This window comes from Acomys russatus, chromosome 25 (genome assembly GCF_903995435.1).
Source record: "Acomys russatus chromosome 25, mAcoRus1.1, whole genome shotgun sequence".
Taxonomy (NCBI): domain Eukaryota; kingdom Metazoa; phylum Chordata; class Mammalia; order Rodentia; family Muridae; genus Acomys; species Acomys russatus.
Window position 1 is genome coordinate 10,616,748 of NC_067161.1, and position 58,330 is coordinate 10,675,077.

The 58,330-nt window shown below is 50.3% G+C and overlaps 3 protein-coding genes and 9 non-coding genes across 12 annotated transcripts; 2 read left to right on the forward strand and 10 right to left on the reverse strand.

The window, feature by feature from the left end:
* Nucleotides 1-2,400: 2,400 nt before the first annotated feature.
* Trnap-agg (transfer RNA proline (anticodon AGG)) lies at nt 2,401-2,472 on the reverse strand. The gene has a single exon. It is a non-coding gene; the product is annotated as a tRNA-Pro (tRNA).
* A 989-nt stretch (nt 2,473-3,461) lies between these two features.
* On the reverse strand, nt 3,462-3,533 carry Trnap-ugg (transfer RNA proline (anticodon UGG)). The gene has a single exon. It is a non-coding gene; the product is annotated as a tRNA-Pro (tRNA).
* A 1,223-nt stretch (nt 3,534-4,756) lies between these two features.
* Nucleotides 4,757-4,828, forward strand: Trnap-cgg (transfer RNA proline (anticodon CGG)). The gene has a single exon. It is a non-coding gene; the product is annotated as a tRNA-Pro (tRNA).
* Nucleotides 4,829-4,937: 109 nt separating this feature from the next.
* Nucleotides 4,938-5,010, reverse strand: Trnak-cuu (transfer RNA lysine (anticodon CUU)). The gene has a single exon. It is a non-coding gene; the product is annotated as a tRNA-Lys (tRNA).
* An 11,895-nt stretch (nt 5,011-16,905) lies between these two features.
* Nucleotides 16,906-16,977, reverse strand: Trnap-ugg (transfer RNA proline (anticodon UGG)). Its single transcript has one exon. It is a non-coding gene; the product is annotated as a tRNA-Pro (tRNA).
* An 870-nt stretch (nt 16,978-17,847) lies between these two features.
* Trnak-cuu (transfer RNA lysine (anticodon CUU)) lies at nt 17,848-17,920 on the forward strand. Its single transcript has one exon. It is a non-coding gene; the product is annotated as a tRNA-Lys (tRNA).
* A 1,976-nt stretch (nt 17,921-19,896) lies between these two features.
* Nucleotides 19,897-19,969, reverse strand: Trnar-ccu (transfer RNA arginine (anticodon CCU)). The gene has a single exon. It is a non-coding gene; the product is annotated as a tRNA-Arg (tRNA).
* Nucleotides 19,970-21,449: 1,480 nt separating this feature from the next.
* On the reverse strand, nt 21,450-21,522 carry Trnar-ccg (transfer RNA arginine (anticodon CCG)). The gene has a single exon. It is a non-coding gene; the product is annotated as a tRNA-Arg (tRNA).
* Nucleotides 21,523-22,160: 638 nt separating this feature from the next.
* On the reverse strand, nt 22,161-25,580 carry LOC127208616 (putative caspase-16). The gene is made up of 7 exons (XM_051168108.1): nt 25,524-25,580; nt 24,829-24,996; nt 24,340-24,565; nt 23,983-24,099; nt 23,520-23,588; nt 22,950-23,053; nt 22,161-22,268 (listed from the first exon to the last, which is right to left on the reverse strand). Exons 1-7 carry the CDS (start codon nt 25,578-25,580, stop codon nt 22,161-22,163), a joined length of 849 nt encoding a protein of 282 aa, XP_051024065.1.
* Nucleotides 25,581-28,723: 3,143 nt separating this feature from the next.
* On the reverse strand, nt 28,724-34,099 carry Znf213 (zinc finger protein 213). Its single transcript, XM_051167878.1, has 5 exons — nt 33,562-34,099; nt 30,443-30,560; nt 30,163-30,233; nt 29,921-30,080; nt 28,724-29,416 (listed from the first exon to the last, which is right to left on the reverse strand). The coding sequence occupies exons 1-5, from the start codon at nt 33,958-33,960 to the stop codon at nt 28,752-28,754; spliced, it is 1,413 nt and encodes a 470-aa protein (XP_051023835.1). The 5' UTR covers nt 33,961-34,099; the 3' UTR covers nt 28,724-28,751.
* Trnat-ugu (transfer RNA threonine (anticodon UGU)) lies at nt 31,858-31,930 on the reverse strand. Its single transcript has one exon. It is a non-coding gene; the product is annotated as a tRNA-Thr (tRNA).
* A 15,382-nt stretch (nt 34,100-49,481) lies between the features above and the next one.
* Nucleotides 49,482-57,907, reverse strand: Znf205 (zinc finger protein 205). Its single transcript, XM_051168025.1, has 5 exons — nt 57,851-57,907; nt 54,519-54,732; nt 54,228-54,319; nt 53,599-53,719; nt 49,482-50,566 (listed from the first exon to the last, which is right to left on the reverse strand). Exons 1-5 carry the CDS (start codon nt 57,905-57,907, stop codon nt 49,518-49,520), a joined length of 1,533 nt encoding a protein of 510 aa, XP_051023982.1. The 3' UTR covers nt 49,482-49,517.
* Nucleotides 57,908-58,330: the final 423 nt, after the last annotated feature.

The following is a 58,330-nucleotide window of genomic DNA, read 5'->3' on the forward strand; positions in this document are numbered from 1 at the left end:
CTCAAATACACAAATTCACATCAGTTCTGGCTCACGGTATATTTTCAAACCCTACAGTCGAACAAGCAAAGGCCGCACTCTCAGTAGCATCTCCACAGGATAGAATGAAAGGAGCCAAGACTTGGCAGATGCTGGGTGGCACTCGAGAGCCCAGGAAGGCTACAGGAAACCAGGGGAAGAAAGTGTCACCAAGAGGAAAGTCCCTGCCACCAGCTACAAACACCAGTACCCTTAAGCCTGGGTCCAGGGTCCAGCTTCCCTCTCCAAGAAACTGCAGATCCCAGAACCAGGGCTGTGCTGGCACATACTTTTAATTCTAGCACTTGGTAGGCATGAGTTCAAGGCCAGCCTGGTCCAGGACAGCCAGGAAAAAGGAAAAAAGAAAAGGGGAAAAATAAAATAAAATAATAAAAAATAAAAGGGGGTTGGGGGCTTCATAGAAAAACCCTGTCTTTAAAAACCAAAATAAATAAACAAGAGAGAGAGAGAGAGGGCCCAGGGGTCCCGCTCAAACTATGGCACCAGCCAAGGACAATACAGGCCGTAAACTTCCAACCCCTACCCAAATCTAGCCAATGGATAGGACATTCTCCACAGTTGAGTGGAGAGTGGGGACTGACTTTCACACGTACTCTGGTGCCCCATATTTGACCATGTCCCCTGAATGGGGAGACCTGGTGGCACTCAGAGGAAGGATAGCAGGCTACCAAGAAGAGACTTGATACCCTATGAGCATATACAGGGGGAGGAGGTCCCCCTCAGTCACAGTCATAGGGGAGGGGAGTAAGGGAAAAATGGGAGGGAGGGAGGAATGGGAGGATACAAGGGAGGGGATAACCATTGAGATGTAATATGAATAAATTAATAAAATAAAATTAAAAAATAAAATTAAATAAAATAAGAGAGAGAGATAAGGAGAGAGAACAAAGAGAAAAAAATGACAGTGTGGGTGAAGACGTTTAGCGTAGGGTACCAGCAAGAGGGGGGCCTCTGCTACCACCTACAATCACCAATAATCCCGCCACTGCTGCTCAAGCTTGGCCTTTCTCGCTAGGAACTCCAGGAAACAAAGGCTGCTGGGAGTGGGGGGTTGGGACTGGGGGGTAGGGGGGTGGGGGGGTGGAGGAGTCCAGAGTTAACCTTTTAATGGTTAGCCTTTTAAGATTGGGCTTATACATACATACATACATACATACATACATACATACATACATGCATACATGCATACGGAACACCTCCTCAGTGCCTCAAACTAACACCGACAGAAGTAGTTTGAAAAGTGCAGGGCTGTGCCTGAACTGTAACAGTTTGAGAACTGCGGAGAGCCTGCGGGCTTGTAAAACTGTACCTTTCTACAGCCAGGGACTTGACAACGTAGCTGAACACTTAGATTCAGTCTCTAGTACTAGGTGGGAAAATGGTCTTGGTGTCCAGGGCCCAGGCCTCATGGGTGAACTGAGAGCTCTGGATATCATCTAGAGAAGAAAAAGACATGATATGATTTTTTAATTATTTTATTTTATTTTACCTATTTACTTAACAGATAAAGCCTCACTACGTAGCTCTGGCTGGCCTAGAACTCACTACGTAAACCAGGCTGGCCTCAAGTTTGTACCTCTACCTCCCTTGTGCTGGTATTAAAAGGGTGCACCTCTATGCCCAGCTGATTAATTGATTTTATTTTTAATTCTTCTGATTATGTTTATTTGTGTGAGTGGAGGCGAGAGGACAGCTTGTGTTATAGTAGGGTTCTTTCCTTCTGTCATGTCGTCCCGGGTGATCGGGCTTGGCAGCAGGCGCTTTTAGCCACAGAAGCATCTCTCTAGCTTCAGAATGGGTTGTTTGTTTATTTGTTTGTTTGTTTTGAAATAAGATCAATTCATCCAGGATTTGAATCCCGCCACTATATAACACTTCTGGTTATATAGTAAGTGTGACTGAGGGCACCGGTATAAATCAGTTTTGCAGAAGCTTAAATTTCCCATCCAGGCATCTGTGGACTGGAAGGACTGCCTCTCCATCTATGACCTGAGACCTGGGCAGAGATTGGTGTTGCTGGCACGGGTTTTTTGTTTGGTTGGTTGGTTTTGGTTTTTCGAGACAGGGTCTCTCTGTATAGCCTTGGCTGTCCTAGATTCATTTTGTAGACCAGGCTGGCCTTGAACTCACAGCGATCCGCCTGCGCAGGCACATGTTTTAATAGTCTTTCTGACTAAAGGCTGGACTTAAGGCGTTAAGTGAAGCGCCCTTCCAACCAGCCAGGGTGACCTGCTGCAAAAGAGTTTGGGCCTTTTAAATAACTGCCTTCTATAAAAGCCAGGGGTTAAGTCTAGGTCTCTTGACCATTGTATATGAAAGTTTGAGAAACGAAATAAGTTGTTTGCAAAAGTTAACCTGTACGGGCTCGTCCGGGATTTGAACCCGGGACCTCTCGCACCCTAAGCGAGAATCATACCCCTAGACCAACGAGCCACAGCAGTTTCTCTGGTAGTTTCACTTTATGGTGGTGGTTGAAATAGACGCGGGCCCTGCGAGGGAGAAGAGTTAAGGTTTCAGATATTTCTGAAAAGGTAAATTCCGAGATCGTGTACGCCAAAATAATTCATACAAAGGCAGGAACACCCCCAAGTCCCACAAACCGGGGTCTCCGCGGTCTTGGCGTTGGCGTCCGCCCACGCGGCAGCTCTCTGTCTAGACACCCGCAGATCGGATGAAGTAAGGAGACGGCTGTGTGGACCGACCTCCTCTCCTTGGCCACGCAGCAGCGCGAGGGCGCAGTCATGTCAGCTGAGTGCCTGCATTCCACCTGCCCATCCGGGCCAAAATCAAGAAAAGGGTCCCCAGGCGGGTGTAGTGGCTGGCTCACGCCTTTAATCTTCGAGGCCATCCATCCTGGTCCACATAACGAGTTCCAGGACAGAGTTACGTAGGACTCTTTCGCAAGAGAAAGAGAGAAAGAAAGAGAAGGGGGGGGGGGGGGGGGCGGGGGTGGGGTAGGAAGAAAGAAGAGACTTTGACTTCGGGGTGATAACTACACGATCTATCACAGGATCTCGGGTCCTAGAAAAAAAAGTAGGTGCAGATGCGTCAGGCCACCAACGTCTCCCCTCTCCGTTGCAGTGTTCTCTCTCATCAGACGGAGGAAGCTGTTTTTGAGAAACCCGGGCCGTGCGCAGGGCGAGGAAATGGACGTCCAGGCCTAGCCCACCCTCGATTAACCTCAGAGAGCACAGCGAATCTGGGTTGAAAGTATACCCTCTTCCCTCTCCCCAAAGCCTCGCCCTCACTGTCGCTCGCCCTAACAGTTGTGATGTTCCTTTGGTCTAGGCGTCCCAATGAAGTCCGCGGTTTTCCTTCTCTCTCCTCTCAAGCTTTATAGGTCCGCTTCCCGAATCTGCTCCTCCGCCTTTTGCTGATACAGAAAGGAAAGTGCAATCTGTAAAAAAGACCAGAGACACCCTGGGCTCGTCCGGGATTTGAACCCGGGACCTCTCGCACCCAAAGCGAGAATCATACCCCTAGACCAACGAGCCAGTGCACACAGGTTTTCCCCCCTCCCTCCTCTCCAAATGAGGTGAAGCTGCTGTGGCTTATTTTTCTCCAATTCTTAGGTCATCCAGTACCGTAAGAAATCATCGGTTCGCAACCACAGTGGGATTTCCAAAGTAAGCACTAGTTCCGCGACGCAAACCAAGGAGATAATGGCAGATTTCCCCTTCTCTAGGCGCCTAACTAGCGTAGACTACAGATGGCTTACCTGTCGTTAAAACAGAAGCCGTTCTAGGCAGGATACTGACATTAGAGATCTCAAAGGAAAGTGCAGGCATCCAGTTTTCAAAACGACAAGTACCAATCAAAACAAAATACATAAGTAGCAAACCAAAAGATTTGGCTACATAGATTTAAAGTCCTTAAAATATCTGTGGTTTTAGCCAGGTGAGGTGACAAAAGCCTAAAATCCCTGACTTTGAGACATGGAGTAAGATGAATTAGGAGGAAAAGGTCATCTTTGGCTGCTCGGTGAGTTTGAGGCCAGCCTGAACTACATAAAACCCTTGAAAATATATAGGGGGGGTGTTGTGTATTGTTTTGTTTTTGTTGTTGTTTGGGGGTTGGTTGTTGTTGTTGGTGGTGGTGGTGGTGGTTGGCTTTTGTCATATGGCAAGAAAAAGAATTGGAATCCTAGAAACTGACAGCTATGGGCCATAGCTCTACTTCCTTCATCTTTGGGACGAGCTCTTGATGTAGTGCCTGGCCTAGCCCCCAACGAAGTCACCCTGCTACGGGTGTATAGTCCTGGACTGCTCCTAAAAGGATTAGGCAGGAAATAACCAAGCTTTGGAGTGGAGGGCTGGTAAATTTCAAAACCCAGAACTGCACATCTGTAATCCTAGCACTGTGGGGGCCGAGGCTGGGTTGTACTGAGCTGCGGCAGCGTCCCCCAGTCTCAGGCGCGCGGAGGGACTGTTTGGCCATGTGTTTGGGGAGAGTTTGGGGCGAAGCTTGTTTAACGGCAGTTCCTCGCCGCCTCCCGGCCCTCTAGCCGCAAAATACAGTTTCCACAGCAGTCTCAGCCGTCGGGCAAGGACTTCCCCCTCAACGTGTGGCTTTTTTCCGGACTACAGGCTCCTTTAGAGATGGCTCCGTGGTAGATTGCCAAACTTTTATCCCCACCTCACAACCCGGGCAGGAGCGCGCGCATTTGGGAACGAGCACCGGCCTACAGGGAAGTAGTGAGGACGTTAATCTGTTGTGTGGCTCGTTGGTCTAGGGGTATGATTCTCGCTTCGGGTGCGAGAGGTCCCGGGTTCAAATCCCGGACGAGCCCTGGAGGGGGTCCAGTTTCCCAATGTTTTTGCCAACATTCCCACAGAAGAACAACCATTAAGTTGGAGAACTTTACTCCAAGCTATTCAAGGCCAGCGACAAAACAGCTACGCCCAACGTGGGGCTCGAACCCACGACCCTGAGATTAAGAGTCTCATGCTCTACCGACTGAGCTAGCCGGGCTGCCTAGCAAGCTCCCTGCCAAAGATCAGAGAGACTCTATTGTCCCTTACCTGCTCTGGTGAAATGGTGGGAAAATTCTAAGTGGAAAACAGTAAAAGTACTGGACCTTCGAGCAAAGAACTCAGGCCCAGGGGCCCGGAGAGTACAAGCCGACATGGATGCACTGAGGCTCGGGCCGAGTGACCACTGAGAGACCAGTGTTAGATGCGCCGAGGCCAGAAACCTCCAGATACGCACGCAGGGGCGTTTGCTCTAAAAGGACGCCTCTTCTCCGGGGACAAGAAACTCAAGGGCTACTTTTAGTCAGTGAAGTTCACATGAAGGAGTGTAGGTTAGTGAAAATATGGGAGACAAGGCGTGTACCCCTGAGAGTACCTCTGAGTTTCCGGAGCAAACTCAAAAGGAGCATACATTCAAATTGCCCTGACCACCAATGTCTTTGCTTATGCATAGAAAAATGAGGACCAGTAGGGCACTTGCATTTAAAAAGAAAAATCACTCACTAATTATGATTTTGTAACAGGGCTTTAACAGTACCCAACAGCCGCCTAATATCCCAGGAAGAACTACGGCTCATTTCTCTGTCTCAATTTTACCATCAGTCAATCAAAGTGATCAGGAAGGTGCAGGCACTTGGGCTTTCGAAGCCCGGGTGTCACTCACAAGCAGGGAGGTTCCTCTAGTTAGGACCAGACGCAGGATGCAGCTGTTTTCAGAGCATTGTCCCCTAATGCCAAGTCTGACCGTATAAGTCCCCTGACGGCATCTACTCTGTTCCTACGTTCAGGCAGGCAGGGTCTAGCTCCTGGGTTAGAAGATGGCCCTGCGGTTTGCTAACTGCCTATGGATGGAGGGAGCTTCATAATGTTTAAAATTCCCAGGTGTGCTGGAATGGGGTTTCACATTAGTAACCCCAGTACTTGGGAGTCAGAAAGAGAAGGACAAATTCAAGGACAGTGTGCCCTACATGAGTTCCAGGCCAGCGTAAGCTACAGCGAGACTTGTCTCAATAAATAAATAAATAAATAAATAAATAAATAAATAACTAAATGTGCAAACTCATTTTCAGCTACAGAATGAGTTCAGGGCCAGGACAGACTAGAGGCAAGGGTCTCAAAACAAAACAAAAACAAAAAACAAAACAAAACAAATAGTTTTTGCCCAAAATGCATGTATAGGCCAGGCATGGTGGTGCACACCTTTAGTCCTAGCACTCAAGATGCAGAGGAAGGTGGCTCTCTATGAGTTAGAAGTCACAGTGAGATTTTGTCTCAAAACAAACAAAAATCCATGTCTACATAGAACCTCAGAGAACAAGGGTCTTTGCAGATATAATTAGTAAAGTTGCAATGGGGTCACAGCAAAGCGGAGCAAGCTAATCCAGTGACTGAAATAGACAAGAACACAGTGGAAAGCGACTGCTAGTGTGACAGATCATATGAAAAGCAATACGGATTGCAGACCGGGAGAGACAAGAAAGGGTCCTCCTCGGAGGAGCCTTGAAAAGAAGCCGGGTTTGCAAATAACCTCAAGGAAAGGCTGCGGGCTGCAGAGTGCCAAGAATACCTTTCTACTGTTGTAAGCCACCCAGCTTCTAGTAATGTGTAACAGCAGCTGTAGAAAACTAATCAGTACAGGTAATGTGGTCCCGCGATCCGCGCAATCCCTGGGGTGTCTGCGCGATGCCACACACCAGGCCGGGATGGATGAAACAGAGCCCAGAGGGGGTAGGGTGGGGCCTGCAGGATTCTCGTCAAACTGGGAGTACTGGCGGGGTCGGAGGAGGGGAGACCTTCTCCGAGGATTTTTGTGGTACAGCTTTCTCAGCTCTGAGTTATCCTAATGAAGCAACGGCTCTTTGACCATATTTAGTGAAGTCGCTCGGGCTGATTTATTCGCGGTGGACAAGGACTACAGGAACCTTGGGGAGTGGGAAGAGATTAGGGAGGGCGCATATCACTAGTTGGTGCTGGGATCCTGGCGATGCTCTGTTTGCATCCAGGTGCCAGGTTACACGATGACCTGCGACTACCTTGAGAATTGCCGGGTTGGGGCGTGGGGGCGGGGAAGGAAGTGGGGGGGGGGGGGGGGAGAGGGGAAGGTAGCGGACGCCAGGCTATGTGCCCTGGGGCACTCAGGGAGGATCGATCCTTCTTCTGCCAGTCTCAGGATGAGGTTTTCCGGCTTTGGACAGGTCTCTGACTTCATCTAGTTCCATGACTGTTTTCCCGGTCATCCAGCATACATACCCCACACAGTAGGTGGTTTTGGAGTTTTGTTGCAAATGTTGTAATGGTTTAAGGGATCTGAGTATATATGAGACAAATGAACGTTCCGTTAACCCAATCTTAGAGCATGGTTAAAATCAGTTAATGTTTGATTTTTGTGTTTGTCTTTTGGAGACAAGTTTTTTGTTTATTTGTTTTGGGTGGGGGTGGGGGGGGTTGTTTTGTTGGTTTGTTTGCTTGCTTGCTTGTTTTTTCCAAGACAGGGTTTCTCTGTCCTGGACTTGCTTTGTAGACAGGTTGGCCTGGAACTCACAGTGATCCCCCTGCCTCTGCTTCTGGAGTGCTGGGATTAAAAGTGTGCACCACCACACTCAGCTGGAAACAGGTTTTTTTTTTTTAGGTTTTTGGTTGGTTGGTTGGTTGTTGATTGGTCTGGTTTTTCGAGACAGGCTTTCTCTGTGTAGCCCTGGCTGTCTTGGAACTGGCCCTGTAGACCAGGCTGGCCTCAGAAATCTGCCTGCCTCCCAGGGCTCGGATTAAAGGTGAAGTCACCATGCCCAGCTCAAATCGTTATTAGTGTAGATGATGGTTCTTCGGGTTCTTGTTGTAAGCAAAGACACTGGAGATGGGGGCAATGTGACTCCTGTTACACTCTCCACTGCTGCTCTGGCTGCCTTGGGCAAATGCCTTGTCACTGCAGTCAGCATAACCATCAGGAACCCTCCATGGAAACTTTGAGAAAACTAGCTGCTGACCACAGCTGGTTAGCCTGGGTGTGAAGGAGCAGCCCCAGACAAAGCTGTTCCAAATGGTTTGCATCAGCCTTTCTGCTAGCTCCAGCCTAGGTGAGCTGCTGTAAGCATGTCCACCTGGGCCAGAGGAGATGCGTTCCTGGGATGCCTGGGAGTGGGTCAAAACACAAGCCTTGGTGGCTGTGGTCAGTGCTATAGAGGGAAAGCCATGATTGGTGGAAACAAAGACCTTTATTTGCATATCAGACACCTTTCTATGGCTATGCAGAGTTCATACTCCTGAAAGACAACTTCCTATCCTGCTTCCCCTGGTATTCCAACATCAAGCATAAAACAAGGCATCTCTCGAGTGGTTCTGGTAACTTTTAGTAGAGCAAGTTGAACTGGTAAGGCAAAGAAAAACTCGTATTGCTATTTTTTTTCTTTTTTCTTTTTTTTTTCTTTTTCTGAGACAAGGTCTCTCTGTGTAGCCTTGGCTGTCCTGGGCTCACTTTGTAGACCAGGCGGGCCTCGAACTCACAGCGATCCACCTGCCTCTGCCTCCCGAGTGCTGGGATTAAAGGCGTGCGCCACCACGCCCAGCTTGTAGGTGCTATTTTAAAACTATTTTTATTGGGTTCCTTTATATCTCTTTATCCCTTCTCCACACCAGTCCCTTCCAACACCCCAACGCCAGGTAGGAGAGAAAGAAGGTTGAGGGGTGTAGTTCTCTTTGGCTGTTTTCTGCTGCTTAGGGTCGTCGGGTTCTTTGGGACAATACCAATCTCCACTGTCAGGCAATTCAGCCAGCAATAGCAAACACAACAGCCTCCTCTTCCTCCTCCAACCTCCTCTTCCAAGTGTTCTTCTCACAGTGTGCTCCCCTTCCAACCCCCCTGGGCTCCCAAATTTACATATTTCAACTGGCAAAGACCACACACACACACACACACACACACACACACACCCCGCAGGAGGCAGTTCCCAGCTGACAAAGATCACGAGCCCTCTCACCAGGCTGTTATCAGCTGTGGACAAACTGGCGCAGCCCCCATGTCCCACACCTGGGATGAAAAACACAAACATGTTTCTGTAACCTAACCCAAAACTTCCACAACAAAGACAGCAGTAAGGCAGTTACAGTAATGGTCTTCCAAAAGGAAACTGACAGCAAAGGGAGAAATGGCAGGAGTAGGTGGCAGAGAGCTGAGATTTCAGTGAGAGAGGGGTCCCGGGACTGGTGCCTGGCATGAGGGCTGGAACACTAGAGGTGGCTCCCCGCTGCTGTTACAGGTCCCAGCTGCCAATGTAAGGATGCAAAAGCTACCAAAGGCTGAAACCTGAAGAGCCTGTCCTCACCTACACACAATTTCTGAATAGAGCAAAAGGACCCCAGGCATGTGATTTGAACCTTCTAGCACAGTGAACATAATTGGGTTGTTAGGCTTTTCTTTTTTTCTTCCCACCTCTACTTCGCAAGTACTGGGGTTATAGGCATGCACTGCCACTCCCGGCTACAATTATAGGTGTGCCCTGACACACCCTGTCATGGCCTCCAACTCTCCCGAGGTTCCCCAGCATGAACCAGAATTCCTTGGGAAAGAGAGCTGAGCATCTGTTCTAGAACACTGACGGGGGGTGGGGGGTGGGGGGGCAGCGTGGGCTTCTGTCAACCACCTCTGCTAGTGAAGCAGGCTCCTGAAGGAGGTTCCAGAAAAGCCTCCACATTTCCCAGGCAAGGCAGGTTGTCTGACCCCAAGCCTCACATGAACTTCAAATTTACCACCAGACAGAGCAGAGCGACCGATGCCACATGTTGCTTACTACTCTTTGGGAGTCAAGAACCGGCGGGCCAATACTCCTGCCCTCCCAAGTGTCTCTGGCCTGAGGCAGTGGCGACAGGCAAGGACCCGACGTTCCTTTCTGGCGCAGACCTCAGTTTGAGCACATGAAGACATTGGAATGCTGACCTGGGGAGGAGGCCCAATGGAGTCCCTGATCCAGAGGTTCACAGCTGTGCATCTTGCAGTGACAGCAGCAGAGACACAAAACCACCCTTCCAATTCCTCCACTCCAAGGCTGAGCCTCCTGACCACCCCCACCCCACCCCCACCCCCAAGCCAGGGACACTTTACCAAAACTCAAGAACCGAATGTGGAGATAGAAAAAAAAAAAAGCTGTGGAGTGGCTGTTGCTCAGCTGTGGGTATGGCAGGGGGGGTAGGATTCAAGACTTTGTACAAGCTTTGTTTTGTTTTGTTTTTCAAGACAGGGTTTCTCTGTGTAGCCTTGGCTATCCTGAACTCACATTGTAGACCAGGCTAGCCTCGAACTCACAGCGATCCTCCTGCCTTTGCCTCCTGAGTGCTGGGATTAAAGGTGTGCTCTACAACTGCCTGGCACAAGCTTTTATCTTTTACTTCCCCAGTGGAGAATTGATCTCACATCCCAGGATCCAGCTGAGTCTTGGGTGACCTATGCTGCTACAGGCCCTTGGGTTGCCTTCCTTAGCATGTGAATTTGATTTAGATGTACCATTTGCCTCTTGCCCCTTAAACCAGCCACTAGCTGGCTGGACAAGGACATTGTCCAGAGCCTGTTAGTGTCAGAAACAGAGAGAGACACATCTGGCGTGCCTTTTCACGTGTCAGAACTTATCAAGTAACAAATTCACAATCTAGAGTGGTTTACTTGCCCACAATTTGCCAAGGCATCCTAGTTTGGCTAGATACCTGGTTACTGACAATCACGTGTCCTGTTGATACCAATCTTACTAATTAATATTAACTCTGAGATCACACATTACATTTCTCACTGTGTGTGTGTGTGTGTGTGTGTGTGTGTGTGTCTAGCTGGCTGGCTGGCTGGCTGTCAAGTGGCTTCAGAGTACAGAAAGGCTGTCCCAAAGTCAGAGATAGAGAGCTGATGTACTGGCAGGAGTCTGTAATAGACAGATACATATATCCTAATGAACAACAGCTCAGTGTTGTGCAGGCTGAGACAGCAGGTACAGGCACAGGTGACCGGCTATTTGGAAAGGTACTTTGAAACTGACTGCATGAAGCAGGCAGCAGAAACGGCACCGGAGCCGTGGTCTGGGGACAGAGGTCTTCTGTTGTGCCAATTTCCCTGGATAAGATTCCTAATAAGTGGAGGGTTGGGCTGACTAGTCACTATGTCTACCACACTTCAGTCTTAGGGCACTCCTTTGAAGAGTTTCATCTGGAGTGAGTGATATGACTGAGTACACCTGCAGGGTCATCATCTATCAGTAGAGTACACCAGAATCCATCCTCAGTCAGCGCCCTTGTGCTGGCAGGTGGCCCTTGTTCACTTGTATAAACAACATATAACATTTATGTTCAAAATGGCCCAACTCAGGTCAAAGATGGTGCTTTAGAAAAATGGAGTCATTCAGCCGGGCGGTGGTGGTGCACGCCTTTAATCCCAGCACTCGGGAGGCAGAGGCAGAGGCAGGTGGATTGCTGTGAGTTCAAGGCCAGCCTGATCTACAGAGCGAGTCCAGGACAGCCAAGGTACACAGAGAAACCCTGTCTCGGGGGGGAAAAAAAAAGCCATACAAGGCTAGACATAGCCTGAACATTGATATTTCATACTATATATAACCTGAGCAGGCCCAGCCCGTTCTCAGGAATACTCCTCTGTGTCTGAGTTGGAGCCCCAGATTGAGGAGCTTGTGGGTAGGACCTTGACTCTAGATAGTCTCCACACTTCTCTGGGCTCCTACGCTGCTATTATGTGATGCGATAGCCAGGCACAGTGTCGGCAGAGAAGTGGCTCTTCCCAGGCCAGCACGTGCTGCACGAGGCACCTCGAGCCCAGAAGTATAACCTGGTGAGTTTAACATAAGTCTAAGTGTCTGCTTGATCAGGCCACCCTCCCCCATTACCTGCTAGGCACAGGGTCCACAAGGAAGGCTCCAGCTCAGTGTTGGGTCTTGTCTATATGTTTCTAGATCAGTGTGGTGTTCCACCTCCTCGCTGGCATGGCCCTGCAGTCCCTACTATGTCACCTCAAAGCTAGTGAGCTAAAGACATGGAAATTCCTAACGCTGGTCACTGTTGATGACATGACTGAGGTAATGCCATCTTGTTCTGACTCTCTTATGTGCTTGCCTAAATAGTCCTCTGCCTTCTCCCCACCTCAATGGTCACACCTGCCCTGGCAACACATTTGAGATTTCCATTGCATTGACCATGATCCAGATGTATTAACCAAAATAATTAAAGTTAACTAAAATAACCAAAAAAACACATAAGTAAAAAGTAACTGTCAAGTTATGCCTGACCCTCAACTAACTTTGATGTAAATTATGGATTTTGTGGGGTGTGCCTTTAAAAACACAGTAACCTTGGGCTTAAGTGTATCAGATAGTTACATTGTCTTTCATAACAGTAGCAAGATTACAGTTAGGAAGTAGCAACAAAGTAATTTTATGGCACCACCAAGTAGGATGGTGCATTCAAAAGGTAATCCCAGCACTCAGGGAGGCAGAGGCAGGTCGCTCAGGGGAAGCAGATCTCTATGAGTTCGAGGCCAGCTTGGTCTACAAAGTGAGTCCAGGACAGCCAAGGCTACACAGAGAAACCCTGTCTCAAAAAAACAAAAGAAATTGGAAACAAAATATTTTTATAGTTAGAAGTACCATAACCTGAGGAATTGTATTAAAGGGTCACAGCATTAGGAAGATTGAGAACCAGTGAATAAAAAAAATACTTAAAACTTTTATTTTATTTAGGTTTTTTTGTTTGTTTGTTTGTTTGTTTGTTTGAGACAGGCTTTCTTTGTGCAACCCTTGCTGTCCTGGAACTCACCTTTGTTGTGGCAACTTCCCTGGATAATATTCCTAATAAGGGCTGGCCTATTGTCGCAGACATGAGGATAAGTTGTAGAGGCTTTGCTTGACAAATTTTCAGAGACCTCCGACTGTCCAGCATGATCTCTAGACATCTAGAACAACTGTTGAGGCTTTGCTTGACAAAATTCCAAAGGTCTCGGGCTGATCACCACTGCCCTTAAATACTACTATGTATGGTCCAGGTATAATATTGTTTATAAATCTATTTCTCCTAAAACTGTTTTTTCTCTTTATTTCTCAGCCCTAAGGAAAATCATACAGGGAAAACTTTTTCCCACAGAGAATGTTGAAAGAAGGCATCCGGCCAAAGGCTTGAGACAATGAGAGAGTTTTTCGCTGTGAGCACCCAATAAGAAACTGCATGAAAGAAAGTTCAGACCTGGACATAGCAGTACTTGGCTGGATACTGTTACCTGTAGAAACATTTCCTTAGAATTTTCTTTGAGAGCAATAGAAGGTGGGCTTGGAACATCATGCTTTACAGATATTTTACAATAAAGGACCCCTTGGCTGTTAGCCTAGGTTTGGCTAGCACACCTGTTGGTCTGGGACTGGAAGTAGGTCAAGTTTTTTCTTTAGAGAACATTTAGGTCAAGCTATGTTGCTATGACCATCTTGTAATCACATTGGCTTTAGCCCGGGGAAATTTGATTAAACTTTCCCATGTATTGTTTTAAAAAATAATGATCAAGCCTGGTGTGGTGGCGCATGCCTTTAATCCCAGCACTTGCGAAGCAGAGGCAGGTGGATGGCTGTGAGTTCAAGGCCAGCCTGGTCTACAAAGTGAGTCCAGGACAGGCAAGGCTCCAGAGTGAAACTCTGTCTCGAAAAAACAAAACAAAATAACAACAACAACAACAACAAATAGCAATCAAGTCACGCTGATCATTGCTTGAAAATTGATTGATTTTTGCTTTGATTCTTGTATGTCTTGTCGTAGGTTACAGAACTTTTTGTATTTCTTTGTTACTCTGTTGATTTTTGATTGTCCTAGTGATTGTAAAAGATGAAAAAAAAATCATGATGTAATCTGTAATGACAAAAAATTGAACTTCATTTCAATAAAATACTGGGATTGGCTCAAGGAAAGGGGGCAAACAAGTAACAGATGTGAGAGAGTAAGCTAGAGAGAGACGGGAAACAGCGAGAGAGGTGAGTAGATGGGTAACAGCAAGCAAGAAAATTAGAAAAATGAGCAACAGCAAGCAAGGAGATAGAGTTAGTAGGATAAAAAGACAGCGAGCAAGGAGCAAGGAGTCAGACAGACAGACAGTAATTGAGACAGAAAGACAGAAAATGAAGTTCTCCTGGGCTTTAAGACCTTTGACTTGTACCACATATGCCTGACTCCCTGCGTATTTCTTTTTCCTCCGTTCCTCAACCTCTCCTCAACAGCTCGTTCCTCTAGCTAGTTGTTCAACCAACGGTTGGTTTCCCTTAACCAGCCGTTCACCGCCTGCTTCTCTCCTCTGCGCCGTTCCTGGAGCTGGTCTTGGGGAGCGGCAGCCTAGGAACTCGGAAAGATCTGCTTGCCTCTTCCTCCCGAGTGCTGGAGTTAAAGACGTGGGCCACCATACTTCGCTTACGACTTTTTTTTTGTTTTGTGATTTTGTTTTTGGTTTGCTTTGTTTTTTTGTTTTGTTTTGTTTTGTTTTGTTTTGTTTTTTTGGTTTTTTGAGACAGGGTTTCTCTCTGTAGCCTTGGCTGTCCTGGACTTGCTTTGTAGACTAGGCTGGCCTCGAACTCACAGTGATCCACCTGCCTCTGCCTCCCAAGTGTAGCTTACAACTTTTAATCAGTGTGGCTGTCAATAACTATCTCCTAAGCTAAGAACTGAGGAACCCTGATACCTAGACCTGTCCAAAAGCTGCTACCTCAGCTGTTCCCAACGTCTCAGGAACACCCACTTCCTACACCTGCATAGGAGCCGTACAGCCTAGTGAGAGAGTCACAACACTAGAGTGTACCACGCCCATTGCTGCGGCCGGTTTGGGACCGGATGCACCTCTGAACAATGGCTGGTATTTGGTGTTCACTATGTACGGAGCTCGGAATCAGTCCCTGAGGGCAGAGAGGTGGCCAGCTTCCACTGGTGTCGCAGCCTGTAGCCGTGCACAGGCGGCTCACTAAAGCTACAGTTATGCTGAGTCCACTGACTCACTGTATCTACCGTGTTTCCTGTTCCTTTGGTTTGGGTGACACAGTGAGGATCTGCTAACAGAACAGTCTAACTACAATTATAGAGTCAACTTTGGTTAGGAGCAGCGGCCTGCAGTTCCCAAGTCTCGGTTGTCACTCTCAACCCCATCTGTCAACTGCCAGGCACAACTATCATCTCAAACCAGATATGGCCCGGGTCTCTCTTTAAAAAGGGAACGTAACTGGGGTTTAAACTCAGGACCTCTCACACCCCTAGGCCAATAGGGCCTATAATATAGAGAATGCTAGATGGTCCAGCTAACTACATCCTGCGCTAGTCCACATGCCACTGCGGCACTTCCATCCACCCCCAACCCCCCTTCTATCTTTTGTCAGGGAAAGATTTGACTCTGTCCCCTAAAGTGAAAAGGGGAAGTGGGATGCCTCTAGCGTTGATAACTGTCAGGTTGAAAGGCTCACCCTAGGGGTGTGACCCTGTTCTTCCCTTACCCCAGGGAAGCAGACCACTTGTCTTGGGGAAGCACCCAGTAAGATTTCCTGTCACTGGATTACGGGTTGGGGCAGGGTTTGGGAGTCCCAAACCCACCCTGGGGCATTGCAGGCTCCCAGATCCACTCCTGGAAAGCAGCCAAGTTCTGGAGTCATGTTCTGGAGTCGGGCTAGGCCTGAAGAAGGGAACCCGCTGCTCAAGAGTGGAGCTCACTCGCCAGCAAGGGAGGAAACAACGGCTTCGGCTTCAACAGGAGTCTTCAAAATGTCGAGGCCTCAGCAAAAGGCACCTGGTGAGAAGCCTGGTTACTCCTTGACTCTGCCAGGCCTCAGGGCCAGTGAGGCCTCCCAGGCCACCTTAAGGTCTGCATAGGACCGCACCCTGTTTAGGGGGGTGGGAAATTGGGAAACAGGAGAGGAGGCCCAGTGCTCAGGACCCTGGATTAAGAAGAGAATAGAGGCCGGGCCCCCTGGTGCTTGGTGCTCTTGAGGAGGCAGGAGTTAGTCTCCAGGAACCTGTATGCCTTTAAGGATTCATTCTGATGCTGTGACCCCTGGGCCTGGCTAACACTCCCCTCCCAGGTTAGAGTCTCTGAGATGGCTGCTTTAACCATAAAACCACCCTGTAGAGCTCATAGGCAAAACCACCTATTTTCTCAGCTCTCACACTTGCCCCAGTCACCACCCAGAGTCAGCCATTAGATGACTCAGGACAGTTCACGTGCCCTACAGTCTCCTGAAATCATTCAAACTAGCTAAACACGCACCTGTTAACTCTCCTGGTCTCTTCCTCGGGTGGAATCACAATGTCACACTGCAGGTAGGTTCTTGCTAATAAGGCAAATGCGGTTGTGGGCCCTCAGGATGCTATGCTCCATCCTCTATGAGCAGCCAGGCATCTTTTCAGTAGCAGTCTAAAATCTAGTAAAACTCTAGTGTGAAAAATAAAATTAAAAAACAAAAAAACAAAAAACCGGAGCCCAGGAGCCCGGCAGCCCAGCATTGTCATGTCCTCACTCCATCCCCCCACCCCTACCCCCACCCCACCCCCACCCCTACCCCCACCGAGACTGAGGGTGCTCGTCCACTGCCGCCTTTATCTCCCGGTGGTTGTGGAAGGCACAGAGGGCAGCATCCCCAGAAGGTGTTTTTTCCGAACACTCAGTTGGTGGGAATTTGAACTTGGAGATCTCTTATATCACACAAAAGAAAACTACAAGAACAGAGACTGGGCCGTCTTTGGCCCCTGTGAGAAATGGCACAAGACATCCGGGGGTCCGCTGAGACAGGGATGGCTGGGAGGAATTTGATCGTGTACTCTGCTCGGATCCCGAGACTAGGTGGCGTGCGGTCTGACCAAACGGTGCAAACAAACAAGGTTTAAAAAAAAAAAAAGAAAACCTACAGAAGGGCTCGTCCGGGATTTGAACCCGGGACCTCTCGCACCCAAAGCGAGAATCATACCCCTAGACCAACGAGCCACTGTGCGAGGTTCGCGTTGTACTGATCTCTGGATGTCTTCCTCAGAATGACACGGTCCTGCTTCAATCTATTTCGTTCTGCCCCGAGGGATTCTACAAGTTCGTATCTCTGTGGGTTCCAGGAAGCCGAGGGAGGTTCGGCGCCGTGGGAACCCTCCAGGAGAGAAAATTCCGACGCACTAAAGGTAGGTCAGACCCCTCCCCAGCCCTGCGACCCAACATTCGGTTCCGCCGTCCTCCGGGAGAGAGGAGTCAGCGACCATGCGTGAGCAGCGCAGTCTCATGGTGGACTCCGGCTCAGAAATGTCATCCTAAATACAACCGAGTTTAGGACCTCGAGAATGAGACAGGGGACTGCCGCCTCCTGATCCGCCATTTCCCCCGAGCTCAGTCCTCCGGGGAGAGCCGGGGTCCTCCACAGAACCCTTGGCCGAGCCCCCTCGGCTGGACTCCGCCCAGAAGACCCACGCAGCTCGGAGACCGGGAACCAGAAGCCGGAGCTCAGGCTTCTTGGTGCTTCCGAAGCCGCCGGCGGCGGGACGAACTCTCCAAACTTCCCCTCCGCAAAGCGTTTGGCAGGGGATCCAGCGTCCCCGCGGCGAGTTTGGAAACGCAGGCTCGCCCCCTGATTCGATTCTGGAGCCGATCGGGCCCTAAACGGGAGGTCTCACTGACACCCTCACAGACCCTGTGGCTTCTGGGAGCGGAAGGGGCCACACAAACCCTGGCGGTGCAGTTGATAAGAGGCCGGAAGAATAAACCCATTTACCATCGCTCTAAGACTAGAAATCCAGAACAAATTCTGTTCTAGAATCCGGAAATCCTACAAGTTCTCCAAGAGGTCTATGGGGAATGCTTATTGTCATCACTGCCCGGCTAGCTCAGTCGGTAGAGCATGAGACTCTTAATCTCAGGGTCGTGGGTTCGAGCCCCACGTTGGGCGGACAGTTTTTATCCAGGAGATATGAATTCCAGAGGAAGAGTCAGAATCATGTAGAATTCGCTCTTCTTCTATGTATTTTAATTTTTATAGATTTAACCTGACACTTTATAAATATATCAAATTCCAGGTACAAAGACCATTCAGGGCCCTTTCTACGTACTTCCAGAGGCGTGTCCCTTCTCAGCACTTACTTGAAGCTCCCAAAACTCGGTGGTGACTCAACAGACTGCTTGAAGAAGTGTTTCCTCTTTCCCTCCTCGCGGACGGTGCTTAGAAGAACTAAGAATAGTCCTGCGTGGTAGGTGGACAACACAGCCTCGCCAGGCTGTCTCGAACCCTGTAGACCAGTAACGACGGGAAAGCGCCAAAACATACTGTGGGAATTGAGTCCTTACAAGACTGTCCAAAACAAACGAGTACTAAAAGCGTCAGCTTTCGGGCGCAGAAATTATTGTGGAAGTATTGGAGGCACAGGGTCAGAAGAAAGCAAAATAAAGTACCACCACCCTCGACACCTCGGCCCCGCCCACTCCCCACCCCCGGCGACGTTTTTGAAAAACCGGGTCTCTCTATGTAGTCCTGATTGTCCTGACCTCAAAAGACTAACCCGCCTCTGCCTCCCTAACTCTGTGGTTACAGGTGAGTGCCACCACACTTGTTTTGAAGCCTTTTTAAAGGAATAAAAACCATGAATTGTTCTAAAGCAAAAAACCCACAAAAGTGTCTCTTGTTACAGGTTAAATTTCTAGAAAGTCAGGGTCAAAACCGCAAAGACCTCTGTACAATCATCTTCCAGCCACAGGTCTGTTCTTGCTAAAACACACAAAGGAAGAAAATACAATTTCATTCTACGCGTTGCCGAATCACAACTTAAATTGAACCAGTGGCCTCAGGGAGACCTTCCTGTGAAAGATAGCATTAATTAGCAGGGTTCCCTGGGACACATCAAAGCTTGTATTTTGGGAGATTTTTACCCGAAGATGAAACCATGCATTATATGTATTATAAAAGTGCAGTGTCATTATCCATCTCAAGTATGTGCTGCCCGACATGGTGGCGCACGCCTTTAATCCCAGCACTCGGGAGGCAGAGGCAGGCGGATCGCTGTGAGTTCGAGGCCAGCCTGTTCTACAAAGTGAGTCTTGGACAGCCAAGGCTACACAGAGGGACCCTGTCTTGAAAAACAAACAAAACATGTACTAGAGCTAAGAAAATACTTTCGGTGCTTTTGTATCTGCCATTGAGCTATGTCCCCAGCTCTCTGATCTATAGTTTAAAAACTAATCTGTTGTCTTGGAAGTTAATCTCTAAATAAATGGGCTTATTTTATACACACACACACACACACATATAAAATCTTTCTTATACAGTTCAGAAATCCCCTCCCTGCCTAGTAATGGAGGTACCCACAATGGAATATATATGTTCTAACTTGAGTTGAGGTGTGCATCTGTAATCCCAGTGTTGAGGAAGACAAAGACTCTCAAATAATTTTTAAAAAAGAGGAGCCACAATAAAATTATACATCTAGAATATGAACAATTACTGTTTTAGTATCAATTAATGAGTGGTAGTTCTGTCTCGAAAAACCAAAAAAAAAAAAATGAGTGGTAGTTCATAAAAATAGCTTAAATGGCTGGGCGGTAGTGGCACATGACTTTAATCCCAGGCAGAGGTAGATTTCTGAGTTTGAGGCCAGCCTGGTCTACAGAGTGAGTTTTAGGCTATACAGAGAGACCCTGTCTTGAAAAACCAAAATAAATTAGTAAATAAATAAAAATAAAATAATAGTTTAAATCTGTCATTTTGTAAACTGAAAACATATTTATTTGAAAAGAAAACATTATTTTGAAGTGGTAATTTGAAATTTATTTTTAAAAAAACCACTGAGGTCAAAACATGCTTGATTTGATAGAAAACCCTCCAAACACAGGAGTTCTTAATTTCAGGTAATTCAAAGAGGCCTAAAACACTACTACCCCGGGTGGGACTCGAACCCACAATCCCTGGCTTAGGAGGCCAATGCCTTATCCATTAGGCCACCGGGGCTGATGAAAGAGCAGAGCTGTGGTTCTTCCACCAGTCTGTTTCTTTCGGTCGTTTCTATGTTCATCAATCGTGTGTACTGTTTTTTCGTGGCTCTCAACTTTTCACCACCATTCCCAATCAGGGCTCTGATCTCGCCGGCCCCAGAGCACCCTTGAGATCTAAAAGGGGCCGCACTTGCGAAAAGGAGCTGAAAACACGCATCACTGGTACAGAGTGGGTATACGTCCTTCTGCGGTGCAAGGTATCCAAGATGCAAATACCGGGACCGCACTGGGAGAGAAAATGTGTTTGTGATGCAGTGTACAGGAACTGGCACAGTAAATGTGTGTGAGTGCCGGTTCCCTGTCCAGAAAGAGCAAGTGTGCACTGTGCTGGGGTCTGCCCAGTCCTCTCCCACTGTCTCTCCAACCTGCTCGGGCCAGGTCTTCACTCTTTTTCTGCATAGAGTGTACAGCTGAGCTATATATTTTACTTGGTGCCTTCCCTCTCTAAATAAATAAAATAAGTAAACAAATAAATACATAATACTGAACAGTTAGCCCAGTCGGAGGAATCTAGAATCGATGTCTCTCTTGAGGCTGTGGGTTCCAGCCCAACTGCCATCTCGTCCTTTTGGCTCTCCTTTATCTCGTGTTGTGTGAGTGCGCGTGCGTGCGTGCGTGCGTGTGTGTGAAATTGATCTAACTTATTTACAAGCCTTATTCAACTATTGTAACATCAAAGAGCAAATTACTGTGCACAACGCTGTGTCCCACGAGCTGGCCCCGGGCCCTAGCCCTCTGTGGCTCTCCTAGGAGTAGCGGAGATGAAAGATGTATCACTTAGACCGAATCCTTTGTCCCCCACCCCTAACACCACCCCCACCCAGCGCGAAATGTCAGCTCAGTCCTGGACATATTCTTGCTATTTAAAATTTTATATTTACACTGGACCTGTAGGAGACATCTTTGTTGTTGTTGCTGCTGCTGCTGCTGCTGCTGCTGTTGAGACGGGATCTCATGTAGCCCAGAGTGACTTTTAATTCCCCACCCCCACCTCCTAAATGCTGGCATTGTAGGTGGGCCTGGAGAAGGATACACTCTCATTGTATCTCTCAGTCTGTTTCACAGATCTTAGACCTTGGACATATAAAACAAATTTGCGGCTTTAATTATTTTCAAGTGTTCCGTTTCGTGGCATTAATCGCAGTTACCATGATTTGTGCAAGTATCAACCGAATAGCCTACTGGCTTCCCCTTGGAACAACTTCCACCTCGCCGGCAAGCAAGCCAAGCTGGCAACTATTCGTTTCCTTTCCTCGGCGCTAATTCTTGCTGCTCATAATTTAGCTTGAGCTAGCTAGCTGCACCTATCAATACCAGCATGCTGGGCTTCCTTTTTTCACGTCCGGACTATCAGATGGCGCAGGAAGTCCGAGCCATGGAGAGAAGAGTGTGAAAGAAAAAAGAAAGCCTGAAAATTGGAAGTTTAAAATACTAAGCGACCACGAAGGGACTCGAACCCCCAATCTTCTGATCCGGAATCAGACGCCTTATCCATTAGGCCACGCGGCCCTACGCTGCTTTCGTCTTTAGCTCTTTCCATAAGGCTGACTCAAATGCTTATTGCGCATGCTTAAACTGGAGAAATGTCCTGCCCATTGAGCTCATCTATTTAGCGACAGCTGCGTGGGAGCTTCAACAAGTTTTAATCGCTAAAAGCCCTTCAGGGTAGTCAGCCGGCGAATTCTGGAGGCTAGCCTTTCGGATCTCCTCCGTTTGCGGGCCTTCAACTCAGGATCAAGGACAGCCCATGCGCTTGTCCCACCATGTCACAGCGGAGACGGAGGAACGCCCGCATCAGGGACTTGGCGTTGGGGAGAGTGGTAGTCCCGGAGTTGATCCTCCCCGCCCGGGACTTCTTTCGCCCTAGGCCACTCCCAGCATATCCAGATCTGCCTGGTTAGGTTCCGTTGTGATAGACACGAAGAACAGACCAGGATCCAACCTCTGGTCGCCGGGAGCACAGACGTTCTTCTATCTAGTGCCAAGTACTTTACCCGTTATGTCCCTTCTTTCAGGAAGAGCATACATTTCCCGGAGCACAACGATCGTGAACAGATATTTATTGCACGTTATCTGAACGCCCAAACAGCTGCATCTATGACAGGGTGCTGACAGGAAGTGTAGGGGAAGCAGTAGGGCTGTCGGCCCTATAAACGAAGCCGGCGCCGGAGCGAGCTGCGGATCTCCAGGCAAGCCTTGCGCAGCTCATTACTGTCTGGCCCCAGAACGTCCAGTTCACACACCCGCCTGTTGACCTGAGGAGCGACACTCAGCTACGTCCTGAAGGGCTCAGCCTGTCACACCCACTGCGGTCACTGTCTACTGGCGGTTTCTTTGTGCGGAGGGGGAATGCTGTCTGGAACAGTCTCACTATATGTACCCCCAGGCTGGTCTCGAACTCTGGGATCCTGCCACTGCCTCCCAGCTTCAGGCAAGCCCCACAACGACGGACTGACTAACCATATAATCAGCCAGACCTGCAGTGCACACCCTGACCTCAACAAAAGTGGACCGGGACCCTCCCTGCTAGCCTGCAAAACTATACAAACGAACGATCCTTATTCTGTGCGAAGCTCGCTTTATGGTCTCTACAGGATAGCTTCCAGCAGCCCTTGCTGGCCCCTGCTGCTCCCGAGAACGTCCCTCCCCAGCCCCCCAGCCCCCAGCCCCCCAGCCCCCCAGCCCCCAGCCTCCCCACCTCCACCGTTGTGTGTGTGAGGGATAATGCAGCTAAGTTCATCTGACCAGTGTGCTGTGTGTTTCATCAGCTCATACTGTGAGGGAAAGGGATCCCTCCTGGTAATAAAGGTGTTTATGTGAGGGGTGGGAAAGGGGGTGTGGGTGGGGAGAGCTGCCTCCTTTCCCTGGGTTAAGTAGGAGGTGATGGGAACACTACCCCAATCCAGACCTTCTTTCTCCCTGTCCCCACTCCACACCTCAGTCAGCAGTTCAAGGAGATCTCCTCCAGGCTTGGCCCTGATGACCTCCACCAGCGTCTGGACAAAGTCTGAGCCCTTTTCATCCCGATAGGCCACACAGCCTAGGTTAGGGGATGGGGACCAGAGGGTCAGCCTCGGGCTGTGGTGCTCTGCGTCCCAACCCTCAGGGGCCTATTGTGAGTGGAAGGAGAGAAGAGGGAAAGCAGAGAGCATTCTGGGTATCTGGCTTCCGACCAGAGCAGGGGTCAGCGGCTTCTTGCATCAGGAAGAAGTTGCTGATATTTGTTGAGTGAATGTTTGGGTAGAATCAATGTCGAACAAGCATTTACTGTGGACTTGCTAGTACACACACTGGACAGGGGCCCAGGGCGAACAGACCTACCCTGCCCTGGAAGAATTTGAGCATCTGACAGGAGCTTGCCACTGTTACTCTGACCATAGAGACTAAACTACGGGAGGAAGGTAGCTTAAGTGCAGCTGGGCTGGGGTGTCTACACTTGCTGATACTAATGTCACTCTGGGTCTTAGGCCAGGAAGCTAGGCCCACAAGAACCGTGACCATCTTACCCTCAGCAGCTGCATACACAGTAAGGATGTCAGCTTGGCCAGAGCTCCCTGCAGTGGAGGTAGGGCTGCCTGCAAAAAAAGCCAACTCCTATTACCAGCATTCTGGGACTTCCACCCACCGCTCCCCGGCCACCCCCTAGTCTTGTCATCTCTGGTTCAAGGGCAGAACTGGGCAGTGGAAAGAGTGCAAGGCAGTAAAACAGATGGAAAACCACAAGCCTTCCAACCTTCAGACTGCATGAACTCAGAGAAGCTGGCTCCCCTTGCTAATGCCAAATCACCAGGCTCAGTTAGGTACAGAGCCTCTGAGTCCCTCACCACAGGTTAGGGAGACATTTCCTCCCTGAATTTTAGCAAAGATGGAGCAGAGGTGGCAGCAGAACCCAAGCTGACAGTCCTGGAAAGAGATCATGGATTCTTCCTTCCACGAGTGTGCCAGGCTCTAGAGGGAAGACAGACCTACCTGGGCCATCGGTGTGGATCTGGAGAACATCTGCCTGGGTAGGGGTGACTGGGGGTGCTCTCAGCCAACGCCAGTACCACGGGAGAGCTCTCAGCCCCACACCTGGGTCCCTGTTCCCTGAAGAAGGAACTCATTAGAACCTCAGGATATCTCTGGGTGCTCCAGACTCCATATAAATAGTGGGGCAGGCTCACAGACCTGGAAATATTCATACAGGCTCAAGTGTGTGGGCTTGACTCCAGGGGAGGCTGGGGGGGGGGGGTGGTCAAAGGCCAACGTGGAGGCTTCCTGGAGGAGGCCCAGGGCTGCCAGAGAGATGCCAGGGTAGGTGGCTAGGCTAGAACCAGGGCCTCTTACCCCCATGGCAGGCTTGGAGCAGGAAGATCTTGGGGTGGCCATGCAGTGCCCGGCAGCAGCTCAGCTCCTGCACCAGCACCTCTGGCTGCACTTCTTGACCATCAGCCCCCAGCAGCTGCCCCTGTGGTCCCCCATGGGCCATCAGGGCCACCAGGGCACAGCTCACAGGGCCCCCCTTGTGAGTGTCCAGCTTTTCCCGGAACTGAGCCAGCTCTTCCCGGAAGGCCTGGAGTGGTAAGGTTAAGGTCTGTACCAGCCCCTACCTGCCGTCCATGGGCTTGGGGGCCACTTCTCCAGCCTCTGCCTTGGAGCTCACACTTCCCAAGGCAGGGAAGTGACTGGCTCATGCGTATATAGTAGGCAGGCAGAGGCTAACAGAGGGCTGCACATTGCTGCCTGTGATGTCAGAGGCCAGGAAGGAGAACTCCAGGCTCCTAGGGGAGGGGCACCCTTCTTCCAAGCACCACCAGTTTGGGGTTCCCCCCTAACCTGAGCTGAAGGGTCTATCCTCAGGGTGACCTTGAAGCCCAAGACCTGGCAAAGGTCCCTGAGTGCTGCCACATCGTGCCGTGACCCTAGCCGGTCTTGTATCACAGCCAGAAGGAGAGCAGCTCTGGTCCCAGACAGGTCATACTGTGAGCTTGGTCCTGGGTCTGGCTGTACAGAGGGTTAGGGACACACAGTGGGCTGAGGGGACTCCTGGTTCCCCTTTGTCCCCGTTTGTATCTCCTACAGACTCCACCCACACTGCAACTGGAGATGCTGTTGCTGGCCTCCCTCCGTGCCCCTCACCTGTGGCCTCCAGGGCTTCACATCTCCCAAACACAGGGTTCCCCTCAGGGAGGTCCTAAAGACTGGGCAGTATGTGTTCCCAGCAGCCTCTTTAGCCACTCTGAAAAAGAGCTAGGAGGGTGGGGCCCAAGGACACCTCAGAGAACTGTCCTGTTAGGGATCAGGGGAGGGACCACAACCCAAGCACAAGGTCAGGATCTTGGCTCGAGGGGAAGCTTTGGCGGTCACATGACAGGGAGGACAAGAAGAATAGAGAGATCCAGATGGACATAAGACCTAGACTCTGACTCATCCTCAGCTTGATTATCTCACCACAGGGACTTACACACAGAGGCAGGACCCTCCCTGGATTGGGATAGTTCTGTGGAGAAAGACTCCCAAGGTGGTGTTACCTGAAGAGGTGCTAGGCTGAGGGAGCCATGGAGCAGGGCTGGGGCCACAGCTCTCATTTCTAAGTCACTCAGATACCACTGAACTACCCAGCAAGGTGCTCAGTGCCCAGGACCAAACCTGAGCCTGTCTCAGCCAGCAGGACCTTTCAATAGCACCACTGCCAGCATGAGTGTCAAAGGGTGAGGCTGGACATTTTCATTGTACATACAAGGAATGCCACGGAGGGTACCACTGATGGCTGTGACACTGGCCAAGCCAACAGGGAGGGCATGCCACATTGAGGGAGTACTCTGGGCAAAGACATTGTGTGGAAAGGACCTTCCGAAGTTGGGTGGGCCCGGAATCTCAGTGTGTTGGCATGTCCTCCCTCTAGCCCATGTGTGCAGAACAGGTGCAACAGAGTGTAACTGTAACTGGCTCTGAGGAGCCAGGAAAACATAGGCCCAGCCTTCCCTCCTCCCTTTGTCCCCCAACCTCTGTCAGCAGCTGCAGCAATGACCAGTGAGGATGTTGGCTGCAGATTTTTTCCAGACCCATGAGGAAAGCCTCAGGCTCCCAGGCAGCTGGAGGAGAAGCACCATAGGGTTATGTATGTAGGACAGAAGCTCCGGCTTTCCTCTTCACCCCCCACCCTCACTCTTTCCTCCCAGAACTAGCGTCACTGCCCATCCACTCACCCTCAAGGCCACTAGAGAGTAACAGGAAGATTTTGGGGCAACCCTGCAGGGCCCCACAGTGGCTCAGCTCCTTGACCAGCAGCTGTGGCTGTCTTAGCTGCTCACTGGGGGCCATCAAGACCACAAGGGCACACCCTACAGCACCCCTCTGGGCATCCAGCCGTTCCCGGAACAAACTCAGTTCCTCAAGGAAGCTCTAGGAGAAAGAGGCAAAGTCTTGTGAGGCCCCAGCTAAAAGTGAGTGTTGTAACTGAGGGCTGAGGGTTATGGGGCAAAAGCTCACCTGGACCGGGACCTCCCTCTTCTCACAGATTTCAAAGCCCAGAGCCTGGGACACACCATCCAGGGCAGCAACTGCAGTGGCAGACACCCCAGGACTGCTAAGTATCAAGGCTACCCTTGAGCCCTGCACATTGTATTTTCCCTGGGGAAGGAAAGCCAGAGCTGGGCTGAGCTGGGGCCCAGCTGAGTGTTGGGAATGGGCAGGGCATTTCACAGGTAGAGCATCTCACTACCTTTCTCCCCAGGTTGTCACAAGCATCCAGCAGCTGTGCAGACGCCTGTAGGGTCCCAGACACCAGGAAGGCCATGGGAACCAGCTGGGGCTTCCTCCAAGGCCAGAGCTTATTTCCTGGCTGTGGTTCCCAGTCCTGGAGCCTGACCCTTGCTCTCTTCTACACACATTGCTGCCTATCAACTGCTTATGACCCAGTCTGGACTATGTCCCTCCTTAGAACCCTGGGCTCCGCTCCCCCACCTCTGCTCCCTTCTCTGGCTCTGGCTGATGACTTCACAACTGGCATTTGCATGTCCCCACCTGAGCCATGGGCCCTGAGCTCAACTCTATTCTTAGCCCTTGGCCCACGCTCCTATCTGATCTTGTTACACCTGAGTGTCTCCCCCAGGAGGGAGCTGCCAGCACTAAAACAGCCCTTGTACTGTCCCCAGCATCTTTTCCACCCTCTTCTCCTTCACGCAACTGTGCACAAAACCCATGCACACCATAGTGCAGAGCTTAAGAGGCAGGAATAGCTAGCTGAGTGGAACCTGCTTGGTCAACAGTATGACCTTGGTTGCTTCCTGTGGGAAACGGAGACCGTTGAGACCACAAGATAGATGCACTAACCTGGGAGCTGGCAGAGGAGGAAACCTGGAGACCAAGGCTAGCACAGACGCATGAGTCAATAAAGGGCAGGAACATCTTGTATCTATCTACCCCTAAGCGAGGCCCCTCAAGGCTGCCAAATGAACCAAGATCTGCAGGAGTCACTGAAGGAGTGCCTGGCCCCGACCAACTCGGTGTCAGCCCAGCTTGTACTAGGAAGAGGAGGTGGGATGCCGAGGGCTGGGAATAACCCTGGACTCCTTTTGGCTGACCAAGCCTTCTGACAGCGTCACGCACACATGGGGCCATGCTGAGTTCTGCATCCCACCGAGCAGCAGGCCTGTCCCCTCAGTCAGTCAGTCAGTCAGTCCCACCTTAGCCTCTTGCTCATTTCACCACTGAGAGCAGAGGAGGCCCTGACAAAGACTCCAAGTCATGTTTGCTCCCCACTCCCCACCCCAAACCATGACTGCACAGACACAGGAGTGAGATCAGGGATTGCAGGTCCAGGATGTGGCTCCCCCTGGTGACTGCACACACCATGAACCATCAGTGTGACCAAGCCAAAAGCTACATCCATCCGCTAACTCAGAACGACAGCCTGGAGGAAACATTCCATGTTTATTCAAACTCTTCTGAAGCCCACTGGGCTGCACCCTTCTGGAGGGTCCATGGTCTGTTCCTGTTAATGTGAATCTGCACACAACGCAGATTAAAAACACGGTACAGTGCTTGCAGAGGCAGCTACAAAGTGCTGATGGAGTGCTAGTGTTAAGGACAACAAAAGCCACACCTCTGGAGGAGGAGCCACTACCTCCACTAACCTCCAGATGGCAGGCAAGTACTTCTCTAGGGCTCAGAGCAGGACAACTGCAGAGCTCCCTGGGGTCAGGGCATGACAGAGTGGTCATGGGTTGGAATCATGGAGAGTGAGGGGGCAGTGAAGGCCAGGAAGCCGCTGTGACGCAACCCAGCCGGTGTGAGCCCACGGTCCTTGCCAAAGCTGAGATCTAGCAGCCCTCTCAGGATGGAGGCCGGTCCCCACTGGAAGGCACAAGTAGGCAGGGCAGAGGGCTGGGCCAGACTGCTGGGGTTACACAAGAAAGTAAGAAACAAAGAGCCTCTAGCCAAGCAAGGCTTAAGGGTCCTAGGGAGAAGTCCGATGTCCTGCCCAAGGCCTCAGACTACCTCATACTCAGCTGGAAACTGAAGCTCCAGAAATCAAATGGAAGAGAAATCCAGAGCAGGAAGGGGAGAGACAACGTGGCAGCATCCTGCAAGCACACAGGCCAGTTCAGAGTGGGGGGTAGGGCAGGCCTTGGGTCCCTTCGACAGGCTGGCAGGGTCACAGGTGGGTGGATTTCTCCAGTGAGAAGAAAGGAAGAGATTCTGCGAGAGTTACAGCAAGCTCCCGCTTGCTAGACTGCTCAGGTCCCACTGGCGGCTCACCCCACAGGCTGGGCCATCTTGGCGTGCAGGCTCTGGTGTGCAATGAGGTGTGCACGCTGCTTGAAGCTCTTGTCACACTCGCCACAGCCGAAGGGCCGCTCGCCAGTGTGTACACGCCGGTGGTCCAGCAGGTAGGAACGCAGCGAGAAGCTCTTGCCGCACTCGGGGCAGCCGAAGGGCTTCTCGCCTGTGTGTATGCGCTGGTGGTCGGCCAGGTATGCGCTGCGGCTGAAGCTCTTGCCACACTCAGAACAAGAGAAGGGCTTCTCGCCCGTGTGCACGCCCTGGTGGCGCACCAGGTCCGAAGAGCTACGGAAGCGCTTGTCACATTCAGGGCACTTGTGTGGCTTCTCACCTGTGTGCGTGCGCTGATGCCGGGCTAAGTCTGAGCCCCAGCGGAAGCGCTTCCCACATTGCCCGCAGCTGTGCGGCTTCTCAGTCACTAAGTCCCCAAACTGGCGCCTTCGAGTGGGTGGTCGCCCCCGACGTGCCACTACCAGCCGGCCCAGGGCAGTCCTTGGTGGGTCCTCACTCTCCCAGACCCCCGTCTCAGCCTCTTCGGGATTCCAGGACATAGTCACTTGACAGTCGGCCTGCCCCAACAATGCCGTCATGGCTTCCTCGGCAGGAGCTCTCTCGACCTGGCTTTTGGGTCCCATACCTGCAAGGAGAGATATCTCTTTTTAGTCCCCCTTGATTCTGGTATGGGAAGAGATTTGATGAAAGGCGAAATCTCGCTGGCTGTGGGAAGGGAGAGACTCCATGGCCACTCACAGAGTGCTGCCAGTTAAGTTAGACAAATGGTGAGAAAGGGCCTGCTTTGGTGTGACTTCAAATAGTAGGGTACAACTAGGGCTCTTGGCTTTAAGCATTTCTGTGACTGACATGATCCGTCAACCTCACTGGGTCTCAGGATTTTGTCTGGGGGCAAATACTCCTATGTACCAGATTGAGAGTTGACTGAAAAACTGCCCTTCCAAGCCCTCAGCATAGAGCTAGCACAGAGCCGGCACATGGAGAGCACTGGTCAGTGGTCACTGGTCGCATAACTCACAGGGAACTTGAATATCCTAGGAAGCTGTTGAGGAGACTCAGGAGAAGCTCGGAAGAAAAAGCAGGATCCCAGCACAACGGGTGGGGTGGGGGAGCCCACAGATGTGCTTACCGAGGGCAGCATTCTGGGACTTCTCTCTCTTCATGTCCCAGAAGAGGTCCCTCTGGGCAGGGTCCAGGGAGCCCCATTCTTCTCGGGAAAAATAGAAAGGGATGTCTGCCAGTGCCTCGGGGTTTTGGAATGGGGAAGTATGCTCAGGTCTCCCAGGCAGCTGTGAGTGGGAACAGGAGGGGTCAAATTATATGTTCAACAGCACCAAGCTCTCTGAGAGGACAAAGGGACCGCTAACTCACGTGAACTGTGGGGGTAGAGCAGACATCCAACATCTCTCCTGTCCGTCCCTCTTTAAGAACAGGAAGCTGGGCTGAAGGAAAGGAACAGAGCTGCATACAGGCAGAGGTCAAGGCCTGACACCAATGGCCTCATCTACACTTGTACGTGTGCACACACCAAATGTGTGCACACATGTGCTCGTGTGACTGAGCTTCCCTGTGCCTGTCACCCTCAGGGCAATTCTAGAGAAGGGATCTAGCCCCTGGGTAGCCATACTGCTAACTGGAGAGTCTTACTCACCATGACTGTGCTGCTCATGGGGTGAAGGCAGCTGCTTCTGCACTCTTGCCTTCTGGGAAGGCCCCGTGGCTAGGAGTCCCTGGACTGACGCCTTAGGCTTCACCTCAGAGGTCTCATCCTGTGCAGGAACCACAATATGCCCATTAGCACAGAGACCAGCTTGGAGGTGGGGGAATAGCTCAATTTAATCCTGGGAAGAAGAAATGGGACACACCTGTCAGAAGGCAGAGGGTTGGGAAGGGGGAGGGTTGCCCAGAAAAAGAAAAAGACATCAGTGTTGCAGGATATTTGATCCCATTGTGAACCCCCATTGTGAACTGTAAAACCCTGTTTCTTGTTTGGTGTGGTTCAGCCCTAACACACATTTAATCCAAGAACTTTCTGTTTATTGCAAACAGAACACACCTTTAGTCCAAGAGCTTTCTGTACACACGATTTAATAAAGTTAATCCTAGGTCAACAGGTGGAGCAAGAAACCAGCTGACAGGGATTAAAAAGGAGGGACTTTGAGATCGGCCCTCTCTGCCTCCCTAGTGCTGGGATTAAAGGCAGGCGTGTGCTACCACGCCTAACTTGGCTTTTAGTTTTTTGGCCCTTTCCTCCTGAGCTGTCAGCTGAGCTAGTGAGCTTTTTGGGTTTTCCTCTGGGATGTGAGCTGAGTAGGAAGGCCAGCTGGATGCTTTCTCTGCCTCTCTGAGCTAGCAGGCTTTCACCCCAGCAACTGGCTCCTGAGTCGTTATTGGTAAAATCAAACATTTGGATTTTCACATTTTTTTTTCCAAGACAGGGCTTCTCTGTTTAGCCCTGGCTGTCCTAGAGTCACTCTGGAACTCATAGAGATCCACCTGCCTCTACTTCCTGAGTGCTGGGATTAAAATTGTGCACCACCAAAAAAAAAAAAAAAAAAAGTTGTGCACCACCATGCCTGGCTCCAGAATTTCATTTAAAAAAAAAAAAAAGATTTTTTTTTTTTTTTTTTTTTAAAAAGATACACAGTGCTCTGCTTGCATGTACATGTGCAGGCCAGAAGAGGGCATCAGATCACATTATAGATGGTTGTGAGTCACCATGTGGTTGCTGGGAATTGAACTCAGGATCTCTGGAAGAGCAGTCAGTGCTCTTAACCTCTGAGCCATCTCTACAGCCCAGATTTTCAATTTTTTAAAAACACACACCAGCAAATGTTTTGAAGGACACTTCATGATCAAGAGTCAAGAACCAGTCCCCCAAAAAGGCCAGAATCATAGCCACTTGGCAAGGGAGGAATGGGGGAGAGGGCCCTCCTGCCAAGGGCAGAATCTCACACCTAGCTGCTCATTAGCATGTTGTCCCTAGATTTCCCAGAGTCAAGAGCTCAAGACAGCAGGGTACCCTCAGAGGGCTCTCAGCTCTTAGCCTGCACAAAATGAACATGTAGGCCCCAGTGAGATTTGAACTCACAACCCCTGGTTTACAAGACCAGTGCCCTAACCCCTAAGCTATACAGCCAGCCACACAGTACATGCTTTTAATCCCAAAACTCAGGAGGCAGAGGCGGGTGGATCACTGTGGGATCACTGTGAGATCGAGGCCAGCCTGGTCTACAAAGTGAGTCCAGAACAGGCAAGGCTACACAGAGAAACCCTATCTCGAAGAACAAAACATTTCTGAACTCACTTGGGAGACAGAGGCAGGCAGATCTCTGTGAGTTCAAGGTCAGCCTGGTTCCAGAAGACCCAGGGCTACAGAGAGAAACCTGTCTCAAAACAAAACAAAACAGAACAAAGCTGAAACCAAAAGACAAAAAAACAAAAAAGCTAAACCAAAAACACCTTTCTTGACCATAACCACTTTAAATCAATGAGCTCATGAAAAACAGACATTTACTTAAGACTTGTGGGCCCTTGTCTGCAGGCGGAGGAGATGCTCCCTTCCGGTAAGCTTCATGCTCGGACATAGGTGAGAGGTGAGCAGACCCCTCTGTTGATAACAACCCACCAGACCCAAATGTGTTAAAAAGATAGTTCCTTGAGCCGGATGTGGTGGCGCACGCCTTTAATCCCAGCACTCGGGAGGCAGAGGCAGGCGGATCGCTGTGAGTTCGAGGCCAGCCCGGTCTACAAAGTGAGTCCAGGATGGCCAAGGCTACACAGAGAAACCCTGTCTCAAAAAACCAAAAAAAAAAAGATAGTTCCTTGCAGATCCTAACCCACATAAAAGGTGTCAAAAGCTGTTTCTTTGAAGAAAAACATATCAAAGGTGCCCTGGAGACAACCTCCCCCAGACAAGCATCCTGGGAGTGTTGTCTCCTGCTATTCAAGTAAGCTTAGTTTTAAAACCCAGAGGCTGGAAGGTTTGGGAGCGCACTCCCCATTTCTCCCACATAGCTGTCTCCCTTTGTCTTTCTTTTATCATTAAGCTTAGTGAACTAAAATCTAGTACTTTGACTCTTGATTTTTTATTTTAATTAAGCACGGTCTGGCCTTTCACAAGCCAGAAGCTCCCTTTCCCCTCTGGAAGGGACACAGATTTTATTGTCTTAACCCAGTGCACAGATTGTATTGCCAGCCCTCCCTCCTTGCCCGGAAGGCCTTCTTCCTGACTAGTTCTCAGGACAGAACCTTCTTCAGCTATCATCCAGAAGGCTGAAGAAAACTCTGTGACCAGATTCTCAGGCCAGCCTCTTGGAGAAAGGAACATACACTGCTAATCAGATGCTATTGAACCAGCGTTACTCGATACCTCCTTCTCTCAGAACCTCCTATATTAAGAAGCCCAGCTGTCTGGGATCCTCCCGCCTTGTGATTACTCCATAGGTATTTTCTACTCACAAGATAAAGCCTAAAGATCCCTCCCTAACGAAGCTAATCACACCCCCAGGAGACCACAGGATCTGCTCAAAACAACAGCCTCCAGCCAGGGCCAATGATTGGGAGCCTCAGAAAGCCGCTTAGCCAGATGCAGACGTCCACAACCAATAGCCTTGGATTACTGACAAAGACTCATCTCTCAGAAAAGTGACACATGTTACATTGAGTTTTGTGTGTGCTTTCCTTGACTTGGAGTTTCCCCTGTATCCTGAGCTTCCTAGAGTCGCCAAAAAGGAGATGCCTCCAGGACGTGGAAGGGACCTCTCTCACCTGCGGCCAGGCTTTCAGTGCCTGGTTCTGTAAGTCCTCCACCAAAGCGACAGCTTCCTCGCCACTCCCAAGGTTCTGTCTCTGCACCTGGGCTTGGATCTCCCCCGGCAGCACAGCCAGGAACTGCTCCAACACCAGCAGTTCCAGGATCTGCTCCTTGCTGTGCAGCTCGGGCCGCAGCCATCGGCAGCAGAGCTCCCAGAGCTGGCTGAAGGCTTCGTGCGGTCCACCCACATCCCGGTAGCAGAACTGACGGAACCGCTGGCGGCAGGCTTCCGTATCCCTGCCGTCCGCCTGCTGGGCAGGAACCTGTTCCCAGGAGCAATCCTCCACCTTCACAATCCGAAGTCCTTCCTCCTCCCCAGGAGGAGGGTCCTGGGGCTCCTGGACGGAAGCCATTTCCCTAGCCTAAGGCTCGGGACTGGTTAGCCTTAGCTTGAGGCTCCAGAGCTGATCCTTTCAGCCTCCCAGCTGTGACAGCTGGGCTGGCATCAGGGCACACAAGCCTACGGAAAGAGCAAAAGAAGAGTATTTGAGGAAGAGCGGAATACACCAGTCTGGAGGGAAGGCTAGGGACTCTGGCTCCTGCCTACTCTGTGCCTCTGAAGCCTCTTTAGGCTTCCCTGGACCGGGACTCTGTGTAACTGTCTGCTGGCAATGCAGACTTGCGCTCCTTCAGCACCACCTCTGACACCCCGAATCTGGGCTTTTCATGGCCCATTTGACACCAAACCTAATCTCACTCACTTGGAAGCACCAGCTCGCCCACTGAAATGAGCATATTTTCATCTTCGTATGTGTCAACTTTCCACACTGAACAGAAGAAATAAGTCTGTTTATGTAGCCTGTAAAGATTCCCTGAGCCAACTGGGGGGGGAGGGGGTTCAGTTCTTTTTGTTTTGTTTTTGTTTTTTGAGACAGGATTTCTCTGTGTAGCCTTGGCTGTCCTGGACTCACTTTGTAGACCAGGCTGGCTTCGAACTCACAGTGATCCACCTGCCTCTGCCTCCCAATGCTGGGATTAAAGGGGGGCTCAGTTCTTAGGGTGCTTGCCTAGCAGAAATGATCTCCAGCACTACCTTAAACTGGGCGGGGTGGTACATACTTGTACTCCCAGCACTCGGTGTTGAAGGAAGGATGAGAAATTCAAGGTCATCTTCAGCTACATGGACAGTCTGAAGCTAGCCTAGGATACAGGAGACTCGTGTGTGTGTGTGTGTGTGTGTGTGTGTGTGTGTGTAAACCACTGAGAGCTGCTCAGAGGTTAAGAGCATTTGTTTCTCTTACAGAGGACCCAGGTTTGGTTTGCAGCACCCACATGGTGGCTCACAACTGTCTGTAATTCCAGGGGAACCAACCCCCTCTTCTGACTTCCTCAGGCAACAATTCTGCAGACGGTGCACATGTATCTAATGCATGTAAAACATTCACACACATATAATAAAACAACTAAATCTAAAGAAAACATTTTAAATCTTTGAGCTATTCTTGTTTTTCAAGACAGGGTTTCTCTGAGTAGCCTTGGCTGGCCTGGAACTCACTCTGTAGACCAGGCTGGTCTCGAACTCAGAGATCTTCTTGCCTCTGCCTCCTAAATGCTGGGAGGCATGTGCCACTCAGCGGTGTCAGCTATTCTTAAGGTATGCCTTAGTATGCATGTTTCAATTGTAAAATTTCACTGGATATAGTGATGATGCATGGTGGTGCATTTTTGTAGTTCCAGAACCGTAGGGACCAAGGCAGGAGTGCCCAAAGTTAGAGAGCAGCCTGGGCTATAAAGCAAAACTGTCTCAAAGAAATTACAATTATTGTGTTTAATTACAAATGCTGTCTCAAGTCCCTCTACTGATAGGCCATGCTGTTCTTTTTCTAAAATTTGAAAACCTTCCTATTTATGGGGCTGAGCAGATGGCTCTGTGGCTAAGAGGTCCCAGATTCTATTTCCAGAATCAACATGGAGCCTCGCAACCATCTGTAATTCCAGTTCCAGGATTATCCGACAGCCGCAGCTGACCTTCTTGCACACCGCATGCATGTGGCGCACTTACATACATGAAAGCAAACACTCAAGGCACATAAAATAAAAATCTTTGTTTAAAAAAAAAAAAAAAGCTTATAAATTCCAGAAACATCTTCCTCCAGGTAAGCGGTGGTATCAGAGGCCTCAGGACACTACATACAAATGTACGGCATGTATTTGTATTTTTATGTTGGTGCTACTTCACAACAGTCTCAAAAATGTGATTTGGATTTTTCTCCTTTTTTTTTTTTCCCCCAACAGTCTAATTAGCATGAACATCATAGTTTAAAAAATTGGAGGGGGATGTTAATCTATCAATGTGTCTTTTGAGTCACTGATAATCTGATATGTGATGGTGTCATTTTTTCCCCTGGGTTTCTACTTAAATTTGTTATCTTCGGAATCGACAAGTGCTTGATGTGTGTTTTACACAAATGAGCAAACCACTTTGGCTTCTGCGTTTTTCACCTAGCAACTTTTCTTCCTTAGCGAACCTCTAAGCTTCCGCAGGACAGGGGTCCTCCAAGTTTAATCAACCAACCCGAGCGACGCATTCGGGCGGTTTCCAATTCTTCTCCGCTACCACAAGCACTTGATTTAGGTTTCTCTTCAAAAAGCCTTCTGCCTCATCCTCCAGTCACCGAGAAGGTGTCCTCAGGGAGGGGCCGGACTCACCAGGGTCGCTCGGCAGGACGTGGGAAAAGGGGGACAGTCCCAGCAGCCTGGCGAGGCGCTGCTGCCCGCGGACCCCGCTGCCCAGAGCCGGACTGCGCCTCGGGGGCCGAATCCGCAGTAGCCCACCTGCACGAAACGCCGGTCCCGCCCCCAGGCCACACCGCCCTGTCCGCCCAGGTGCTCAGAGCTTCCCCACCAGCTCCTGGGGCCGGAAGTTCGCGCAGGGATCGCTGGGAAAAACAACTGGCGCATGCGCGGGGTAACCGTTTGGAAATTCTACTACTAGCCAGAACGCTGTTAGTCCTGATGGACAGCCAAGGAACAAAGGCAACTCCGAAGGCTGGCCAGTCTGGGAAACGCTGGCGCTAGAGATTTGGGAGAAGTCTCATTTTCTCACTCTGGGTCGCACTTCGCCTAAGTCAGGTCTTTCGGAGATCTCGGACTTCCTGGAAAATGCAATCTAATCAGAGCGGAACCTCCCTTCTGGGCAGTTATTTCCTGTCCTCCTACTGAACTGAGGCGCGGGAGTGCTGATGTCTGGACGTGTGTTGAGCATTGTTGCAATCTGTTAAATCACTATTGGTAAATTCACTTTACTTTGTAAACATTCTTTGTAAGTGTTGTAGCCCTGAAGGGCGTAGTGCCCTGGCAGTCAGGAGCCAAGGAATACCTGAAAGTCAAACCACAAGACAGACCTCACAAAAGAGATTTATTGGGAGGGGGGAAGCACAGGAGGATGGCTGACGTGAGCTTGGAAGAGCTCTGGGATTGGGGAGATTTTTTTCTTGTAGGGCGGGGCCTACCCACTTGCCCACCTCTGAGCTAGGAATGACCTTTGGGGCTCTTAGAGAAGCCTGTGGGCTGGCCTGGGCCTGGCCGCCTTCCTGCCTTGAGGATTTATGAAGTATACAAAGTTTACAAAAGCCGGGCGGTGGTGGCGCTCGCCTTTAATCCCGGCACTCGGGAGGCAGGTGGATAACTGTGAAGGTTGGTATCTTCCCTCATCAGTCTGTTTATTTGTTTGGTCTGTTTGTTTTGAAACAAGGTCTTACTCTGCAGTCCTCTGTGTGTGTACAATGCTCTTGATGGCCACGCCCTCACTTCCTCCTGCTCTGCATTTGTTTTCTAAGGCTCGTCGTGTCTTGATCACACTCAAACTATTCAGTGTACAGACACTAGTTGTATCATTAAGTGGCCATGTCATAAGTTCAGGAGAGCACCCCTATTTAACAACTGGCTCCACATAAAGACAATCTCACTCTAGGACTCAAGATAGAAATAAAAAAATGCTTGTGGAGCCGAGCAGTGGTGGCGCACGCCTTTAATCCCAGCACTCAGGAGGCAGAGGCAGGCGGATCGCTGGGAGTTCGAGGCCAGCCTGTCTACAAAGTGAGTCCAGGACAGCCATGTCTCAAAAAATAAAAAAATAAAAATAAAAATAAATGCTTGTGGAGATGCCTCACAAGAATTCTTTCCTGCAGTACTCCTACTCAGAAACAGCTGGAAGTCAGCTAAACCCACAGTTACAGTTACTGGATATTGGCTACAGCGGTGTGGTGCAGAAACAGAAAAGTTCATCCTACTGGTCCGAGTGCACGGGTGAGGCAGCACCAGTTCCCCAGTATCCACCGCTTCCATGGCTCATGCTTGTAGTCTTGAACAGGAAACCTCAAAGCTACAAGGTGGGGAAAAGCAAGGAAAGCACACCTCCGTCCACTGAGCATACTCTAAGGGCCTCGCGTCGCGCATGTTGTTCCATGTAGATCCTTTCCTCAGAGCTAGACACATAGACAGCAGAATGATGCTGTCTATGCAGAGAAGAAAATCATGGCAGAGAGGTAAAGTGCTGTGCCACACAGCTAACATGCAGCGGGTCTGGCAATCCAACCGGCTCTCTCACTGGGTTTTACTGCCGTAAAATACACATAGCATACAGGTATCTGTGATTGTGTGAGTGTATGGGATGTGTGTGGGCATCCTCAGAAGCCTGGCGAAAGTGTTGGATCCCTTGGACTGGAGTCACAGGTGACTGTGAGCTGCCTGGCATAGGTGCAGGGAACTGAACTTGGGTTTTTGTGTTTTTTTTTTTAAGATTTATTTATTATTTTGTACACAATGTTCTGCCTGCATGTACACCAGCAGGTCAGAAGAGGGCATCAGATTACATCATAGATAGTTGTGAGCCACCATGTGGGTGCTGGGAATTGAACTCATGACCTCTGGAAGAACAGTCAGAGCTCTTAACCACTGAGCCATCTCTCCAGGCCCCTGAGCTTGGGTCTTTTATAACAGCAGCAGGTGCTTTTAACAACTGAACCATCTCTCCTCTCCCTTGACCATCTTTAAATGAATAGTTCATTAAAATTAAGTGTCCTAGGCCAGGTGGTGGTAGCACACGCCTTTAATCCCAGCACTTGGGAGGCAGAGGCAGGCAAATCTCTGAGTTCGAGGTCAGCTTGGTCTACTGAGTGAGTTCCAGGACAGCCAAGGCTACAATGTGAACCCTGTCTCGATAGATAGATAGATAGATAGATAGATAGATAGATAGATAGCCTTGACATTATTGTGTGACTATTACTATCTTCAGAACACTTTTTCAACTTGGAAAATCTAAACACTGTCTTAGTTATATTTTCTGTGATAAAATACCATAGGCATAAACAATTTGGAGAAGGAAGAGTTTATTTCAGCTTAGAATTCTCAGGTCAAGTTCCATTGCTGAGGGAAGTTAGGGCAAGAATTCTATAACAGCACAGGGTCCTGGAGGCAGGAGCTGATGCCGAGGCCATGGAAGGGTGCTGCCTCCTGACTTGTTCCTCGTGGCTTGCTCAGCCTTGTTTGTTTGTTTGTTTGTTTGTTTGTTTTTGAGACAGGATTTGTCTGTGTACCCTTAGCTGTCCCGGACTCACTTTGTAGACCAGGCTGGCCTCAAACTCAAATGATCTGACTGCCTCTGCCTCCCTGAATGCTGGGATTAAAGGCATGAGCTACCACACCTGGCTTCAGCCTGTTTTCTTATAGCACTTGAGACCACCAGCCTGAGGGTGGTACCATCCACAGTAAGCCGAGCCCTTCCTTATGTAGCAATCCAGAAACTCATGGGGTGGAGAGCATTTTCTCAATTTAGATTCACTCTTCCTTTAAAATAACTCAAGCTTGTGTTAAGTTGACATAAAATTATCCTTGGGCATGGTTGAATACTACCTCCAGGATCCTCTGCTAAAAACCACCATACTTTTCTTGGTCTGGTTTGGGATTTCTGTTCATTTGGTTTTTTTGTTTTTTTAATTTAAAGTTGTGTTGGTATCTGTGTGTGTCTGCTACATTGTATGTGGTGCCAGAGGAACAAGAGAGGGCAAGGGATCCCTGATGCTGGTGTAATGGGTAATTGTAAGCTGCCCAGCTCGGATGCTGGGAACCTAACTGAGGTCCTTGGGAAGCACTCGTAACTGATTAGGCAATTCCCCAGCCCCGGCTGCTAGGCAGTCTTGGAGACAGCGTCTCAAGTAGCCCAGGCTGGCCTCAGGTTTACTTTGTAACTAAGTGTCTTAGTTATTTGTCTATTGCAATGAGAACCCTCCATGACGAAGGCAACTTATAAGAGAAGTATTTAATTTGAGGGCTTACACTTCCAAAGAGTTAGAGGACGGGACAGTTGCAGCAGACAGGCAAGCATGGTGCTGGAGCAGTAGGTGAGGTCACACTCAGGTCCAGCAGGAGGAGGCAGAGGGAGCTAACTGGGAATGGTCCTCTGGAAGCACCTTTTTTTTTTTTTTTAAAGATTTACTTATTTGTTATTTATACAGTATCTGCCTGCCTGTATGCCTGCATGCCAGAAGAGGGCACCAGATCTCATCATAGATGGTTGTGAGCCACCACGTGGTTGCTGGGAATTGAACTGAAGACCTTTGGAAGAACAGCCAGTGCTCTTAACCTCCTAGCCATGTCTCCAGCCCCTCTGGAGGCACTCTTAGCCAATGAGCCATTTCCTTAGCCCCAGTTGGAGCCTTAAAAGCTAGTTTTTTGGGGGGTTTGATTTGTTTATTTTAGATTTTATGTCTATTTGGGGGGTATGCGTGGTGATCAGAGAACAACCTTTTGAAGGGTCAGTTCTCTCTGTTCCTTATGTGGGTCCTGGGGATAGAGCTCTTAGGTTTGACAGCGAGCGCCCTTACCTGCTAAGCTACCTCACCAGCCCATCTTTTGAATTTTTTTCTTTGAATTGATAATTTATTCACAAGGTTCCAGATGTCAAACACTTGTGGTGACATCTTCTGTTTTAGTCGCCCCTTGCCCACATCTCCTTCCTGGAAACAAACAATCCACTGCACAGACACTTTACACATGTACAAAACATACTTAAGTGGCTCCTTTTTGCTCTGTCCTATGCCTTGTAGGTTTTGGTTTTTAATTAGTGTCAGTGTGTGTGTGCATGCAAGAATGTGTGTGTTACACATGTGAGTGCAAGTGTGCTGTGCAAACATAAATATAAAATAAAGTAAGTAAGGACTGAAAATGCCTCTTGTTGTCCATCAGAAAGCCAGACAACTCGGGAAGGGAACAGACCCGGCATGGTCTGGGGGAGCTAGGCTTCTCGTGGGTGCCGTGGAGAGGTAAGTATTTTCTTCATCCATGTCCTCCAAGCCTGATCACAGTGATGCTTGAGAGTCATGGAATTTGTCTGACTTCAAGTCTAGGCACCTCCTCAGAGGCTTTCAGGGTCCTGGGTCTGTGCCATTATGTCATCTGTGCGGAGCCTCGGCCCTCTGGTTCTCTGCAGGTAGGGAGTCTACAGTTGCTTCCTGTAGTCTGAACTGCCCCAATATCGACTTGAAAGAAGATTCAGGTACCCAGGTTTCCACATCCTCTGATGTAGGTTCTCCTGCTTCCAAGCAGGACTTCCGGATTGCCACCCCCCCCCCCCCCCAAATCCTTGCTGCCACCAGCAAATGGCCTATTGCCTGGGTTGAGAAAAGAAAACATTTGTTTATTCCACAAACTGGATACCCAAGTAAATAACGCAACATCATAAACAGGGCCCAAGTGCTGCCCCAGCCTCTTGTATGCTGCCTGACACACATACACTATAAGACTGCCATCAGATCAGGCGACAGCCATGAGGCTTGCCAGGAACCTTCATTCGGGTTTTGTGTTGCCCCTTGATGAGGATGACATGCCAGTTCCCTCTGTAGCTGCCCAGAGGGCCCGGGCTGGACTGATTCTCAGAAACTTGAGTCTGATGCCCGGGCCACGTTAGGGATCTTCAGGAGAGCACCGAGCCCAGAAAGGACTCCATCTTCCAAATCCAGAACCTTAGAACTCCGGGGAGTGGGAAAGCCTAGAGGGAACGAAAGAGTGACCCCATGGTGGTGAGCCTGCCTCTCCAACAACAAATGGCCCAGGAGGAGCAGGGACACACTTACATCCCAGACTGGGCCAGACCCGAGATGCTAGGAAACCTTAGCAACTTCTAGGTTTAGGGTCCCTGCACAACACTGGCAGTTAGAGCCTAGGGGGTGCAGAGACTCGTGTCCTCAAAACCATCAGAAGCATTCAAAGACCCTCCAGCTCTGTGCGGCTGCTCAACACCTTTAACCAGCTTGTCCTGCAGCCTTGGATCACCTGCCTATCTTGTCCTTAAATGTCCCGGGATTCTAGCTCAATCCTCTGCATTGTATTGGGGCCTGAAGCCTAATGGTCACCCTAGCTCTTCCCTGTCCAGCCGTCTGAGAAGACTTCTGAATCACCCACTCCCTCCACACCTCCTTGCCTGCCACACCCCTAGAACGCTAACAGGCTCCCAGTGAGATTTATCCTTCTGCAACGAGGGCCACGGGCCACATCAGGAACTTGGGTCACACGAAACCAGTGCGCATTCTCACGCCATCCTTCAAAGCTTCCTGTATTCATTCATAAAAGCCCATACCCACCACAACGCTGCCCCCCACCCCCGGCCAGCTGTGGATTGCACATCTTTCATCTCTGTCCCGGTTTTTAAGAGCCAAGCCCCGTCTCTAAGGACTTCTTGTAAAGGCCACACAAGGCATAAGCTGTTCAAAAACTATTGTTAGTTCTTTTTTCTTTTTGTTTTGTTTTCCACCGACCTAAAGGGGGTGTGGGGGGCCCAAAAATAGAATTCACTTTAATGCCAGTGAGCAATCGCCCCCCCCCCACACACACACCGTCTGCTTCCTCCCTCCACCGCCCCCGCCTCTGGACGAGACCACACCTTCCACAGTAGCTGAATAAAGGCCGGTGTTGGAGAGGATGCAGAAGGGTTGCAGGAGGCACTGAAATAAAGAGGCTACTGAGGAGCCACCGCAGCCGCAGCCGCTCCAACTCCGAGAAGTCGCATTGGCGGTAGCTGGTTGTACCAGCTCTGCAGGCCGCGGCCACAAGGTGGTAGCGTCGGCTTCGCTCTCGCGCAGCCCAGGGCTAGCAGCAGCCTAGCTTCAGGGCTGAGTATCTACTCGGGGTGAAAAAGCCTTCTAGAGACCTTGTGTCTGTGTCGTCTGACCTATTAGAGATTTTTGAAAGCCTTAAAAAAAAAAAAAAAAGAAAAGAAAAAGAAAAAGAAAGAAACAGTTGTGGCCGGGCGTTGTGGCCCACACCTTTAGTCCCAGCACTCGGGAGGCAGAGGCAGAAGGCCTATAAAGTCAGTGAGTCCAGGACAGCCAAGGCTACACAGAGAGATCCTGTCTCGAAAAACCAAATTTGGTCAGTTGGAGGTGGCGCACACCTTTTATCCCAGCACTTGGAGGCAGAGGCAGGCGGATCTCTGTGAGTTTGAAGCCAGCCTGATCTACAGGAAGAGAATTAGTTCTAAGACAGCCAGGGCTACACAAAAAAACCATGTCTGGAAAACAAAACAGAACAAGACAGCAACAACAAAATGTGTGTATAGGTCAGGGTGATTAGCAGTTCTGTAGGAGACTCTGAGGCAGGTGGGGCCTGGTGCCAGCCTCTCCCGGACGCCTTCATTTCCAAAGTCCCAGATGCTTCTCCATCCAGACAATTCTGTAGGCTCATAACTCTACTTTCATTACCACCCACCTAAGTAAATGCTGCCCAGGTGGGGAAGGATCCAGGGACATAAAAAGTCGGCTCAAGATTCTAATTACATTTCACTGGAAGCATTCTCCCCAACAGGAGTGTGAGCCCAAGCACAACTCAGATGACCGGAGAGAAAATGAAATTACAGCGGGTCTCTGCCTTTAGGGGCCTTTGGTGACACAAGAATGTGAACCAGATAAACAGATTGTAATGCCTGGGGTTTTTTAAAAACAGAATTCAGGGTTGCAGAGATAGCTCAGGCCCAGTGAGAGATCCTATCTCTATCTCAAAAACTGCTAACACACACACACACACACACACACACACACACACACACACACACACGGCATGCGTACACACACACAGAGGCAAAAATTACAACTGCAACCACTGAAAGAACCCCTTATTTGGGCCATGCATATGAAATCAGAAGAAATGAGGATTGTCCCTTGGATTTTTTTTCCCTACTGTGTTTAATCACACTGGCTCAGCTAAGAACATCGATCCATAAACTACATACAGCTAGAGGGCCAAGGTCAAACCAATGTGTGCTTGGTTTTGGTGAGCGTGTTTTGGGCTTCTTGTTGTGATTGCTTGTTTTTTTTTAATTTATTTTTTTTAATTTTTTTAATTAATTTATTCTTGTTACATCTCAATGTTTATCCCATCCCTTGTATCCTCCCATTCTTCCCTCCCCCCCATTTTCCCATTATTCCCCTCCCCTATGACTGTTCCTGAGGGGGATTACCTCCCCCTGTATATGCTCATAGGGTATCAAGTCTCTTCTTGGCAACCTGCTGTCCTTCCTCTGAGTGCCACCAGGTCTCCCCCTTCAAGGGACATGGTCAAATGTGAGGCACCAGAGTACGTGAGAAAGTCATATCCCACTCTCCACTCAACTGTGGAGAATGTTCTGACCATTGGCTAGATCTGGGTAGGGGCTTAAAATTTGCCGCCTGTATTGTCCTTGGCTGGTGCCTTAGTTTGAGCGGGACCCCTGGGCCCAAATCTGCCTATCATATTGTTCTACTTGTAGGTTTGTGATTGCTTGTTTTAAGATTTAAAAACACAGCCGGGCGTGGTGGTGCACGCCTTTAATCCCAGCACTCGGGAGGCAGAGGCAGGTGGATCGCTGTGAGTTCAAAGCCAGCCTGGTCTACAAAGTGAGTCCAGGATGGCCAAGGCTACACAGAGAAAACCCTGTCTCGAAAAACCAAAAAAAAAAAAAAAAAAAAAAAAGATTTTAAAACACTTTTTTTTTTTTTTCTTTTTTAGATAGGGGTCTCCTTTGTAGTCCTGGGTGGCCTGGAACTTACCATGTAGACCAGGCTGTCCTGGAACTCACAGAGATCCAGCTCCTCAGCCTCCTGAGTGTTGGGATTAAAGGTGCGCGCCACGTGCCCAGCCACTTTGTCATTTTTTCCCCATAAGTCATATTTTAATGAACACACGATCATTTTACTTGGCGTCACCTATGAGTTCGTTCTGAAGCAGCCGTTGAGCAGTATGTCAGCCAGCATGGCTGTCCCCTCCTTTAGGGTGACTCTCGAGTGCACAGGTTTTGTTCTGTTGCAGTTTGTACTGATGTAGATGTCTGTACAACAACACAGAGGGTGCTCTCAGGGCTACACAGACGGCTCAACCCTTGAGAGCCCTGGCTGCTTTTCCTGGGGATCTGGGTTCGCTTCTCAGCACCCACGCACAATAGCGGAGCAATGTGAGCAGTGTGAGGGGCCGCGCTACTACTGTCTGTAACTCCAGCTCAGGAGTTGTGGCGCCCTCTTCTGGCCATCATCGGCACTAGGCGTGCACACAGTGCAGACACACATAAAGGCAAATATCCATACACATAAAAAAGAAAATGCTGAGGCTGGAGAGATGGCTCAGGGGTTAGGAGCACTGACTGCTCTTCCAGAGGTCCTGAGTTCAATTCCCAACAGCCATGTGGTGGTTCATAACCATCTATAATGAGATTTGGTGCCCTCTTCTGGCCCGCAGGGGCACATGCAAGCAAAACATTGAATACATAATAAATAAATAAATCTTTTTTTTTTTAATTGTTTAAAAAAAAAAAGATAGAAAAGAAAATGCTGCCTTTAGTCCCAGCACTCGGAGGCACAGACAGGTGGATCTCTGAGTTCCAGGACAGCCAAAGCTACACAGAAAAATCCTGTCTCAAAAAGCCAAATAAAGGCTGGTGAGATGGCTCAGTGGTTAAGAGCACTGTCTGCTCTTCCAGAGGTCCTGAGTTCAATTCCCAGCAACCACAGTGTGGCTCACAACAATCTATACTGTGATCTGATGCCCTCTTCTGGCATGCAGGTATACATGTAGATAGAGTGCTCATTTACATAAAATAAATAAATCTTTTTTTTTTAAACCAAATAAATAAATAGGAGGAAAAGGCCACAGATGGAACACATTTTTTATTGCTGTTGTTTTGTTTTGGAGACAGGGTTTCTCTTTGTAGCCCTGACCTGTAACTTGTTCTTGTTGGTCAGGCTGGCCTCAAACTCAGAGATCCACCTGACTCTGCCTCCCAAGTGCTGGGATTAAGGGTGTGCACCACCACTGCCTGGCAAATAAATGTATATTCCTATAATCAGCTGTCTTTTACTGTGAATATGCCAACCTCTTATATGAGTACACACATCCCACATTAAAATGCACAAACCGTGAGAAGACAAAATTTAAAAGTATATGAATCAAAAACATTTTAAAGCACGGCCTAGTAGCATGCCGACTGTAATCCCAGCCCGTGAAGGGCAGAGGCGGCAGATCGCTACACGGTCTAGTCCAGCCCCGTCTCCACATCGCATTTCAGGCCCGCCAGGCCTACAACCCTAAGAGCCCCAGCTACTGGAGGCAGCCAGAGCGAGTCAGGGAACACAGTCCTTGGTTCTGGCGCCCATCTCCCTGGCAACTGCCTGGCTGAGGACCGCGGAGGGCGGGGCCACCGATGTGGAAACCGCAGGGTCGGACTTCTGACTTGCTCGCGGAGAGCTCAGGTGAGCTGTCCTAGACGACAGCTGTGTGCCTGCCACTACCTCCGCCGAGCAAAAACAGCTTTCACGCGGACCCTGAGCGGAAAGCTCAGAAGGAAACTAGTTCGCTGTCCTCGCCAGCGCGCTGCTATCAAAAGCACAGCAGTAAACCAGGCGTTCATCAGTGGCTCATGAACCAACCCCCCACCAAGCTCCACTCGACGTGAAGACCCTACTCAGGCCACCCCTCCTTTCTCGACACCCCATCACCTACCAAATCATCAGTTCTCTTCATCCCAACGTTCGAGGCCCACGAGGCTACCACTTTGTCTTGTATCCTTTGTACTCTGTGGCTCACTACACACCCAAAGGCACAGAGTTATACAAGTAAGTCTGTATGCCAAATTCCCATGGATTTTTTTTTAGATGTATTTATTATGTATACAGTGTTCTGCCTGCATGTACACCTGATGGTTATGAGCCACCATGTGGTTGCTGGGAATTGAACTCAGGACCTCTGGATGAGCAGTCAGTGCCCTTAACCTCTGAGCCATCTCTCCAGCCCCTTCCTCTGGATTTTTAACATGTTTTTGCAGGCAGCCCCTGCCTTCAGTAAAGAGTTCCTGGAGAGAAGCCCATTTCACAGGCGACAGCCCCCTCAGCTCCTCACATGGAGCCACACAGAGAAACTCCTTTGATGGCTGAAATCGTCACCTGAACAAGCAGGAGGTAGCAGTCTGTCTTTCTTTGAGAAATAACCATCTTAGCCAGGTTTGGAAGAACACACGTGTAATTCCTGCATTTGTGAGGCAGAGGCAGACTGATCAGTAGTTCAAGGTCATCTCTGACTACATAGTGAGTTGCAGGCCAACTGGAGCTACCTGCGATCCTGTCTAAACGTTTCCCCCTTAGAGACAGGGTTTCTCTTTGTGTAGCCCTGGCTGTCCTAGAACTCTCTCTGTAGACTAGGCTGGCCTCAAACTCATAGAGTTCTGCCTGCTTCTGCCTCACAAATGCTGTTATTAAAGGCATGCGCCACCACTACCCAGCTGGCTAAATAAAATATCTTTTAAAAAAGATTTTTAGCCGGGCGGTGGTGGCGCACGCCTTTAATCCCAGCACTCAGGGAGGCAGAGGCAGGAGGATCACTGTGAGTTCAAGGCCAGCCTGGTCTACAAAGGGAGTCCAGGATAGCCAAGGCTATGCAGAGAGACCCTGTCTCGGGAAAAAAAAAAAAAAGATTTTTAAATTGTAATTATGTGTGAGATGTGTGATTTGTGTGCACACACGTGTGCGGGAGCCTGCAGAGACTGGAAGGCAGCATCAAATCCCCTGCATTGGCGGTTTGGAGCCATCCCTGGGAGAGCAGCTTTCTATCACTGAGCCATCTCTCCAGCCCCTACAGATTAGCCAGTCCTTCCAGCAACCCTATGCAGATCCCACCAAGGTCTGCCTGGGCAAACCCAGTCAGAGCTTGCGTACATCCAGCCACTCCCGTGCCCCAGGCCTCAAGCTAAGGCCAGCTTTCCGGATCTACTGAACACGCTGGGGTCTCTGAGGCCTCTCTGATGCAGGTGTTCTCACAGTCAACAGGTATCAGAGCTGAACGCTCCCTTAGCATCTGAGCCACAGCGGGGCCAAAGGCTGGAGACTGGGGTGTAAAAAGGGAGCAAATGACAGGCCGCAGTGGTGGCGCACGCCTTGAATCCCAGCACTCGGGAGGCAGAAGCAGGCGGATCGCTGTGAGTTCGAGGCCAGCCTGGTCTACAAAGGGAGTCCAGGACAGCCAAGGCTGCACAGAGAAACCCTGTCTCAAAAAACAAAAACAAACAAACCAAGAGGGAGCAAACGGGAATGGATGCTACAGAGGTTAAAAAGCAGAACTCTTGTTCAAAGACAAACAGGGAAAGGAACAGCACATTATAAATGGCGTAGACATGGAGGCTGAGAAGCAACGGTGCTGTCAGCTGCTGCGCAATGCATGAGAAGAGAAAATGGTCCACGGCAAGTGAGGCACTCTGTTTCCCTGGCAGGCCCTAGTGGATGAAAGTAGGTAACCACAAAACAGCCGGGCATCTGATAGGCAGGAAACATGTAGTGGGAGTGTCCAAGTTGCCCTGCTCCCGGTTCCCAAAGTAGGAGCCAAAAGAGAGAGGCCAGGGCTCAGCGAGTGCCACGTGCCCTTGGGACATGATGCCAGCTGAAGGGACCCCCTCCCCCAACTTCACAGTTTCAGAAGTGACTGGCTGTCTTCCGGCTGGGAAACCTGAACTCAGAAGCCTTTGCTTACTTATAGACTTATGGTCCCAAATTTGGGCTGGGCAGTCCACACCTATAGTCCTAGTACCTACAAGGTGGAAGCAAGGAGCGCCGGTTCCATAGCTAGGTCCGTGCCACCCTAGCCTACATGAAACCAGGTCTCAAACAACAACAACAACAAAACAAACAAACCAAAAGGGTGAGATGGCGAGATTGGCTCAGCAGGTGAAGATGCCTATTGGCAACCAAGCCTGAGAAACCGAGTCCCACACCTGGGATGCACATGGTAGACAGCCACCAATTCTACAAATTGTCCTCTGACCTCAACAGGTGTGCTGGGACATATGTGCGACCCACACATACACGTGTATAGATGCCAACAAAAACCACAGATTAGAATTTTTTTTAAAAAAAGGTTCAATTGTGCCGGGTTGTGGTGGCGCACGCCTTTAATCCCAGCGAGGCAAACGTATTTCCTTGAGTTCGAGGTCAGCCTGGTCTACCAAGTGAGTCCAGGACAGCCAGGGCTGTTACACAGAGAAACCCTGTCTCGAAAAACAAAGACAAAAAGGTCCACTTGTTCTGGAATAGGCCTCTGACAAAAGGGACCCTGACCCAAGTCAAGGCTAGGGAAGAGAGGCTCCCCAGGTCAAAAGTTGTAACTCACGGTTACCTGAAAGGACGGTGCCTGGTGGACCCAACAGTTGCCAGATGGCGCAGGGCAGAGCCACAGGCCACAGCTTAAATTCCAAGGCCTGTAATCTGCTGCTGGAGTGCCAGCCCACCCGCCCTTCTCGTCCTGGCTCCTCCCATTTTACCATGCCCCACCTGGTGCCGGTGCTTGAAGCTCCCCGCCCGCCCTCACCCGGGTTCGTCCCATGGGCTAGCACCCGTCGTCTTTCGAGGGCCATAGGATGAGCGGACCCAGCCTCCCTGGGTGTTCTCACCACTCTCTCTCACGCGTCTTAAGTGGGAGCAGGTGTGGGTGCGGTGAGTGACCCCGCTGCCGCCGCCCCGAGCATGAGCATTGCCAGCGCCTTGGGCCCAGTGGTGTGGATCTTCTCGTGCCGGTGAAGGTTGGAGCGGCGGCTGAAGCTCTTGCCGCAAAGCGGGCAGGAGTAGGGCCGCACGCCGCGGTGGGTGCGCTGGTGGGCGGTGAGGTGCGAGCTGTGGCTGAAGCTCTTGCCACAGTCGAGGCAGTGATAGGGCTTCTCGCCCGTGTGTGTGCGATTATGCGCAATGAGGTTGGAGCGCTGGCTGAAGCACTTGCCGCACTCCGGGCACGGGTAGGGCTTGACGCCGGTGTGGGTGCGCTGGTGCGTGACCAGGGCGGAGCTCTGCGTGAAGCACTTGCCGCAGATAGGGCACTTGTGCGGCTTGGCGCCGGTGTGCGTGCCCTGGTGCGTGACTAGGTCCGAGCGGCGGGTGAAGCGCTTGGCGCAGCGGTCGCACACGTAGGGCTTCTCCCCCGTGTGGATGCGCTGGTGCTGGATCAGCGTGGAGTGGTGGCTGAAGCTCTTCCAGCACGAGGGGCAGGTGTAGGGCTTCTCGCCGGTGTGGATGATCTGATGCTGGAGGAGGTGCGAGCTGCGGCCGAAGCGCTTGCCGCAGTCCGTGCAGGTGTAAGGTTTCTCACCCGTGTGCGTGCGCCGGTGTGTCACCAGGTGCGAGTGCCAACTGAAGCCCTTGCCGCACTGTTCGCACTTGTACGTCCTCTTGCCTGCGTCGCCGTCGGGTACCAGACCCTCCTCGCCACTTTCCAGGGCACCCTTCTCTTCCTCACTGGGTTTTTCTGGGCCGCTGTCCTCTGGAGTCTGGAGAAGATGTGAGTCGGGCCGGGCTGGCTTTGGTTGTCTAGCTTGCCCCGTGTCTCTGGCTAGCTTTGCACTCGGGCCGCTAGGCACTTGCTGACCACACTGCGGGTCTTTCCCCGGGGTCCACCTAGCCCTGGACCTTGAGAGCTTCGTATCCTCTAGGGTTGCCACGGCGAGGGTTGGTACCATTTCCACAGCTCCTGTAAAAAGACGGGCTGCCAGCTGGAGACAAAATTTCCGGAGAGCAGGCGGGAAGGGAAGGTAGAGCTAAGAAACCAGGAGCTAGATTCTGGGAGAAAGGAGAAAGCAAGGGGAAACCAGGGGACCCCTCTAGGCAATAACCACCCTCTAGCACCAGAGGGGTTCTGGAGACCCCCCTGCATGCACACCCACAATGTGGGTTCCCAACCTTAGCATTTGCTAAGGCCCTCACCTGAACCAAGGCCTCTCCTCTCCTCAGATCCTGTTGGCCTGCTGGAGCTTGCCGCCTCACTCTTGCCCTGAACTTGGGAGACCCAGAAAGGTCCGCTGAAGGGGAACCCTGTCCGAGAGAGAAGCTGTACTTCTGGGACTGCCCAGCAGTAGAATCACTCCCAATCCCACTCCACCCATCATCCCCCATCTCCACCCTCACCTCACTCTATGAAAGGCACTCACAAATTCCCTTTAGAGCCAGGCATGGAGGCCAGCGCCTGGGAGGCTGCAGGAGGAGGCTGAGCCTAGGCTCCACAGCAAGACCATTTCAATAGCTTATTAGTAAGCAGAATGTAAAAAAAGTTCAAGCTTGGTGGCAATTTGTGGAATTCCTGCACTTAGGAGGTAGAGGAAGGAAGATTAGGAATTTAAGGTCATCCTTGGCTATATAATGAGTTCAAGGCTAGCCTAGGCTACATGAGGCCTCAAAAAAAAAATTAATAAATTGATAAATAGGCCAGGTGTGGTGGTGCAAGCCTTTTAATCCCAGTACTTGGGAGGCAGAGGCAGGTGGATCGCTGTGAGTTTGAGGCCAGCCTGGTCTACAAAGTGAGTCCAGGACAGCTAAGGCTACGCAGAGAAACCCTATCTTGAAAAACCAAAAAAAAAAAAAAAAAAAAAAAAAAAAAAAAAAAAGGATAAATAAATATTTTTACTCTTTAGAAGGGCTGGAGTGTGACTCATAGGTGGAATAATGTGTGGGAAGCCCTGAGGCCCATCCCTGGCACTACAGAAGAGTAAAGTAAAATGAGCCAATCTTCTCCCGGTGCTTGGCTGCCCGACCTCCTGTTGCCCCCAGCAAACAACAGAACTCTAGAGGGAGGAGCACAGCCTGCTCAGCTCAGCAGGACCCCTTTCCTGATCACTGACAAGCAGTGGGCCCCGCAGTAAGAACCAGGAGACACCCTAGTCCTGCACTTCTGTTTGGCAGGGGGCGGATTCGGGCATGGTGGCAAGAGGCCAAGCTTCAGAGGCTGTGACACTGACAACCAAAGGACCAATGGGCCATGTCCCCGAGGACTTTGGTGTTGTCAATAGGAGCAGGTGGCTGTGACTCCCATGCCTCGAGGGAAGAAAGAACTCTGCTAGGTCACTGGGAGGCACAGGCCCATTTCAGTGCTAAATGCCCTCTAATCTCCAGGATGTGCTTGGAATTGTTGGTCCAGGCCCTGGGAGATGCTAACAATGGCTGGCAAGCAAGTCTGAGACAATTACAGGAGTGACTGGGGTGACTGATGTGGCCAGGATGGGACTCAGGACCAACATCGTAGTCATCAGCAGAAATTGGAGGCCACGGGGCTGGAAAGATAGTTCAGTCCTGTGCCTGGCAGCTCAGCAGGGGCGAGGGTCTGAGTTCCATCCTTAGCAGCCACAGCCAGAGTGGCAAGTGCTTGCAGTCCCAATGATGGGTATGTGGACACTGCAGCTCCATGGCTAGCAAGCCTAGACAACTGGATGAACTCCAGACCAATGAAAGACCCTGTCTCAAAAAAAACCAAACAAACCAAAGCAAAACAAAACCGAAGTGACCTGTCCTGGTGGAGCAGGCCTTTAATCCCAGCATTTGGGAAGCAGAGGCAGGGGGATCACTGTGAGTTCTAGGCAATGTTTGGTCTACTAAGTTCCAGGACAGTTGGGGTTACATAGAAATCCTATCTGGGGTGAGGGGAGAATGAGGTGATGGGAGGACAGACACCAACAACCAAACGTGAACAGTACTAAAGGTGCAACATTCAAGGCTGACCTCTGGTGCTTTCTCTCTCTCTCTTACACACACACACACACACACACACACACACACACACACACACACACACAAGCGTGCGCGCGCACTCGAGCTTAGCCCCAGGAATTCCACCTTAACTAGCAAGTTCAAAGTAGAAAGGAATAGAATGGATGAATGACAATGAAGAGCTGACGACATCATCAAAAAATCAGTTTGAAACCGAGAAGTCAAAAGCCTGGACTTTGATGCAAATCCCCACCCCCTACCAGGAGAAAGCATGCCCTGTAGGTCCCCGGAAGGAGCTGCAATGCCTCTAGCTTAAGGATCTGACCAGTAGCTGACGACACATTCCAAACCAACACAGTGCACTGCTGCAGCCACTAACCTGCTGACAATGTTGTGTCTGCGTGTACACCTGCCACCATGTGGGTGCTGGGAATTGAACTCAGGACCTCTGGAAGAGCAGCCCATGCTCTTAACCTCTGAGCCATCTCTCCAGCCCTGCTGCTTCTTATTTATTTATTTTGGTTTTTCAAGACAGGGTTTCTCTGTGTAGCAGCTCTGGCTGTCCTGGAACTCACTCTGTAGACCAGGCTGGCCTCTGCCTCCCAAGTGCTGGGATTAAAGGCGTGTGTCACCACCAGCGCTGCACCTTTTTAAAAATAACCTTTGAGACAAGGTCTCACTACCCAGCCCTGAGAGGCCTGGATTCCGTATGTAAACATCAGTGCTCTTGGCTTACAGCTGGGACTACAGGTGAGAACCACCACACCCAACACTCTGGCTGCCCCAACTCCAAGCTAGGCTGAGCAAACAAAACTTAAAATCAATCCTCCTCCTATCCTGTTCCTACAACTCAACAGGCGCCTGGCTTGGGTCACTGCCCTAGGACATTTCCACCTGTGTGGAAGCTTCCATCCTCATAAAGGAGAGGCGAGGGGAGAAGGAGGGAAGGTGTGGGTACAGAGGCAATGCCAGGGCAGCCTTCAACCCTCTGGAGGCCACAGAAAGCCTCTGCAGATGAGCCCTTACCCAAAGCCAGCCCATTTTTGTCCTGTAGGACATCCCTGTAGAAATTTTGCTGTGTGTGGTCCAGCCTTCCCCACTCCTCCCGGGAGAGATACAGAGCCACATCCTCAAAGGTCACCGGCATCTGAGACAACATGAAAACAACACTATTCAGGGTTTGCTATAGACATTATTAAAAAAAAAAAAGAAAAAGACAATTCCAAGGCACGTAAAGGAGACAGGCCTTCAAAGTACTGCCTCCAGTGGCCCCATCACTTGGATTCAGAGGTTGGAGAAAAGATGTGATGGTCAGGAGCAAGGTGGCGTTTTAGGGTACATGGGCAAGCTCAGGCCCTCACGTAGCCTCCGCCCTCAGCCCATCTCTCAGAGGATGATTCAGTGTTAGAGCAATCTCTGAGTCCTCTGCTTCTCCACCAGTTGTGCCAGGGCTAATGCCCCATGCCTGGGCAAGGGCTCTCTGGGCCCCAGCAATACTTTAGGGAGACACAGACTGTGGGTTCTGACTCCACGCCAGAAGGGAAGCAGCCTTCTGGAGTCACATGCTGAGCAATTACAGAAAAGACTGAGTACTGTGAGGGCCAGGAGGGGTCCTGCCTCTGTCCCCGGGGCAGGCTGGAGAGACACTCACTCACCTGGGACCAGGCAGTGAGCAGTGCCGCTGCCATCTGCCGTTCTCTGGTCTTTCCCCCTCGGGAAAGGACAGGAATCCAGGATGAGGGGAGAGCTGCAGGAAGACAGGGGTCCTCAGAGTAACCAGCATCCTGCCAGGCCATGGTGCTTCCCCGCTACCTCAAACTTCACCCCACATGCAACCCCAGAGGCAGATCACCCACTCTAAGGCTGCCAGAAGGAGATGAACATCTGGGGCCTCTCTCTCCCTTATGGTAAAACCCTCAATTCTTCCCAGAGTGCATTTCTCCTACCTCCACCAGGCAGGAGCAGGGCTTTGTCCTTACAGGCAGGTCTTGGGGACGTCCAACTCTGTGTTCCTGGAGCCCTGTCCTCCTGTGATGCCCCCTCAGGGTGTGGTTCTTCTGTCTCCGCCTTGACATGCGTTGACTCCTGAGAGGCTCCTGAGGCCACGGTTTCCTCCTTCCCAGAGAGCTCGGCTCCACAGTGCTGCCCATCACTCAGGACCTGGGAATCACAGTCCCTGGCAGCGTTGGGCTGGAGGCCCAGCAGTGGAATGCACACCGTAAAGGGTTGGCCTCTCTCTCTATCCAGGCCTCACCCCAGCAAGGACAGGCCATAGGAGATGGAAGATGTCAACCCTGAACCACTGTGCCAGAGGACAAGGCACCCTGAAAATGGTTGCCCCCTCTGCACTCAAGCCTCATACCACACACGGCACTGTAGACTTTTTTTTTTAATATGAGATAACTAAATTACCTGGGTTAAATAGCACCCCACCCCCAAACCCTTGTCAGCCACAGATGTAACTTCATCTGATGTCAAGTGTAGTGCCACAACCTGTAATCCCAGCATTTGGAAAGTGAGAGCAGGAGGATCAGGAATTCAAGGTCACCCTTGGCTACATAAACATTCTAGACCACATGACACCCTGTCTAGAATCAAAACAGGACAAATAAAGAATATGACCTTATGCCGGGCATGGTGGCGCACGCCTTTAATCCCAGCACTCGGGAGGCAGAGGCAGGCAGATCAATGTAAGTACGAAGGCAGCCTGGGCTACAAAGGGAGTCCAGGACCACCAAAGCTACACAGAGAAACTGTGTCTCAAAAAACCAAAAAAAAAAAAAAAAAAAAAAAAAAAAAAGACCTTATTTGGAGAAAGGGTCTTTTACAGAGATAATTAAGTTGGCAATCTTGAAATTAAATCATTAGAGCCAGACAATAGTGGCATACACCTTAAAATCTCAGCACTCAAGCAGATTTCTGTGAGTTCAAGGCCCAGCCTGGTCTACAGAGCTAGTTCTAGGACAGCTAAGGCTACATACAAAAACCCTGTCTCAAAAACAAACATGGGTGCTGGAGAGATGACTCAGAGGTTAAGAGCACCTGCTGCTCTTCCAAAGGTCCTGAGTTCAATTCCCAGCAACCACACGGTGGCTCACAACCATCTATAATGAGAGCTGGTGTCCTTTTCTGGCATGCTGGTGTACATGCAGGTACAACAGTGTATACATAATAAATAAATATATCAAAAAATCTAAAAATGAGAGATGGCTCAGAGGTTAAGAGCACTGACTGCTCTTCCAAACGTCCTGAGTTCAATTCCCAGCAACCACATGGTGCCTCACAACTATCTATAATGTGATCTAATGCCCTCTTCTGGCCTGCAGGTGTACATGCAGACAAAACATTGTATATATAATAAATAAATAAATCCTTTAAAAAAAAATCTAAAAATGAACACACACACAGAGAAAAGAAACTCAGTCATTGGCAGTTTAAGGTGGGCCCTACACCCCGTGATTTAGACATTAATAAGAATAGAAGGTACAGCCAGGTCTGCTGGTGCCAGCCTGGACCTACCATGGCTACTAAAAGAGTTCAAGACCACAGGAAAAACTTAGCAAATCTATTTCAAAATAAAAAGCCAAAAGAGGACTTGAGACATAACTCGAGAGCGTAGAGCAGTAACAGAGTGCTAGCTCAGGGTCTTAGATCTGACCCCCAACAAGGTCCAAAGACAACAAACAAAATAAAGACACAGAGGCTGGAAAATGGCTTAGCAGTTAAGAACACTTGCTACCGTTGCCGAAGACCTAGGTTAGGTTCCCAGCATCCATGTTGAAAAGCTCGGAAGGACCTGGAACTCCAGCTCCCAGGAAATGTAAATGCTCTCTGTGGACCACAAGCATCTGCACTCACATCCAACGCCCCCAAACACACATGCATATACATAGAAATAAAAACCAGTAAAAGAGGAGGAGGTGGAGGAGGCACAGAGAATAGAGATGGACACTCTGGGACTAGCCAGAGCCATGGAAAGGCTCCCTTCCTGCAAGCCTTCCAAGGGAGCAGGGCCTTCTAGGGCTATGAGAAAACACACCTAGCTGGTCTTAAATTAAGCCTCTTGGCAGTGGGAACTTACCGGACAGCCACGGGAAGCCAACACATCGGGGCTGGAAGGTAAAAGAAGGGCCCACATCACGGAGCCCTAAAGCCTCCCCGGCGCTGGAGGATCCTGGTAAATTCCCACCTGTACCACGACACAAGCAGCCGGCCTTCTGCTGGGAGCTTGCATATATTTTGCTTCCCCTCCCTGTGGGGGACCTTAGCGGTCTAGACTCCGCTGCCCTATCCCCTGCATTCCTGGCAGCATAAAACAGTTAGGATGAGCTAGTGGTTGAATGAGAGACAGTTGTCTGCTCCAGAAGAAGGTTCTAGATAAACAAAGAGCAATGCAAGTAACTACTGTTACTCCACCAGTGTGCCGCTGACAGACGGATATCGGCAGAGTGCAGACACACAAGGAGGCTCCTCAGGTGTCAGAGGGAGGGGCGCCGAACACTGGTAACAATTCTTTGAGCTTCTGCATCACAAAATGGCAGCACTCGTGCTGGTGTATTTTCATTATTTATATTAATAACCGCCAGCAAAACTAGGTGGGAGGATCCAAATTCCTTTGACCCAGTAGTCATGGGTGTTCTCGGTTCATGTGCCACAGTCACCACCGTTTACAGCCTGGCAAGCTGCTTAAAGACGACTCTCACGCGCATTATTTCCTTCAAGTGAGACAAGTGGGAAAAGATGCAAGTGTACGCACAGCACAAGCAGTTCCCACAGACCAGGGCAGGTCCCACACCAGGCTTGAGGCTACGTCAGAGTCCTCTAGCTCCAAGCCGAGAGAGCCTGAACCCCCAAAGGAGGCAATCACAAACTGTGGGGGGGGGCGGTGCACTGGCGCGCGTGCGCGCGCGCGCGCGCGCGCACACACACACACACACACACACACACACACACACACACACACACAAACCCACACCACACCAGGGCAGGCAGCTGCTATAGGCAGAACTACAACTCGGGACCCAGAGAGGTAAGCTGTGGAGGAGGTGTGGTCCAGGAGGAAGGGTGTGGGGTGCAGAAGACTTCAAAAAGTTCCACAGTAAAGACCAGTTGGAAGCTATTTCCCACCACTCCTCTCCCACACCCTTGCCCAGGGCTCTTGTCTAAAGCCCCATTCCCACACCGTCTCTCACTCTTCCTTTTTCCCTACATCCGGGTTTGAAACACCGCCCCCCTGCTCCAGTACATGGCATCCCTCCTAACGAGCATCTCAAGATACCTCATGGGTTTTCTCCTTGCTCTCCGTAGCTGGGTTGTTTTTTCTGTTTGCAGACATCTTCTATTTCAGAGCTAAGAAGAACAGCAAATGGTCCTCTCCCTTGCGAGGCAAGCCCCTTCTAGGTTTTAGACGAGGACCTGGAAAACAGGAAAGAGGTCAGCGTGTCCGGAACACCTCCTAAGTGCCCCGCATTCCCCATGCCTGACCACAGCGCAAATGAAGCCTGCCAAAGTCTACGGAATCCCGTGCATGAACGACATTTTCTGGTTTCTTTGAAAGGAATGGTATTGTCCCCTTTGTCACTGAAGCAAGAGCCCCCAATCTCAGTAAAGCCATCTCAAGGAAAGTGAGGGCTGAACCCGAATCGGGGTTTGTTGTCAGGAGGCGCTAAAGTTCTGCGGAGAGCCTGCAAAAGAGGCGCCGCCAAAGCGGTGATGCCTGCTGTGTGTCCCAGCCGGACACAGAGCTTCGCCTGAAGTC

What these genes read in the sequence shown, in the direction of transcription:
- Znf213 (XM_051167878.1), bottom strand. Translation starts at nt 33,960, where the DNA reads ATGGCTTCCGTCCAGGAGCCCCAGGACCCTCCTCCTGGGGAGGAGGAA. An exon ending in CACTGAAAGCCTGGCCGCAG is followed by an intron (nt 30,561 to 33,561) that starts GTGAGAGAGGTC and finishes GTTCCTGCACAG; the next exon opens with GATGAGACCTCTGAGGTGAA. An exon ending in GTCCCAGAATGCTGCCCTCG is followed by an intron (nt 29,417 to 29,920) that starts GTAAGCACATCT and finishes CTCTCCTTGCAG; the next exon opens with GTATGGGACCCAAAAGCCAG.
- LOC127208616 (XM_051168108.1), bottom strand. Translation starts at nt 25,580, where the DNA reads ATGAGAGCTGTGGCCCCAGCCCTGCTCCATGGCTCCCTCAGCCTAGCA. An exon ending in GCTCCAAGCCTGCCATGGGG is followed by an intron (nt 24,100 to 24,339) that starts GTAAGAGGCCCT and finishes TTCCTTCTTCAG; the next exon opens with GGAACAGGGACCCAGGTGTG. An exon ending in TGTGTATGCAGCTGCTGAGG is followed by an intron (nt 23,054 to 23,519) that starts GTAAGATGGTCA and finishes CCCCTAACCTAG; the next exon opens with GCTGTGTGGCCTATCGGGAT.
- Znf205 (XM_051168025.1), bottom strand. Translation starts at nt 57,907, where the DNA reads ATGTCTGCAAACAGAAAAAACAACCCAGCTACGGAGAGCAAGGAGAAA. An exon ending in GCAAGGAGAAAACCCATGAG is followed by an intron (nt 54,733 to 57,850) that starts GTATCTTGAGAT and finishes TGTGATTCCCAG; the next exon opens with GTCCTGAGTGATGGGCAGCA. An exon ending in CCTGCTCCTGCCTGGTGGAG is followed by an intron (nt 54,320 to 54,518) that starts GTAGGAGAAATG and finishes GTCTTCCTGCAG; the next exon opens with CTCTCCCCTCATCCTGGATT.